The 70,675-nt window shown below is 37.1% G+C and overlaps 5 protein-coding genes and 3 pseudogenes across 16 annotated transcripts; 5 read left to right on the top strand and 3 right to left on the bottom strand.

Moving 5' to 3' along the window:
* The first annotated feature begins 9,918 nt into the window (after positions 1–9,918).
* LOC132190661 (mraW methylase family protein) lies at positions 9,919–14,315 on the top strand. Its single transcript, XM_059605700.2, has 5 exons — positions 9,919–10,274; positions 11,218–11,469; positions 11,841–11,909; positions 13,345–13,537; positions 13,744–14,315. The coding sequence occupies exons 1-5, from the start codon at positions 9,924–9,926 to the stop codon at positions 14,157–14,159; spliced, it is 1,281 nt and encodes a 426-aa protein (XP_059461683.1). The 5' UTR covers positions 9,919–9,923; the 3' UTR covers positions 14,160–14,315.
* A 1,353-nt stretch (positions 14,316–15,668) lies between these two features.
* On the top strand, positions 15,669–16,807 carry LOC132190497 (uncharacterized). The gene is made up of 2 exons (XM_059605506.2): positions 15,669–16,150; positions 16,595–16,807. The coding sequence occupies exons 1-2, from the start codon at positions 15,715–15,717 to the stop codon at positions 16,654–16,656; spliced, it is 498 nt and encodes a 165-aa protein (XP_059461489.2). The 5' UTR covers positions 15,669–15,714; the 3' UTR covers positions 16,657–16,807.
* Positions 16,808–20,045: 3,238 nt separating this feature from the next.
* On the top strand, positions 20,046–29,829 carry LOC132189098 (DUF1997 family protein, putative (DUF1997)). Of its 9 annotated transcripts, none has more exons than XM_088510383.1 (9): positions 20,046–20,128; positions 20,294–20,386; positions 20,610–20,843; positions 23,171–23,279; positions 24,593–24,638; positions 25,200–25,285; positions 25,495–25,553; positions 27,490–27,619; positions 29,474–29,829. In XM_088510383.1, exons 2-8 carry the CDS (start codon positions 20,304–20,306, stop codon positions 27,602–27,604), a joined length of 732 nt encoding a protein of 243 aa, XP_088366509.1. In that variant the 5' UTR covers positions 20,046–20,128; positions 20,294–20,303; the 3' UTR covers positions 27,605–27,619; positions 29,474–29,829. The 9 variants fall into 9 exon arrangements, with proteins under 9 accessions (XP_088366509.1, XP_088366507.1, XP_088366503.1 ...); XM_088510381.1 differs by having other exon boundaries at positions 20,601–20,843; XM_088510377.1 differs by having other exon boundaries at positions 20,544–20,843.
* A 51-nt stretch (positions 29,830–29,880) lies between these two features.
* Positions 29,881–34,425, bottom strand: LOC132189096 (pre-mRNA-splicing factor). Of its 2 annotated transcripts, none has more exons than XM_059603615.2 (4): positions 34,358–34,425; positions 33,754–34,139; positions 30,866–32,904; positions 29,881–30,182 (listed from the first exon to the last, which is right to left on the bottom strand). In XM_059603615.2, exons 2-3 carry the CDS (start codon positions 34,098–34,100, stop codon positions 30,906–30,908), a joined length of 2,346 nt encoding a protein of 781 aa, XP_059459598.2. In that variant the 5' UTR covers positions 34,101–34,139; positions 34,358–34,425; the 3' UTR covers positions 29,881–30,182; positions 30,866–30,905. The 2 variants fall into 2 exon arrangements, with proteins under 2 accessions (XP_059459598.2, XP_059459599.2); XM_059603616.2 differs by having other exon boundaries at positions 33,754–34,116.
* Positions 34,426–39,123: 4,698 nt separating this feature from the next.
* LOC132190758 (uncharacterized) lies at positions 39,124–41,617 on the bottom strand (annotated as a pseudogene).
* A 766-nt stretch (positions 41,618–42,383) lies between these two features.
* LOC148583621 (NAC domain-containing protein 72-like) lies at positions 42,384–42,853 on the top strand (annotated as a pseudogene).
* Positions 42,854–44,616: 1,763 nt separating this feature from the next.
* On the top strand, positions 44,617–45,159 carry LOC148583620 (NAC domain-containing protein 55-like; annotated as a pseudogene).
* Positions 45,160–46,520: 1,361 nt separating this feature from the next.
* On the bottom strand, positions 46,521–64,883 carry SKB1 (SHK1 binding protein 1). Of its 3 annotated transcripts, XM_059604632.2 has the most exons (24): positions 64,653–64,883; positions 58,428–58,545; positions 58,004–58,113; positions 57,313–57,402; positions 57,151–57,216; positions 55,967–56,046; positions 55,775–55,850; positions 55,590–55,676; positions 55,009–55,093; positions 54,616–54,756; positions 51,810–51,901; positions 51,658–51,693; positions 51,506–51,574; positions 51,204–51,272; positions 51,024–51,077; positions 50,844–50,918; positions 50,380–50,472; positions 50,189–50,292; positions 49,207–49,255; positions 49,033–49,119; positions 48,683–48,788; positions 48,164–48,251; positions 47,382–47,475; positions 46,521–46,756 (listed from the first exon to the last, which is right to left on the bottom strand). In XM_059604632.2, the coding sequence occupies exons 1-24, from the start codon at positions 64,785–64,787 to the stop codon at positions 46,673–46,675; spliced, it is 2,088 nt and encodes a 695-aa protein (XP_059460615.2). In that variant the 5' UTR covers positions 64,788–64,883; the 3' UTR covers positions 46,521–46,672. The 3 variants fall into 3 exon arrangements, with proteins under 3 accessions (XP_059460615.2, XP_059460616.2, XP_059460617.2); XM_059604633.2 differs by lacking the exon at positions 54,616–54,756 and having other exon boundaries at positions 64,653–64,882; XM_059604634.2 differs by lacking the exon at positions 58,428–58,545 and having other exon boundaries at positions 64,653–64,741.
* Between the last annotated feature and the right edge of the window lie 5,792 nt (positions 64,884–70,675).

The raw sequence follows: 70,675 nt of genomic DNA, 5'->3' as shown, positions 1-70,675 counted from the left end.
AAACTCGATGTTCATAGCATCACGCCAGGCGGGGTGCTTCGCTGCTTGGGAGTAGCAGGTGGGTTCGACTCGTCGAGGTTGGCAGTGGCAAGGAGCGCTTTCGGAAGCGGGTAGCGAATTAGACCATCTGGAAGAGACTTGGGCTTGAAAATGTTGTTCTTGGACCGAGTTTGCATTGCATGTCCTGGTTGAGGCATGGGAGGTGCAGAGGCTGGAGAGGTGACAGGAACCTGCAAAGAGTCAGAAGAAGAACTAATATTAGTAAGGGCAGGTGTGTGAGATGTAGGAGGGGATGGCGGGTCAGGGGATGGAATGGCAGTTGTTCTTGGTGCATCGCAGGGTGAAGTAGATGATAGGGTTGGGGTAGGAGGGTTTGGGAAGGGGGGAAAAATAGTGGTCTGGGAAATGGGGGATGGAATTTGGGGGAGTTTAGGAGGGGAGGTGAATGGAAAAAGTGATTCATCGAAGTTGACGTGTCGGGAGATGTAGATGCGACCGGTTGATGGATGAAGGCATTTGTAGCCATGGTGAGAGGGACTATACCCAATGAAGATGCATGTGTCGGAGCAGAAATCGAGCTTGTGTTTGTTGTAAGGGCGAAGATAGGGCCAACAGGCACATCCGAAGATGCGTAAAAAACTGTAATTTGGTCGGAGAGAGAAAAGTTTTTGAAAGGGTGATGTATTATTGAGGATGGGTGTGGGTAAGCGGTTGATGAGATAGCAAGCGGTTTGAAAAGCCTCAGCCCAATATTTGAGAGGGGCGGAGCAATGGGCCAAAAGGGTGAGGCCCATTTCGACAATATGTCGGTGTTTGCGTTCCACAGACCCATTTTGTTGATGGGTATGTGGGCACGTGAGTCGATGTGGATGCCATGGGATGCAAAGTGGTGATGCAATTTTTGATATTCACCACCTCCATCTGTTTGGATGGATTTGACTTTACGATCAAATTGGCGTTCAACATAAGCCTGAAACTTAGGAAAAATAGAGAAAACATCAGATTTGCATGCAATGGGGTAAAACCACGTGAATTTACTAAAATGGTCGACAAAAATAACATCAAAGCGTGCACCATTATTTGATAAAATAGGGGAAGGTCCCCAAACATCAGAAAAAACAAGTTCAAGTGGGACACTTGATTTATTTTCAGAAATATTAAAAGGAAGCTGATGACTTTTGCCTCGTTGACAGGCCGGGCAAATAGGAGGCTTCTTATTTTTTGTAACTGGAAGTTGCAATCTAGTGACGACATGACGAACAATGCAATCAGCAGGGTGGCCGAGGCGAGCGTGCCAATCCACGAAGTTAGCACGTTCACTAGATAAAATACTAGGGGGTGCAGCTGTAGGTGAAAACCAATGGGGTAGAGGCCGTGTCTACTCGAGCCGTGGTGCAGAATTTTCCCGGACGTACGATCCTTGACAAAAAAACAAGAAGGGTGAAATTCCATATAAACATTATTATCAGAAGTGAATTTTTGGACTGAAAGTAAATTTTTGGTTATTTTAGGAACATGTAAGACATGACGTAAAAGAAAATTAGGAGAAAGTTTAGAGTTGCCCGTATGTTGGATGGCAAGGTGGGTACCATTGCCCACTTGGATTTCATCGGGTCCATCATACGCTTCCGAGTGGAGATTCAAATTGTTGAGGTCGGAAGTGACATGGTGAGTGGGGCCGGTGTCCGGATACCAGTTGAGATCCCGGGTTTGGGCCTGAGCAGCAGTGTAGGCAGTGAGATTGGGCCCTGTAGTTTGAAATGCTTGGTCAAATCTGTGATAACAAGTCATAGCAGTGTGGCCCAATTTGCCACATACTTGGCAGGTGGGCCGAGGGCCTGGGCCTAAAAGAGAGGGGGACCCATGTGAAGATGAGGAATTGTGAGAGGGAGGCGGAATATTTCCACGCCCTCTTGTTCTGTATTGCCCAAAAGAGTTTAGGGCAGAACGGTGCTGCCCATGTGAGGAATGGGTTCTCATGGAACTGAGATGCTGTCCTCTTCCACGATGTGGATTCCAGCCCCGTGAAGCAAGGTTGGCGGCGACAAGGAAAGTGTCGTTCCGGTGGTGTTGTTCGAGTCTGGTTTCGTGAGCTAGCAGATGGCCGAGCAGATCGTCCATGGTGAGAGGTTCAATCCGGGTAGTCAAGGACGTGACGAGGGGGTCGTATTCGGGACCCAGTCCGGTAAGGAGCGACGTGGTGAATTCGTAATCGCTGAGTTTGTGACCGGCGGCAGCAAGGGTGGCGGCGGTTTGCTTGAGCCGTTGAAAATATGCTGTGATGGAGGAATTGCCCTTCTTTGCAGTAACAATTTCGTAGTGAAGCGTCATGGTACGAGCTCGTGAAGCTGAAGAGAAGGTGCGTGCTAGAGCAGTCCAGAGTTCTCGGGCAGTGCGGCACCCAAGGACTTGGGGCAGCAATTCTTCAGAGATGGTGGACATAAGCATGCTCAAAATAAGCTGGTCCTGACGAAACCACCGAAGTGTCTCTGGATCGTTGGAGATGTGGAAAGAGCCATCAATGGCGTTGGAGGTGTGAGGATGGGGAGGCTTGTTGGTTCCATCCACAAAAACATAGAGATCGTGACCTTGAAGAAAAGTTTTAAGTTGATGGTGCCAGACCAGGTAATTGTTTTGGGTGAGTTTAGAAATGGATTGGGCAAAATTTGAGAGAGATGCGGGTGATGGGTTTGAGTTGTTTGGGTTGTTTTCATTTTGGGTAGGGGGAATGGGATTGGTGACGTTCTGGGTAGAGGGGTTTGGGTTGTTTTCATTGTGGGTAGGTGAAATGGGGTGGGTGACATTCTCGGCAGAGGGTTGTGGGCTGGTTTCAGATGAGGTGGATGAGGCCATTGGGTATGCAGTTTAAGTGTTTGATAAAACACTTCAGAGAGAGGAAGAAGAAGGAGAAAAAAAAAAGAAAAATGAGACAACGTGGGTTGCTCGTTAGTGCTCTGATACCATATAGAAGGAGATGATTGAAATAATTTTGCCTTGCATATTTTCATTGATACGATGGGTTTATATACATGAGATTACATTTACATAATAGGAAGAAAATACAAATCAAATAAATGATTTCCATTTTAGAAGTAGCCGTTGCTGCATTTATTTTTGATTGATTTGGGTTTCCTTGTTGATGGTAGCCGTTGCTTGATTTGTGGTTGCCTTGATTTGGGTTTTAGCCGTTGTTGTAGTTTCCTTAGAGAGAGTGGTTTCTTGTTGACCACATGTAGGTTCAATACACTTGACCTTAAAAGAAGACTCAAATGTTGAACAAGATGGGTAGAAAATTCCATAACCTAAAACTCTTCTAAATAGTGACTAACATTTCTTTCATAAAATCTTGATTGATGTAATATACAACATATTAAGCAAAATGTACACTTAATCAGCATCAACACCTAACTCTTTATGAATGAGACATCATAAACAAATAAATGGAGTACGTAGCACGAGTTCCAGATCACATAATTCCATCCACCAAATTGATAGACAACATTAAAGTGTATGCCATCTAGACATTTTAAAAATATTTTAGACTTTTGATAGCTCTATCTCATTAAAGACTCTCACAATTTCACCCAAAATAAAAAAGAATAGGTTAACAAGAAAAATATATATCATTTTGCTTCATATGAACTAGGAAGATGTTGGATCTAAGGCATCATTCTGACAAAAGGTTTTGGTAATATATATATGAGGTCTCATCCATTTAACATACAATAGTGCAATTTTTTAGAGATCCAAACCATCCAACTTAAACTACAAAAACAAAGCTGGATATTCTATATTTAGACTGAATTAGTACTATAGCAAAATGACTAATATCTTTCTCATATTTAAATGAAAAATGGCATTCCAATAATGAACCAAAGAAGTGTGGTCGGCATTTTATGAAAATAATGCTCAAATTTTGTAACACCCTACTCCAATTGGTATGATATTGTCCGCTTTGGGCCTTAACCCGCACAGTTTTGTTAATGGGTTTACCTCCCAAAAGGCCTCATACAATTTAGAGAGAGCATGTTATATATAAGCACATCCCATTTCTCATACTTGGACAATGTATGACATCACAATCACCTTTCTTTGGGCCTGAGCCCACACAATTTTGTTATTTGGTTTACCCTCCAAAAGGATTCATACAATTTAGAGAGAGTATGCTCTATATAAGCACATCTCTTTTCTCACACCCAGGCAATGTAGGATATCACATATTTATACCTTTTTACTTTGATATTTCTGACACGTGTTCATAGCCCTATATTGTAAATGGACTATGTAAACATGGTTGACATCCTATCAATCTACCGCGAAAATTCACCATCACATATGTATATACATGTACCTATACATATAATCACATATTTTTTACATGTATAAAACATTTGAACTTATGGCAAACACACAAAAAATATGTACAACTCAAATAAATCCAAAGAACCTACCTGCAACTTTTCAGCCTGAATTCTCGAACAATGCCAAAAAGTTTCTTATAGCCAGACTACATGTATTTCTGTAGAGACCAGCCTTCAATAATACCCCACCAACAATCTAATACAACGCCATCTACGTTTAGGGACTTCAAATGCCTAACCTCTTGTCTAACACCTTCAAGATCAATAGTTGGCAAAAAAATTTTATATAACACCAGTCCGCCACAAAAGTCTCAAGTAATTTACAATTCATTAAAATAAGGGAAAATTACAATTTACCCCCCCCCCCCAAAGTTGACAGCGTTTTTCAATTCGAACACCAAAGTTTTAATTTTTGCAATCCACCCCCCCTCCCCAAAGTTCCAAATTTTTGCAATTTGACTAATTGTATTCAAAACTTCCCATATTGCCCCTAATTTTTTATTTTTTATTTTTTTTATAAAAAAAATAAAAAAAAAAAAAAAAATCGGTGACCATCTGCCCATTTTTGTACCCCTAAATTTGTTTTTATAAAAAAAATAAAAAAAAATAAAAAAAATTATGGACAATATGGGGATTTTGGGATAATATTGGTCAAATTGAAAAAAATTGAAACTTTATGATGGTGGATTGCAAAAATTGAAACTTTGGTGTTCGAATTGAAAAACGCTGTCAATTTTGGAGGGTAAACTATAATTTTCCCTAAAAATAATTATGAAGTGTTAAGAAGCCTCTGAGGGAGCTAGGGCTTATGCCGACTTGAGGGGGATTAGGTTTCGAGCCTACAATGTCTTAAGATGCATCTGAGGTAGAGGATTTACAAAGCTAGAATGGTAAGGTCTTAGGGACCGTAAGAGCTAATTACAAAGAATTCAAATTAAAAATGATGTTATAAGATGCCTACAAGCAGGGGCAGACCTACAGCAAAGCTTTGGGGGGGGGGGGGGGGGGGGGGGGCGGGGGGCGGTCCATAGCAACCCCAAGGATTTCTAAAAGCCTTGTAAATTGTTTTGTGTGTATATATATATATATATTGTCCGTGAGGGCCCCGGCAAGATGAAATGTTTTCACCCCAGTGAAAAGTTTTCACCCCTACCACGTTTTCGTGTTGAGCTTGCTGGCCTTTGCTTGTGCACTGGCCTATGCATTAAGTCCAGTCTCTTGTAGGATTTCTGCATTGCAGACCCTACTAGCCCAGGTTTTCGACATAGCTATCACCTTCTCATCTGTAATTTGCTTTATAGATTTTTATACCATGCATCTTCTATTAATACCATGTTGAAACTTGCTTGCCTGTACTCAAAACTTGCACAGGCCAACCATTTCTCCATTTGTGGTCTACAGATAGATGGCAACAGATTGAATCCTCTTGGTTTATGGTTAATTTAATTTTATATAAACGACATACACACATAAAGCCATGGGGGATATATATATAAAAGTTCGGACCCCCCAAAGAAAAAATCTTAGTTCTGCCCTTGCCTCCAAGAGAGGGAGGGCTTATACCATCTCGGGTGGTAGTTTGTACCTAAACGACAAGGTCTTAAGATACCTTTGAGGGAAGGAGGGCTTCTACTACCTTGAGGGGTTGTACATGCCTAACCGATGAGATCATTAGATGCCTCTAAGGGCAAGGACTTACACCGCCTAGGGGGAAAATGTCTTGGAGACCATCAAAGCGAACTACAGATAATCTGGACTATCAATGAGGTCTTAACATGCTTCCCTAGCGCCTCGAGGGATAGTAGGTGCTTAACCAATGAGGTCTTAAGATGCCTCCGATGGAAAGCACTCACACAAACTTGGTAGGAAGGTGTTGGAGACCATCGGGGCGAATATCCGTGGATTTGGACTGTCGACGAGGTATTAAGGTGTGTCCAAGTGAAGGAGTGCTTATAAAGCCTTGAGAGGCAGCAAGTGCCAAACTGAAGAGGTCTTAAACTACCTTATTGGCATAGGAGTTACCTCACGTAGCCGGCAAAGTTTTAGGACCGTGGGGCCAAACTACCGAGTATTCGGACTACCGATGCAGTCTTAAGACGCTTCTAAAGGAGGGCAGGCTTATACAGCATCAAAGGGCAGTTGATTCATAAATGACAAGGTCTTAGGATGCCTCCGATAGAGAGAACCTACACTGTCTCGGTGTCAAGGTCTTGGGGACCGTCAGAGTTGATTACCAAGGATCAGGATTGTATATGAGGTCTCAAGATGCCTCCGAGGGATGGATAGCTTGTACCGACTCGACGGGTAGTACATGTTTAACCAACAAGGTCTTAATTTACCTGTGAGGGACATCACTTACACCGTCTCGGCAACAAGGTCTTAAGATACCTACGAGGCACAAGGTCTTGGGATCATTGAAGCGAACTACCGAGGATCCAGACTATCGATGTGGTGTGAAGATGCTTCTGAAGAAGGGACGACTTATACAACCTCAATGGGCCATACATGTCTAACAAAGAGGGTCTTAAGATACCTCCGAGTTACAGGACTTACAACATCTCTGCGAGAAGGTCTTGCTAATCGTCGCAACGAACAACTGAGGATCTGGATTGCCGATGAGTTCTTAAGATGCCTCTGAAGGAGAGATGGCTTATTCGTCCTTGAGTGGACCGTCCGTGTCTAATCAATAGGGTATTAAGTTATATCCTAGGGAGAGGACTTACAATGTCTCTGCGGCATGGTCTTGGTGACCATTGAAGCGAACTACCGGGGATTCGGACTCTTGTTGAGGTCATAAGATGGCTTCGATGAAGGGAAGGCTTATACGACCTTAAAGGCGGTACGTGTCTAACCGACAAGGACCTAACATACCTCCAAGGGACAGTACTTACATCATCTCTACAGCAAGATCTTAGGGACCGTCGGAGTGAACTACTGTGAATTCGGACTGCCTATGACTATATGACCTCGAGATGAAATCCATGTCTAACTGATAAGGTCTTAGGATACTTCTCTAGGACAGGACATACCCCATTTCGGCGGCAAGGTCTTGAGGACTGTCGGAGTGAACTACTGAGGATTCAGACTGCCGATGAGGTCTTAGGATACCTTCGAGGGAGGGAAGGCTTAAACATCCTCAAGGGGCAGTACATATCTAACCGACATGGTCTTAAGATACCTTCGTTGGACAAGATTTACCTCATCTTTGCGGTAAGGTCATGGGGACTGTTGGAGCGAACTACCATGGATTCGGACTACCAAGGGAGGGAAGGCTTATACGTCCTCGAGGGGTAGTAGGTGTGTAACCGACCTGGTCTTAAGATACCTTCGAGGGACAGAACTCACATTGTCTCTGTGTCAAGGTCTTGGAGACTGTCGAAGCGATTTGGAATACGATGAGGTCTTAAGATGCTTCTGAGGGAGGGTGGCTTATACGGCCTCTAGAGGCAGTAGGTGCGTAAACAACAGGGTCTTAGGATGCCTTTGATAGAGAGAATCTAGACCGCCTTGGCGGCAAGGACTTGGGGACCGTCAAAGTGAATTACAGAGGATCCAGACTGCCGATGAGGTCGTAAGATGCCTCTGAGTGAGGGAGGGCTTGTCTCGGCTCAATGACTTGTATATGTCTAACCGACAAGGTTTAAGATACTCCAAGGGACATGACTTATACCTTCTCTGTGGCAAGGTCTTAGGGCCTGTCAGAGCAAATTATCAAGTAGTCGAATTGCCGATGAGGTGTTAAGATGCCTACGAGGGAGCTAGGGCTTATATCGACTTGAGGGAGAGTAGGTTCTGAGCCAATGAGGTCTTAAGATGCCTCCGGGGTAGAGGACTTACATCGCTACGATGGTAAAGTCTTAGGGACCGTCAAAGCATATTATCGAGAATTCAAACAAACAATGAGGTTATGAGATGGCTCCAAGGGAGGGAGGCCTTATTCCACCTCAGGTTGTAGTAGGCACCCCTGGCCAGTATGGGTATGGCGGAACCACCCCCTAAACATTGGGGATTGGTTCGGCCACCCCAAAAGGCCAAATAAAAAAAAAAAAAAAAATGTCAAGTTTTGGGGCCATGGTGGTGGCCGGCCATCCCTTAGGGTGAAATGGCCACCCCCATTTTGTGAGGGTGAAAAGGCGGGCGATTATTAATCGTCCGCTAATCGCTAACCACACTAACTGCAAATCGCTTTTGAAAGTAGTTAAGAAAAACCATTAACTGCTAACCGCTTAGGCGGAGCGATTAGTGGTTTTAGGTTTTTAAAAAATTGTTAACCGCTAACCACTTACATATAAAAATACATGAAACGACATCATTTTGTTTTTGTTTTTTGTTTTTTTGTTTTTTTTTTTCAAAAAAAATATTCTTTTAAAAAGCAGTTAGCAGTTACTATTTTTTTTTTTTTTTAAAAAAAAAAGCGGTTGGCAGCTATTAAGCCCTAATAATTGTTAACCACTTTTGAAAGAAAAAAGAAAAAAGTTAAAAATTAGCGGAGGTGGTTAGCGTATTTTATTAATCGCGGTTATAGTTAGTAGTTTTAGCTAATAACCGTTAACCGCGACAGCCTTTTCACCCTTACCATTTTGTCCAAAAGGATGGCTCAACGGACCGGGATCCCCTCGAATTCCTTAGGAATTCAAGGGCCTCAAATTATGGATCTGGACCGTGGAATTCAACGGTCCAGAACAATCTACTAAAAAAATAATAATAAAATATTATTTTTATTTTAAAAAATTAAAATAAAATTAATAAAAAAAACTTAAAAAAATTTGTAAATTTTTTTGTGGTGGCCGGCCACGACTGTTAGAGGCTAGGGATGGCTTCAACCACCCCAGGCCGCCGGTCTGGGGTGGCCGAAGCCACCCTTTGACCCTTCGAGGTGGTTTGGCCACCCCTAAGGGCTAAAAATAAAATAAAATTAGGTGGTCCTTGCCTCCTTGGCCCTTGAGGGTGGCCGAACCACCCCCAATGGACCGTTGGAAGTGGTTCGGCCACCCCCAAGGGCCAAAGGCCAATTAATTTTTTTTTTTTTTTTTTTTTTTGGCCTTTTGGGGTGTCTCCAAGGCGGCCGAGTCACCCCCAAGGGAAGCCACCCCAAACTACTGGGGTGGCTCTAGCGTTTAAACAATGGTGGCTGGTCACCACAAAATAATTTACAAATTTTTTTTAAGTTTTTTATTAATTTTATTTTAATTTTTTTAAAATAAAAATAATATTTTATTATTATTATTTTTTGGTAGATTGTTCGGGATCCCGATCCTGGCTCAACACCCCTTCTCCATTTTTTATTTATTTTTTAAAATTTTCTTTATTGTTTTTAATAGTTTAGGATCTCGACAAAAATTGAATATGGCTCCATTAAAACCCTAGCTCGACCCAACTAAGGACGTGTTTGGAAATTGGATCAACCAATCCTTGACATTAGCCTATTAGGGTTTTGGTTAAAAACCTTGAAGGAAAACCAGACACAGAGAGAGATGAAATAGCATTTGACAATGGAAAAGAATCAAATCTCCCAACACAGTAGTTGGAACGGACGATAATGGTGTGTGTTAGTAGAAAGAAATGGCTAAATCAACGGCAAAGCTCTTCTTGCTTTCCTCATTCTTCACCACCACCACTACAAGAACTCTCTCTTGCACTTGTAGCATAACCACCGGTGCTTCAAAGAGTAGTAACAAAAAGAGGAAGCAAAAGGAGGCGAAACTGGTGGTGGTGAAGGAGAAGAGAAGGACGCGCTCGGACAAAGCTTTGGGCGACGACGCAGCCCACCTCTACGCCGACACCGGCGCCGCGCACATCCCTGTGATGCTCGGTGAAGTGCTCGACGTCTTCTCTTCGTTTTCTTCTTCTTCTTCGAAGCCCCTCCACTCTTTCGTCGATTGCACCGTCGGAGCCGCCGGACACTCCTCCGCTGTGAGTACCTCTCAATACTCTTCAATTTAAAAAATTACTGTGATAATGTTTAGTATTCGATTTTCCGATGAAAGAATACGTGATTATCGTTGATACTTCAACTCTCAATTTGTGCTTCATTTGAGTTCCATTCGGTTAGAGCCTATTATGATTGAGTTTTCTCAAACCCAATAACAGGATTTTGAAATAACACTATGATTTAGCTTAAAATTTTAGAAAGCAGCAATTTTTGCCTAAATTCATTGAATTCTTGTGCCGGTCAGAGTTTCCTTACCGAAAGTTCTGATGCATTGTCATGAATGTTCCTAGGACATGGAGATTCTTGCTTTTAATGTACCTTATGCACGTAGCTTTACTTATTGACTAGCATACTGGAAGAAAAAAAATGCACAAAAGGGCTCTAAGTGAGTTGAGAACTTTCTCCTCCTTCGTGGAGCTCCATATTTTGCTTTTGCTTGTTGGGTTTGGGCTCACCGTCCACCGAGGTCCTTAAGTTATGCTGGGGTATCATCTGATCCAAGTTAGAACATTCTGGTTGAATTGCCTCTTTTTTTATTTTAATATTTGTCGGAGGGGGAATGGTAAATTCGAACTAGTGACCCTTCCCTTTCATGAGGATTGGTCCCCAACAGATTGAGTTAAATTGCCTTTTGGCATGCAAAGATTAGGTTCTCATTTTCTATTCCAACGTTGGTAGGACTAACATAAAGTTGATGCGTGCATTGAACAGAAGTATATTGACCACTTATCAAAAAGAAAAATAAAAGGTTGTTTCATATTAACTGGAATATGTTTTTACTGGTTGGGTCTTATACTTGGTCTTTTCAGCGGCGATTCTTTGTCGGTTTTTTCTTATCTAACAATTTGTATTGTCCAATTTTTAATTGAGTTTCTCCTGCCAAATGCCTTTAATTCTTATTCCATTACTCTTTGTAAACATCAGATAATTCAAGCCCATCCAGAATTGAAATATTATATTGGCATGGATGTTGATCCTGTGGCACATGAGAAAGCTAGAGCTCGAATTGATGGCATCTTGCATGGTGATTCTTCTCACCCAACTTCAGACCTGAAAGCACATACCATTCTGAAGAATTTTAGGTATATAAAATCTGTGCTTAGTGGGGTTGATGAGAAAATCTTAGACACTGGAGTTGATGGCATCTTAATGGATTTGGGAATGTCATCCATGCAGGTTTGTTTTCTTTTGCAATTTTTAGTTTCTTAGCCATACATGACTTTCTTTTTGTGTATATGCCAATCTTCATTACATGTATCACATCGGATTTTTTTTTCCTCTCGTCTTTTTCTTTTATGAAATTTTCTCATATCTTTGGGGCTGGGGCAGTGCTTGATTAATTATGTGGGTTAAAGTTTTATTTTTTCCCCTTCCAGAGCTGTATCTGCTTGCTTTTCTTGTTATTGTATCACTGTTGACTAGTGCTATGATCTTTTACCATTAAATTTAGCAGTTTTGTACTTTGATGTTTGTGTTTCTTGGAAGGCCTGTTCTGTATAAATTGCATAATATTATCCTCGTTTTGAAACGCCTTCTCTTTTGGACAGGTGAACAATCCTGAAAGAGGGTTCAGTGTGACCGGTGATGGACCACTCGATATGCGAATGGATCCCCAGGTAACAGTAAAGCTTTCCAGAGACATTGTTTTTCAGCTAATAGGCCAATTATTGTCAGCAATAGTTCAACTTTGTTTGTTTCGAGCAATTAATTGTGGATGGCTTTTCTTGCTTTGAAGTAAGTTGACATTTCTACAGCACTTTGTTAAAAGAAAAATGAAAACATACCATGTTTTAAGTAGTGTTAGAGGTTGAAAAAGAGTAAAAAGACAACAGAAAGATTTTATGAAAAGATGGATAAGTAATTGAAATCTAGAGGAAATATAAATGGCCCTGTTTCAGCCTTTTTGTTCACAATCCAAAACACAAGCCAGTCAAAAACGATTCCAAAACTCATACAACTTCAAATGTATATTTATAAGTCATTCCAATTCTTGCAACTGCTTTACTAAAGTAGTCCGCTTCGAACTGTCCAATTACTATAAATAATTGTAGCACTATCACTGCCCTTTTCTTATTTGCAAGAGTGGGATTTGATAATGACTACTGTGGTCTATTAATGGGAATTAAAATCTAAGATTATGTGTAGTTTGTTGGTTACCATGTGTAGTAGTAGGAGTATAACAAAATGTGACTATAGTAGTGTTAAGATGGTTGGTTATTTCGCTTTTCAAACAGCCTCACGTGTGATGGAGGGAACAGAGGATTATCCACTTAGGGAGATTTGAAACAAGTTTAAGGAATAATAGTAAAATAAAAGAGAGAAGAAAACATTCTGTGGATCTTGGGATAAAAGTGCAATTATTCTGCTTAACAACATCCTGAAATACAGAGGAGAAAGTAAGAAGCTGACGCAGAAGAAGATAGGACAGGAGATGGGAAAAGGTAGGGGGCTTTGAGGTTTTATGATATTTTAGTGACCCATATGACTACTGATGCTATTTTTGACACAGAGAAACAAATATGGAAAACTACTAGAATTGTCAGAGGCATTCTTGGTCTTTTCTTTCCTTTTTTATTGAAAGGAAATTAGGCTAGAAACTGTCCATACCAAGTGACATGCTCCAATAACCCAAAAATTAGACTACATGGTGCCAGAAAGCATCATGCTAAGACTCCAATTACTTACCACATGCATGCACCTTAATTGTAGATTGAACGCAAAGTTTTAATTTTTATTTTTTTTGGTCTTGAAAATGCTTAGACACGACAATTTGTTGTGACCTCTCTTCCCTCATCAATATATCACGTAGGTTGTAGCTGGATTTGTGGACTTCTGAACCACATTTTGCAATGCTAGAAATCTCATTGACAGTTTTCTGTTTCCCTTTTCAATATACATGTCTTTACCACCCTGCATATTATCTCCTTGTAATTCGATATAACTGTTTGCTGGGGAATGAGTGAATGGCCTTGGCGGTTCCTATGTTTACTTGCTAAAATAGTCATTTTGAATTTGTGTTTGATTTAACTGATTGTAACAGGCTTCTGGCAGGCAAGTTTGAATGCTGAAGACATTCTAAATTCTTGGCCAGATACTGAACTGGGGCGAATCTTGCGGGAATATGGGGAAGAAAGCAATTGGCGCTCTCTTCAGGATAAAATTGTTAAAGCTCGATTACAAGGTGGGTTGCATTCAACTGGCCAACTAGTAGATCTTATTCAGAATGCAACTCCTTGGAGAAGAGGTAGTGCTCTTACCATTCTTCCATTGAGATTTTCTTGTGGCCTTGCCTTATATACCCCTTCTTAATTTATGATACCTTTGCTTGACACGCATATGTGTCTACTGTATACCATTTCCCATATCTCTATCCATAACAAGGGGATTCAACAACTATCTCCATTAACAATAAGAAAAGCATAAAGTTAGTATTTAATTCAATTGCTACAGGAGGGAGGCAAGGTTGGATAAAGACGGCAACCAGAGTGTTTCAAGCTCTGAGGATTGCCGTTAACGATGAACTGAAGACATTGGAGGATTCCCTCTATTCTTGTTTTGATTGCCTTGCACCCGGGGGTAGGCTTGCTGTCATCTCTTTCCACAGCTTGGAGGACAGAATTGTAAAACAAACATTCCTTGATATCATCAACAGCAGTGAGGGTGATGGGGATGAAGAAGAGAGGCATAGGAGTGAATTGAGAAAGATCAGAAATGACAATGATGAAAAAGAAGCTTGGATTAGACAAATGATACAGGGCTGTGGTGGAACAATCCTCACAAAGAGACCAATAACACCATCCGAGGAGGAAGAGAGATTGAACCGCCGGTGTAGGAGTGCTAAGCTCAGGGTGATTCAGAAAGGTTGAAAGATAAATGAGTCTTGATTAGAACCTCCCAGTTCCCCAAGCAGAAATCTTTTTGTAAATCATGATAAATCTGTATCACTTATGTTCTACTCATTGTTGATTCATCATTATCAAGTTGAAATTTTAGATGTAATAACAAGTGTTGGTTTTGTGGATTGTTATGCCCCAATATTGATTTGAGGATGGAGATCAACCAAGATGATATATTAATTCAATTTGACTGTTAATGCTTTTAGTGGAGCCTCTCTTTGGATACATACACATTGAGAACCCAAAATTGATGAGCATAATAAGTATACAAGAAAACCTTGTATATTTTGAGCACTGCCATTGAACTTGAAAAATGTTTTTGGTTTTTAAAAAGAAAACCTTTTTACGGAAATTAAAAAAGTTTTTTCGGTTAAACTAAAAATATTTTTTGTTGATTATTATTTTTTGTCGTATCAAAAATAAAAATTATTTTTTAAAAATTATTTTACGTCGAAATAAACGGAATATGCTAGGGAGTCAACTTATAAAACTTGAAGGATCTTAGGCACAAGAAACATCTCACTTTTCAAACATTATAGTAAGCTCTAAACTCCGTTGCTCTTAGTTATTCTCATATCCAGCTTTTTGAGTAGTCTGCATTTATTTTCATTGTAATATCATTTTCTTATTTTTACAGAAATATTTATGCCATATTGTATGCTTCTGATTCTCTGTCATATTGTAGACTAAGAATTCTTCGGATCTGTGTAGCCTCATCCCAACTCCACCAAACTAGCGCTACGTGCCTCCACAAGTCGTTTTTTTTTTTTTGAGATGTTAGGTTTATAAATAATTTTTATAACATGACGTGGCACAATATGATTAAGCTTTTCAAAAGCTGAATTTATCTTATTTCTAATCACGTTATGCTTTATCATGTTGTAATTTTTTTTTTTTTTTTTTTGTGAAATTTAGTTGTAAACCTAGCATTCCTAATTATTAGAAAAATGCTACACTTATCATTTTTTTTTTCTCTCTAAAAGTTAGTTTTAAGTGGTGTGTCACCATCCCACAAAATTTATTATTTTGAAAAATGTATCGTTATCTAATGTCAAAGTAACACATCACTTCAGAATTAACTTAAAAAACAAAAAATGATAAATGTAACATTAATTCTTGTATTATTATTATTATGTAATTTAAAGATTCCAATCCCTAAAGAAATGCAAATTGTGTACCAAAAATCATTCTCTTTTTATTTTTGTGTAGCAAATCATTCGAAACTAATGATTCCTAAGGCTAAGGCACACGCATTTCCCACCGACTTTGCTTGATATATTCAACAAGGTGCAACGCGTCGTCTTGTAATAGGCCGAAAGCCTTTCATGAGACTGCAGCTACACAATACGTGTTAGGAGATCGCACCTTCCCTATGCATCGTCTCCTGCCTCGCAGACGTTTGTCCTGCCTCTTGCTTTTGGCCAAAACAGATTTTATATATCAAGCCAAGAGAGATAACCCAAAAGAGAGAGAGAGAGAGAAAAAAAAAAAAAAAAAAAAAAAGGAAAAACTGAAAGGGAGAGAGATGGAAGATGTTGTGATAGATCCGATGAATCTCAGTCCAAGAGGAGATGATGATGAAGAAGAAGAAAATGGTAAGAAAGATGATGATCAGGAAAGGCCAAGTACTGGATTCATAAACCATCTTCTCTGCAACTTGGTGTCTGGAGGAGGGAGGGGAGGAGGGAGGGAAGAAGAAGAAGAAAAAGAAGATGATGAAAAGAAGAGAAGCATTAATGTGAGTGAGGTTGAAGATGAAGATAAGGCCAAGGGAGGTGGAGGTGGGCTTATAAGCCATCTCATCTCCAACTTGGTCTCTCCCATAAGTCCAAAAGTAGGGAAAGTGGAAGCTTTTGATGGAAATGGTGGATTGCTCAAACAAGGGAAGACAGAAGATGAGGGTGGTGGTGCAGGAGGTGTCGTTGAAAACCTTGTTTCCCGCTTACCTTCACCACTTCAAGGTAAATCCTTTTAGGCATTTTTTTTTTTTTACTCCATTTACAACCTTTTAAAATCTTTATCATATATGATTTGATATTTCAACATTGTTATGGGATTCTGTCAAATATGAAACTTGATAAGGGAAATAACAGCAGTTTGTAGGCTTTGGAAGTGGCTTTAATTTATCTTGGGTCGATTCTTTTGCCTTAATTGATAAATTATTAGTTCATAAGAAATTATGAATTTAATTATTTAATTAATATTTTGATACTTTGTTAATGTGTGGACTCAAAATCTTATATGTAACCATTAAGATCCAAATAGGGTTATAGAGTTCATGTTCAAATATGATGAATTGAATTATTTAATTAATACTTTAGTAAGAATAATTATAAGTATATATTAGAGAAATTCAATGAATTTTGCACAAAAGATTGACATTGTGATATTATCTTCATGAGCAGATGATGTGGCTCCCACGACCGACGAGGCCTCCATACTAATTCACTCCATCATTCATGACTAAGAAGCATAGTGTCATTGACAATAAGGATTGTTCTTTTAGAGAGACTTGAGAGATTTGCAATTCCATCTATTTTCGTTGTGATTTATTTTGTATGTTAAGAAAACCTTTTGCAGTTTTGAAATATTTTATTTCCTTGTGGTGATTATTTCAAGGATCTATCTAAATGCTTGTCTTAAAATTAATTAGATTCAATGAACCAACAATCTCATCTGGAAGCAGGGGCGGAGCCAGAATTTTTGTTCACATGAACAAATTTTAAAAGACGGAGTTGAAAAATAATTTATTAAAAATACTAAACAATATAATTAACTAACTAAATAAATAATTTTAAAAAATTAATTATTGTTTAAAATATATAAATGTAACATGTAATTTATTTTTTCACGCCTGCCGTCAATTTATTCAGTTTTGTTCAATGGGTTTTTATATTCTAAAATTGTCGCTTGAAATTTAATTATTGTAGTGGCATTTGCCTTTGCTACTTAAATGAAAAAAACGCTAAAGCTTTTAAAAAAATAGATATATAAATATGAAATTATTAGCTCTAGAAATATTTTGTTGTCAATCGTTTATCTTCTTATCCTTTGTTTCTTTCTTAGCCATATCTATTTATTTAATTTTTTTATTTTTTTTTTTGAGTTATCCATTAAGTTGGTAATTTATTTTATTTTATTTTATTTTTTATGCAAGGAAGGTGATATATAATCCAATGAAAACATTTGAAATTTTCCAATTCTCTTGAGACGAGAAGTCTCTTTTGGCAATAGTAAGACTACTGCAAAGGCAAATACAAATATCTAAACATAAAAGTAACATTTGTATGATTTAAACACAATCAAATACAAAGATTAAGTAGCAATTGTATCATCAATGTAAATATTGAAGTTCATTTAAATACCGAAATGAAATGAGATAGTACTTAAACACAATCAAATACATTTCATGTATAGAAACATTCCAAGGACCCTTTTGCAAGATAACAACAAACTTTGGGACAACTTCCTAATTCTCTTTCACTTCACACTTCTCTCTTCTCTTCTTCTTCTTCTTCTTCTTCTTCTTCATTTTTTTTTTAAATTATTATTTTATAAAGGAATGGTTGGCTAGCATCTCCTATCCCATGCATTTAACTTGAATTTGAATTTGCATTTAGATTTGAATTTGGACTAAACTTGCTAGGTAAGGTAAGTTTTTTCTTTTTATTTTTTTATTCAATATAAGGAAAATGGGTTACAAGGGAGGTTTTTCCCGCTCCTAAAACGTAAAGAACATAAAATGGGAGAATGATTGGGAATGCTTTCAAATACTTGGTTCGAAGTGGCCCCGTTAAGACCTGCGACCCGATTACCTGAGACACGAACATGACCCGTTTAGCTAAACGGGTTAGCGGGTCTTACAGGATTATAACACGGAAAATATCCGGGTAACCCGACACGACCCGCTTAACCCATTTAGCATAACCGGGTCATATCGAGTAGACACGACCCGGCACAACCTGACCCGACCCGACCTTTTTTAAAAAAAAAAAAAAAAAAAAAAGCCTTAATTAAAATTGGAAAAAAAATAATTTAATAAATGGATCTCTTGGGCCAAAGGACTAGTCAAATTTCTCCTAACCGTCCAAGAAGAATAAAAAGTTTTAAAAGAGCCTTATATATATAACTATCCTACCGAACCTTCAGCCAGAGAGTTAGGGTTGGGTTTTTAGGGCTATTTCTTTAGCGAGTGTTTGATCAAGGGAAATGTCACTTCTTTAAAGGTTAAGAAGGCGTTTTATAAGTTCAAATGGATAGTTGTTTTTGATAAATCCTTTTTGGTATTTTGGGGCATCGTACCTTTAGTCTTCTCCAAACCCACGACCAAGACACAGGTCTTCTAGAGACCCCAACCAAGCTGCGAGTCTCTATGACTAGGATAGTTATATATATATATGATCCCCCAAATTTATAGAAAATCCAAAAACATTTACCTATAAAGATATGGTTGTACTCAAATCCTTTATAGCTTTTTTAATCACTTGAGCAAAAAACATAAGAGTTTCTACTATTGATTACATTATTCATTGGTCTAATTGCTTCAATCTTAATGTATAAAACTTAATATATCTTTCCCTTGCATCAATCATCATTGTAATCAAAATACTAATTTCCCTGTCTTTTCCTCCACTGTTTCTTTCCCCTCTCTCAAGCTCTCACTCTCTCGAACTTTGAGTGTGTTTTGCAAATGACCCTCTTTTTATTTTTACTTATAAAAAACAAAAGTTCAAACTATTACCAAATAATTTTCTTCCTTTATTTTTTTGCTCTATTTTTTTTTTTTTTTTAATTTTAATAAGGCAACTAAGAATACTTCAGTTTGATAGAGAGTAGTGTTATATCAATTGATTTTATTCTAGCATGAAAAAATTAGAAAATCTAGAATGTATTTTCTAAATAAAAGTAAATATACCAATAAATATGGAAGAAACGGTAGTAAATTTGATAAATAATGTTGAAGTAACTTTACCCTTCTTTGGGAAAGCAAATTAAAAAAAGTATTAGATGTTACTATAAAAGAAAATAATTTTAAAATAATTATATAGTATTGATAAATAATTAAATATTAGAATCAATTAATAGGGTGTGCAATACTTTTTTTTTTTTTTTTTGAGAAAAATAGATATTCATTGATAAAATCATATGGAAACCTATTGTTCCATCAAAACAATGTCACGGGTAGCTCCTGGAATATTAAATTTTTAAGTCTTTTCTATGATCCGTTTACAAGTCAATTTGGCCAAGTCATGCGCCGCCCCATTAGATAGGCAGCTTATATAACGACATTCCCACTTAGAGAGGAACATAATAACATCTTTGTATCTTCCACGAGGTGCCCATACCGGCATGATTGTGTCTCTCCCGAATTTACAACATTAACCACAATCTTCGCAGGGTGTGCAATTCTTGTTTTGAAGTGTTTGAAATAAAGAAAGCATTTATGTTGATTTTTGGATAAATTATATTAAAATATAACATTATTTTATATTAATTAATTATTAGTCCCACATTCCGCCTTCTACAAAAGCAAAATCCTAACTCTGCCATTAATTGGTTATCGTTAAACTGGCTCTAGTGTAGCACTCACTCTCATAAAATAAACCTGTTTTTTATTTTTATACTTGCGTAAAGAAGAAGAAAAAAAAAAAAGGTAAATTGTCTGTGTAAGACACGTGGTAATCTGGTGGCCTCACAACATGGGTACGTGTCAGAGAGCTGATGTTTATAATGCGGAAGCGGAGTCAGCAAACACTGACACAGTAGGAAGGGGTATTTCCGTAATCACAAACAACAAAATGCTAACGGTACCGACCAATCTCTCTCAATCTCCTTCATCCTTGGGATTTTGGCTCTCTCACTCACTCTCTCTCAGCAACTCTGCCAACTCCCCTTTCTTTTTTTTGCCAATTTCCGAAGCAAAATATAAACCAAAACTGGTGAATGAATATGCTACCTTTCTCTCTCTTGCTTTTCTTGGCAACCAAAAGATGACATCCTTATTCAAATTGCTTGCCTTCCCCTGTTCTATGCTTCCTTTTATTTCTCTCTATTTCCTTTTCAAGTTTTTCATGATTAGACAGAGTATTGTTTTTTGTCTGCAGCAATATAATCATGCTCTTAACTATCAAATGGCACGGACGAGGAAAAGGCTATGACCCACTTCTGTTTTCTGCTATCCCAAATTCCAAACCCAGGTTTTTTTTTTTTTTTTTACTACTTACTATAATGGGGAGCTTGCTTTTTTGGTAATTATTTAGTATTTTAAGGATACAGTCTTCTCTCAATTGGGTTCGAGGAATTCTTCAAATTCAGGCTATTAAATCTGTGTTAATGAAGTTTTCCTCCATTTAGGTTGGAGGAAATTGAAGTGACGAGGGTAAAAGTAAACCACTTTTTCCTGTTTGAAAGCTTGTACAGGAAGAAAACTGGAGCGATCAAGGTAAACATATCAACCCCATCAGAGTCGAATGCAAAGAAAGCAAATTTATCAGCTGCAAGGAAAGAGAGAATTAAGCTACCAAGCTATGATGATGGCTGTGGGGATAAGACGCTTCATATTAGTGAATTTCTAAGCCACCCTTCTGGAATTCAAGCAATGCTAAACACAAGCGCCTTGCAAGATTTTCAAGCGCTCAACAATGACACTTACAGGTCCTTTCCTTTTTATCTCTGCTCGTCTGTTTTGAAGCAACAAAATAATGAATTTATTGTCGTGATCTATGGAGCTAAGAGTGCTATTATTGTTTGTTGAGTAGAGAAACTGAACCTACCAAAAAACAGAAAAGAGGGTGAAACTGTAAGGAAATGAATGCTATTCTTTTTGTAAGACTTAATGGGAACTGATTGTGCTGCATTGTGAAGCAAATATATAGGTATGTGAATATTAGAAAGAATGCATCCTTTGGAATGGTAATAAGTCTAGTGTTGGACATCTTTGTGCCATCTAAGCTTTAAAATTTTGTGATGAAGGTAACCTAAAGAGATTAAATTTTGCAAGTGTTTGCTGTTCTTGACCATAATATAGGAGTGGCATGGGGATAATTTATTTGTTAAGAATATGAACCTGAGAGGGGATTTTAAGGTGTGAATCTTGAATGATTCTATTAAATGATCTTATTTCTGATCTTTTACAGTCCTCTTGTCACTGGACTTGGCACTAGCAGTTCAAACAAACATGAGGCATCCCAACAATGGTATAATAAAAGATCTAGGGACTAATGGTGACTCATGATCAGATTTTGTGATATGCCCTTTCTTTGTTAGTGGTCCTCAGAATTTTGCGAAAATTTTTTGTGGTTTGCCTTTATTGAGGTCATCGATCAATGAAGTAGAAACTTATGACATTTATAGATCCACAAGCATTGACCATTAAAACCAAAAATTGCTTGATTAAGGTAATATTGTTTAAGAATCCAATCTTTACTACTTATTAAGTTAACACATCTTTTACTACAAATCACAAAGTTATTAACTTTTAAAGCCAAATACCATAGATAGCAAGCATAAAAGAAATTAACACAGATTTTGAAGTGGAAACCTTTTGAAGAACTCTTCAAAAGTAAAACCACTCTTGGAGGCCAGCCAACCCCAAAACTGTTGTTATTTACAAAACCTATGTAACTCCCAAAACTCAATTTGTAACCCTGGCAAACGTTCACCTCTCACCGCAGTGATTCTAGGACATCAAGCCTTCTTCTACACGGATCGCTTTTACGAATGAACCTTGCCCACTACAACCTAGAACTCTAGTGGCTGTAGGCTTTTCTATGGTTTGAGTGATAAGAATGAAACAAGGAGAATTTTTAAAACTGTTTAGGCTCAAGAACAATGGTAAACCTCTCCAATATCAATGAAACATTGCCTCTATAGGTCTTTGAAAGTCATGGCTAATGAGGATTATATAGAGGGGAAGAAAATTGAGGTTTTAGGTCAAAGTCGGTTGAAATTAAAACACTCAGCTGCTCGTTCGGTCAACCAAACAATTAGGATTTCACGGATTCATCACCTTGGTCGAATGAGATTCGACCGATCTTCTCAAGTTTAAGTATTGAACGACTTTGCATCACTTCAGTCGAACGACCTTCGACTAACCCTTCAACCGAATGTCTCGGTTTTTAGTAGTGGACTTGATCTACTGGTTCGGTCAAACGAGCTTAAACCAACCTATCAACCGATGTCTTCCAAACTTCAATTCGTAGTTTATCTTGAATTGCAGTTTGATGCTGACTCAACCCTAAACCTAAAACTTACAACATAGCATGTTTTGATGCTTAATTTGCCAACACTAAAAAGCTAATGCATACAAAAGCTGCCTTGTTGGTTTTTAACCAGCATTCTACCCTTAAAAGATAAAATATAGCTTGGAAACATTAAAAATTTCTCGACACTACAGAGAGGGAAGCAAAGAATATAGAAAAATCTATTCTTTTGGGGATGGAAAAATCTATTGATCTTTGGAGCTTCTTTCAATTGTTTGGTACCATTTACAAGCATTGCCTTTTGGTGCTTTACAATTTTTGTTCCAAGAACTGGGTAACTCCCTCCCATCTTCATGGTGCTGCTTTGGTGGCATGGATTGACAGTGATTGGTTAATCAATCTATGCAAAATTTATTAGAAGATGCTCCTGGTCTGTATGATCAATGTGCAAGGATGAGTAGATTGCCTAAATGATATTTCAAGAAAGTCTTGGTTCTTTATTTAAGCTAAATAAGAGTTTTCAAATTCAGTATAAATGAATCAAAGACTCGTGTTATTTCAGTTGTAATCTCCTCCAAAATCATGCAAGTAGGATTTTTTTTTTCGCTATGGATAAATTACATGCTAGCTCATCTCAAATACTGAGCTCAGGACCAAGGTGTTCATGGACAACAAACTTTCCCCTGTGGCTCTACTTTTATACGCTTCAGAGAGATTCCTTGTTTGCACATTGTTAAAAATTGAGTTTCAAACAAAGATTATCCCTCATGTCTTTTGCAGGTGCTCTCTTCCAAAAGTTAAACTTTTAAATTTTGAAGCAGCCCCTGTGCTGGACTTACGAGTGACCCAGACAAATGAAGATTGCACGGTTGAGATGCTTTCCTGCAAGGTGAGCGTTTCTCCTCTAGATTACATAGTATAAGTAAAAAATACCAAGGGGGTGGGGAAGGAGCTCCTATGGTTGCATAATTGTTTTCCTGTTTTCTGTTTTCATTCAGAAAAAAAAAAAAAAAAACAGTTTTAAATTGAAAAAAACACATGGTTTGGTCCTGTTTCCAAATGAAAGGAATGGGATACGTAATTATCAGAAAAAGAGAAACTAAAATTTTGTACTTCCAACAAAGAAACTACTTTCTCTACCATTTAGCAACACCAAATCCATGCTTTCACCTCCCCACCAACAGCATCACAGCCATGCCACCACCGTTGCGACATCTGCCACCATTATCACCAGTATATTTTAACCCTGGACACCTCCAACTTCACCATACCACCACCACCACCACCATGACATTAACACCTTTAGTCCTTTACAACTACCAACAGCTCACTGCCATTACCTTTGCCATGAATGTGTCTCAACTGCTAAGCATGGTTTCAATTTCCAAATACTTGAAAACATGTTAACTCACTACTTATCCCAAAAGCTTAAGTTGATAGAAAATAAGAAATTTAACTATTTAATCAATATTTCATATGTGGGTTCAAACCCTCTCTCAACAAGTGAAGTTCAATATGTAGAATACTAAACTGAAATGAGAGTAAACTGTAGAGTCTAGGTTCGAACTCATGACCTCTGTGATAATATAATGTTAAATCATCTCTTATCTCAAAAGCTTAAACTAATAGGAAAGAGTAAATTTAATCATTTAATTAACGCTTTAACAAAATAGAACAAATGTTAAATGCTTGTTTCCTGTGTTTGGGAAATGTAAATTGGCAACACAACCAAATGCAACCTAAGACGCATTGCATTATTACTTTGGGCATTTGATAGAGAATTATAACATGTGGGCACACTGATAAATGACTTACAAGTCATTTATGTACTTTAGGCACAGGGTGGTGGACATAAATGCCTTGTAGCTTACTTAAACAGGACACAATAACCTTACATGTGAGGGAGAAAATACCAGGATGGCTTTGGGACAAACCATAACTATATACTGTAAAATATATATATATAAGACAACAGAAGCATCATTCTCGAAAAATCTGAACTTTTACTTACTACTTTGAGCCACGCAATCAATTATATGGCATGTTGTGCCTAGGCCTTTTAAACATTAGATGGTTAGTTATTTTTTGTGTTTTGGGATATCTCTTCTAAGTTGACTCAATAATTGGTTTGTTCTCTTTTTTCTAATGAAATTTGTATTCATTAAACAAAAAAAATTGAATTTTTTCCAATACGTTTTGCAGTTTGAGGGTTCAGAGATTATGGAACGCCAAAACAACCATTTTTCAGGTAAATGTTGATCTACTAGCATAGATTTTAGAAGAATAAATAGTTGCCCATGGGAATAAAATTTAAAATTTACTGCAGAGGACTAACCTTTTTTTTTTTTTTCTTTTTTTTTTTTTTCTTCTCTCTTTCATCAAATTAAACCTGAAAATATTAAGACTTTTATTAGATGGTCCTAAACTATGGAGAGGGTTCATCTAAAACACCTACAAGAACCTTTCCTACAACTTTTACATAATATATGGAGCGTTATATACATTTGACATGATGCGAACAACATGATCAGTTTTGCAATGAAAAAATAGGCCTTGTTTGAATATCTCAATCGCTTGATTGTAAAGGTTACAACATTTTTTAGGATCTGAGAAGTTCAATGTGTATGATAAATTTTGTTTTTTTCTTCAAGAAAATACCAGGATGCTCTCATTGCATGACTGGCTAAGTTCCTACCTACTTTTTGTCTAAGATCTGTGAGGTTCACTGTTTTGAGCTGTAATGCATTTATATCATTTTCAAAGAATAATTATGATTTCCTTTTTTTTTAATCTTTGCTCTGGCTTACAGCATTTATGATGAATCACATGAAATGGGAGACAAATGATTTTGAGTCTTTTTTGGAGGTTGACGTGAAGTTGAATCTCACTCTTGAGGTTGTTATTATTCCCTTAAAGTCATTATAATTTTATTTGATTGTGCCATATGCAGGATAATTTGGTCATTTCATTCGTTTCATCTTTGTTTTCCAGTCCAGTGGAAGTTATTTGTTGCTTATGCATCTTTTCACATCTTTGCTCCAGCTGGTTATTGAGTTAGGACACGGTATCCCTAGTATATGAAGAACACTACCTGTTGCTTGCAGATTTACACACGCCCGTTTACCATGATGCCTATATCAGCTGTTGAGCGTCCTGGAAATTTGTAAGTAATTCAGTAATCATTTTTTTATTGCAGTTTCTCCTCTTGGAACCTATCTTTCCAGATTAAATATCTTTAGATAAACAATAAACACATCCTCCATATTGACAGATTAAACCTTGGAACAGCTGCTTCTTGAACATGCCATGGTTTAACTGTCATTAAATAAGATCGAGAAATCCTAGAGGCCAACCCAATATTAATGTCCATTCCTGTTGTGAATGAGTGACGGCTCAAGAGATGTAACTAGGGGTAGCAATTTGCGTTCGCACGTCGAGTTTATGTCGTATCACAACATAGGTATAAGAATATATAGGTCAACCATAACATAATTAACTTAATTAAACGGGTCAAAGTCCTCAATCCGAACCTACTAATTTCGTGTTGGATTTGTATCGGCTTCGCAGATTGTGTCAAAAATTGTCAACCCTAGATGTAACACACCATTTACACCAAACCCACCTCTTTGCCCGCAAAAGCAAGCAATTTCTGCCAAACACTGATATTGTACTTGGACATCAGTTTCGAGACCAGCCATCCACAAAAATTTATGTGCATATAGTAAAATACATGAGCTGCCCTTTTAAGTTTCATCGTTTCACTAATAATTGACCGGGAAAAGATATTAATAAACCCTAGACGTGATGTAATTAAAATGTTTACCCTGGTAGGACCGCAACAACGTCAAAAATGTACTTTTAGAGAAGAACCAGGATGCAAAAATACTGGTGTCTTCAGTGGAAAATGTACTTCAGAAAAGACCCCTCACATTTCACCTGAGTTTCATCAAATTGCACCTCAGGTTTATCTTCAGCATGTATAGTGTCTATGCTATACAAACTACAAAAAATATTTTATTTTTATGTTAAGTGAAACTATGGACATTAGTTCACCTAAACTGGCTACTGAGTGAGCCCCCTTACTCATTGAAAAGCCCAGAAAGAAAAAGCCAGGCTTTACCTGAGAGCAGAAGAGGGGGGATCTGATTACATGTTATTGATTGGAAACAAACAAGAAGAGATCCTAGAACATACATATTTGAGCTTAAATCAACTTTCATGATATGTGGTTGCCTATTTTTTGTAGTTGACCAACAGAATAGCCTAGCATACAGATTTTGGGCAACACAATCACATCAATAATTAGCGAATATACTGTGTATGTTGTTTACAATCAAAACAATAGAAGTGTCATGATCGATGTTTGTATTTGTAATCCTTAATAAACTTATGAAAGGAGGTACCTTTCAGAAAAGAAGTGTGTTGCACTTATTTTGGATGCTAGTTAGAATTCATTATCAAGTAGAATTTGAAAACAGCCTAGTATTGGTCTTCAGGGCTGCAAATTGCTCTGAGATACCTTGAACCACTATGTATTCAGTGTACTTATCTGATAATATTTGAGTGCTGTGGAAGCCTAATTTCTGCTACTAGAAAGTTCAGAAGATATTAATTTCTCCACAGTTGTTGCATCTGCTGCTCCCCTGATCCTAACAAGAAGTTACTTCTGATAATTTCCAGAGAGACATAAAACCCATGTAAACACTTCATCATTTCATACCTTAATTTGGTTGCTATGAAATCTATATTGAGATCTGAAATTGAATTCAACTTTATCCAACATTCCCATAAAATGCATAACACGTTAAGACTATCAGTTTGTTTCTAGATATTGGTATCTGGTTTACTTTTTCTTTTTTTTTTTAACAAAAAAAAAAAAAAAACAGAGATAAGTGGATTATACCAAAGCACAACCTAGTCCAAGAGTTAGATTATACCAAAGCTAAGTGGCTAATCTTTTCAAGCCATATTACCAAGGATAAGAACAATTCCTGTTTTACAAGCTGCATTTTTGTCTCTCTAGAACCTCTATTATTCTCTTTGGCTGGGGCTATATTACATGCACCCCATTCAGTTAGTGGAAGTGTGGTGACATACAGAATGATGCAAGCTCTAGTGGATAGGCTCGTACCATTGCTTCTGCAGCAACTACTACAAGATTATGACAGATGGGTTCATCAGCAATTGGAGCATTTCCATGAACTTCGTCCTTGACCTCTATGTGTACAAGTAAATTCTTTATCCTTTAAATTTTATGATTCTTTTTAAAAAAAAATAATTAAATTACAAAACGTAGTCTGACATTGAATTCTAAATAATTGCTTTGCTTTTGGTTGACCTTTTCTTTTTTCTGCTTCCCATTCATTTTGAGATTCAAATGAATGGCCTAGAAAAATTCACATGCAAAGACCATGGTTGGTTCAGCAATTGAAAACGTACTTTTGAAAATGGGATTGTTTTTTTATATCTAGACAAGTTTTAAGATATGTTGAATTTTAGCTGGTTGCAGCTTATTATTTTGGGCATTAAATGCTTGAATTTGCATAACTTACTGAGAATATTGTCTTAGGGACAAAAACTTACAAACCAGTTTAATAAATTGTCAAGTGTCCTTCTAACATGTGAGAGGCACTTTTTTTTTTAATTAGCTTTACAGATATTTTCAACCATTAACTCACTCTTCTTCTAATGTCTGACATGTCCTTCTCTCTCAAACCAATCGTGAATTTTCGCCTTTTTGTTGAATAGCTAACACAGATTTCACACAGGTTTGTGTTTGTGTGTTTGTTTGTTTCCCAATTCCAATTCTTTACGACAACCACCTCAAACCTTAACTCCAAATTTCACAAATCTAGAAAACCCATATGAAATCCTTGAGAATCTCAAACCCAAGAACAAATTTCTTCGAATCAAGACACCTCAAGTGGAGATTTGTCCAATTGTCCATGCAAGGGCCTCAGATTGCAGACGCCGAAATGAATTATTCAAATGTTTTTCAGGAATAGTATAGGTATGTGGTTTTGAATTCGCAAAATGAAGGAACCCTAGAATTTTCCGGTGCTGAAACGATGGAGGTGGATGATGGGGTTGGTTTCAATGGGGAAGAAGTTTTCGGAGTGTTGTTTTCTGATATCTGAAGAGTTTAGGTGGTCAATACTCCAAGAAAGGAGCCCAAGCTGCAGCTGCACTCTCATTACAATGCCTTCGCACAGATCCCAATAATAGGCCTCCCATGGTTGATGTTCTTGTCACCTTAGAAAGACCCCACACATCAAATGTTGTTCCCAGGACCACCATACTGTATTCATAGTATGCAGATGCCCACTTGATTCTTTGGTACTGTAGATCAAAACTGTAGAAGATTCATCTTCATAGTGGTATCCTATGCGCTACTTTTGAGTGTGGCCAACTGATTTAACATCATCCTATAGGCAGATTAGCCTCTTTCTTTCTCAACGCATTATTCAAACAGGTGTTGATGATGACAATGGGCATGCTTTTGGTTACCGGGTGAAATCTTCTGCTGAGTGAGGAGTTGGGCGACTCTGGTGGTGATGTTAGAAGAAGAGAGTTAACGGCTAAAATATCTGTTGAGCTAATTAAATAAAACATGTGCTTCTCACATATTATGACACTTAGCAAATTATTATACTGGTTTGTAAGAAATCTCTTATAGACTTTGTCCTGGTTGTGGAAGGTTTGGTTGTCCTATTTATTACAGTATTGGTTGAGCTAAAATGCTTATTTCAATATTTGCATTTTGTAATAGGAGCTGCTTATTTTTATTGCTAAATTTTTCTGGGTAAAAAATGAGGTTTTTTTCTTTGAAGTCAAAACAATCAATACATGAAGAATTCTCACTAACCCTTATAACCTCATTTCATTGATTTTTATTCTTACAAAATTAAAATTAGCTTCTCCACCGTTATGCTCAAGTTGTAGTATAAGTTCCCAACTTTTACGTGACTAAAATTCTTGCTGATATGTCTTTCAAATTATCAATTTTATGCCTTTTTATTGCCACAGTAAAAGTTGCAAACAAAAAACATATCTCTTTACATCTTAAATCAATATGCTTTGCAGGTTCTCATGACCTATGGCCTCCGGCTTGGATAAAAGAGAGGTTAGATTAATGGAACAGACCATGTAGCATACTTTTGTATTCTTCAAAACATTTGTATTCTTCAAAACATTCCATCACCACTGGGAAATTTATAACCCTCTGCTACCCCAGTTGTGGGAAAGGTGCTGGAGATACGAAGTCACAAAGTGCATCAGACAAATTCTTTGATCAAAATGACTTGGAAGTAGAAAAACCAACAGTTTTGGCAAATGGCATATACGTTCTAGTATATTGTACAAGAACAGCCTTTCTGATAAACTACATACACCCTCATGCTATAACAAATAACAGGAAGAAGCATAATATTCTAATGTGATTATTTGCTTCATCTGATCTCTAATTTGAAAATCAAAAGAACATATCAACAGAAGATCAAGAACTAACAATCAAATAAAGCCGGGTTTCTGAAGTAAAATAAACAAAATCCCATTTCAGTTGCTACATTACACGGGGAAGAACACTCCCTTGCAAACTGATTCAAAATGTATGAGAGAGAGAGAGAGAGAGAGAGAGAGAGGAAAAGAAAGAAATGCTCTAAATGCCAAGCCAAAAATAAAACGTGCATCTTCCAGTACATTGAGCAGAGTATCTTCCTTCTTCGCAAGTCCTGGTACACAGCAGTTTTTCTCTGGCTACACTTGATTTATCCAACTTGCGATGTGACAAGTGCTGTAACACATTTAAAATCAGAAAACGGCTACACCCAAAGATGACAATTGTAAAGGAGTCTAACCAGATATTAATTCCAAAACGTTCATAAATTGTGCGGCATAGAACTAAAAAATAATAATAAAATTGATTGGAGAAGAAACCCTAACCAAGCAAGGTAAGAAAAAGAGATGAGTAAAAGACTTTTTTGCCAAAAAATAAAAAAATGATCCAGCTAAAGCCGGAGCCGAGTTGAAGCCATACTGAATAAATGGAATACAATAACTGGTAGGTTCAAACTCGAATGTTTGAACAAGTATATGCTTCTCTATTTTGTAGAGCAGCTAGCATAGCAGAAAATGTCAATAAGAAAAATGGCCACAACCGCCTTGCATCAAATAGAAGCCAAATGAGACATAGGGGAAAAAAAATAAAATAACGTCTGCTTTTGGAAAACAAGATGGACGGCCTTCAGCTCTTGTTCCTTAACCAAATAAAATGCTCACACCCATTTCTGTACAAAGATAAGCATTTGATTTCAACTCTAGCAGGCATAACCTACCTCTGTGCATGCATGTTCAAACTAAAGTGTGCTAATATGCAAACATTTGTACAAGGTCTCCAAAATCCTATACAGGAAAATTTCCTAAACCATTTAACAACCAATGCATATAAGTAAGTTTCAAGAGAGTAAATCAACTTACCATCTGCACTGAAATTTCAAGACAAATGGCAGTATTAGCCTCAACGCCTAGCTCTGCCATCATCACGTTTGTCATCATACCTTCTGGCTCTATCATCATCACGTTTGTCATCATGCCTTTTGGCTCTATCATCATATCTGTCATCATACCTTCTTCTCTCACTTGATCGAGAATCATCATATCTCGCTTTCTTGGAGTAGTCCATATGTCTATCCCTCTCATGACGCCCGTTGTCATGCTCTTCTTCCTCCCCTCTTACCTGCCTTCTGCTTCCATGCTGTTGCTCTTCATTAACCCTCTCATGCTTTCTATATTCATAATCTTCATCTCTTCTGTGCTTTCTCCCTCTAGGCTCCTCTCCGTATCTGTTGTGTCTTCTCCCTCCCCCAAGCTCCTCATAATCCTGGTCATCCTTTCTACTAAGGCGCTCTGGTCCATCATCTTTATCCAAAATTCTGCCACCCCGTTCAACAGTCTCATTATCATGCCGTCCCCCAGATCTAAACCTTCTGTAATCCTCCCTCTTCTGGTCATCCTTGCTTATGTATGTTCTAGAATATGATTCAGACTCAATTTTAGAGTCCTTCTGCTGATCCCCACTGTGCTCTTCCTCCTTCACATAATTGTGGCCTCTTGACTTCGACTCTGGCTGCGCATCTTCATTTCCATCATTAAGATTTCTCTTCCTTATTACATCTTGACTTTGGTAGCTGTATCCATCCACAGTATCTCTCTTGGACTTGTACCGACTATTATCGATGTCATCAATTGGAAAAACCTCTTTCTCCACTGGTTTCTGTCTCCCTGCGGTCATCTTAGCATTGCTTTCATAGCGGACATCAGAGTCCATTTTATCAGTATTATTCCTCTTAATTCTATGCTTCTCTGCTTTGTCATTAGTGTCATTACCAAAATCATCATCCTCTTCAGAGTCATGCCTGCCACTTCTACGAATTTTATCTGTTATTTCCCGTTTATATTTTCTTCCTCTGTCAGAGTCATATTCACCATCCACATCATAAATTATGGTGCTTTTCAGATGCCTACCATTATTACTTTTTCTGTGATCTTCCACGTCTGCGTCACCTCTCTCTTTCTGACGACTTCCAGAATGCGGGTTCCTCTGTTTCTCCAGTTGACCTCTTTTCTTTTCCACTTCACTATCAGTATCATCAGATTCATCCTCTGAATCATGTCTTCTGCTAGTTCTCGCAGGCTGATTACCATTCTGAATTTGTTGCTTAGATGGGCCCTCATCAAACCTAGAATCACCAGCAGAGTCATGCCTCCTGCTAGATTTTTTATACTGGGCCCCCTTTTTGGAACTCTCATTTCCAATATCATCATCAGTAGCAGAATCAGAAGCATCACTATCATTCTTCCTGTTCTTCTTGAACTTCTTTGAAGCCTTACGCTTCTTTTCAACATCAATATCAGAATCAGTAGCAGAATCAGAATCATCACTGTCATTCGCTCTGCTTTTCTTGTGCTTCTTTGAAATCTTGCGCGCATTCACATTGCCATCAGAATCAGTGGCAGAATCAGAATCATCACTGTCATGCATTCTGCTTTTCTTATAATTCTTAGAAGGCTTGCGCTTCTTATAAACATCAATATCAGAATCACTTTCGCCATCACTCCCTCTATTACCTCTGCGGTGTTTCTTATGAAGAGCCTTTCCATGGTCCCTACCGCTATCTGTATCAGAAGAATCAGTCTCATGCCTTCTCTTTTTACTTTCCTTCTTGTGGCGCCTTGATTCTTTAACTACGCCCTTTTTCTTATCATCTTTTTCAGCTTTCTGATCTTCCTCCATATTTTTCTTCGATCTGAACTCCCTATCCAGAAAAGAATGCTCACGCTTCTCATACTGCTTGATATCATCACTTGGACCATTTTTCCGGCCATCTCTTGCATCATCAGTCCCTTCAATATTTTGTTCATTGGGTTCAGATGAAGCTATCCCAAAAGCAGCTCTTAACGTTTCCATCTGCTTCTCTTTTCTAGCAGCAATTTGGTGGGTCTGCGTCTCCGAAAGCCTGATGAAGATGAAAGCAAATAACTTTTTAAGAAAACGTCTATCTTTGAAGCTATTTAAATAGAACTTTTAAAAGTCAAGGTGGGAAGTAAAGCTAGATACAAATGCAAAACCAACTACTTTTATGCAGAATGTTATTTGCGCTATTTAAGGGGTATACCCCCTCTTCCTTGTAGCTAACTATATTTCCTTCCTCTACAAAAATCTGTTGAAGAAATATTTTTAATTGATACACACAACTGAGAAGTGAACACAATAAAGTTTCATTGTAAACCATGGGCCAAAAGGCAATCTCCGGGTATATATACCATTTTGTATCTAAAGGTATGAATAGTAAGCACACAAAAAAGGGGTCTCATGCATATACTAATGCTCAATCTAGTGCACTCTTCTAGTTAAAACTACGAGACAACAGTCTCCTCCAGTACAAGATCTCATAAGAAATGATTATAGATAGACCCTTCAAATATAACGCCAATAAATGAAATTTTGTCAAAGCACAATAGGGTAAGAACTAAGAAACACAATTCCCCAAGTAAATCAGGGCTCCAAACCAAACATATGTCTCCAGAACACCACCCTACAGTCCCAATCGAGAGGCTAAACTGTTTACCCCCATTAGCACATGTTATTACAACATTTTTTGTGACCGTCACATTCTACCAAGCATATCTTATTCCCACCAACATGAAATGAAAAATGTGAAGAAAAAAAGACAGTATCAACAGCAACCCAGCAATTACTAAAAGCAACTGCAACTGAAACTATATATTAAGCAATGTAAGAATACAATACGCAATCACGCTTCCTAAACTTTACATACATTCAAAAAACTGAGAAGTGAAATTACTTGTTGTCCCCAGCCACAATGGCACCAGGTCCATCATCGGAAGCGGCGGCTTCCAGAGTCTTCCGAGCCTCATCGACCTTCTCAGCAATCTCGGCATCAGTGTAACCCTGATCCATAAGCGTGTCCTGGAGCACGACTAGCTTGAGCTCGATCTGACGCTTGCGATCGTGCTCGAGGATGTCTTTGTTGGGCTTCCGAGTGACACCGGCAGTGCCCTGGTTCGGCTCGAACCCCTTGGTGTTCTCGGCGATCCTCCCAGTCTTGTGCCTGATGAAGAACTTGTTGCCCTGTATGTACCCATTAGTCCCTGACCCCCTCGGGGTTTGTAACCCTATTCCGTTGTACATCGTCGCCTTTCAAACCCTAAGCGATCACAAATCAAGAACCTTCAAATTTGTAATTTAGAGAGTGATTTAATTTTTCAAACAAAAAATAAATGAAAAAACGAAAGAGAATTGGATTTCTTCAGTTAGATCGGGCTTCGAAACCCCCAAATTCAAAACCATCGAATCTAAATCTATCAACGACGAATTCAAACGAAGGAGAAAGAGACAATCGGGATTCGTTTATTTTCTATTGAAACAAACAAGAGCGAGAAAATTACCTGTCGCTTTGAATGCTTGTAGCTCTCTCTCTCTCTCTGGATTAAAATGAATGGAGTGAGAAAAAATAGGAGCCCTAGTCTTTTTAAAAAGATATTTCTCTTTGTAAAGGAGGCACACGGTGCACACTGCCGTAGTCAATTTAAACCCGCTATCACTATTTATTATTATTATTTTTTTTTTTTTGGTAAATATTTCTATTTATTTTGTACAGATATACATTTTTTTTTTTTTTTTTTTTTTAACATATCCACACAAGAGGGGAGGAAAATTCGAACTCGTTACCTCTGCTTCATGAAACGTGATCTCCAACTAATTAAGCAACTCCTTAAAAACAGTTTTATATATATATATATATATATATATATGTCTCCTACTTCTTCTTTTTCTCTTTATGTTTTTTCGGCAAAGTCTTTTCTGTAGGGTGATAATTGTTATTTTTTATGTCACGGAATATCATTTTATTTTTAATTTTATAAATTTAAGATTTAAGTTTCAGAAAATTTTAAATACACAACATTTTCTCTCAAATAAATAACAAAAATAATATAAAAATACAATTATGCTTTTTTTATTAAATAAATATGACATGATTGCAGTTATTTTTATTATTAATTTGAGAAAAAATGGACAAAATTCTTAAATTTAAATTTTTCATAAACTCAAATCTTAAATTTATAAAATTGAAAAACAAGATCTAAAAAATCAAAATCATGTATAGCTCACATGTTCTAAGTATAAAACTACACATATCCTCTTTGTAAAACTCACAATTTTCAATGTCTCCTCTTTCAAACTGTCCAAACTCACCCTTTCAATTTGAAAATGACAAAAAAAAAAAAAAAAAAACTTATATCGATACTTATACTATTTACTAAGAGCATTTCTAACAAAAGATCTAAATGACTCTTTATAATTAAATATAGCAATTATATACTATTTTTTTACCTCCAGCAAATATTACAAATATTTAAAAGTTCACTGTAGCATCTTGCAAAATTTTTTTTTTATTTTTTAGAGAAACTTCACTTTAATTTTTTTTTTTTTTTTTTTTTTTTTTTTTTTTGAAAAATCAATCTGATCTCATTCATAGAAAAATCAAGAGTACAAAAGCTCTTACAATCAAGATCCAAGCCGAAGATAAAAGATTACATATCATATAGGGCAATAACAAGTAGATCGTATATTGAAGTCCAGACTATGACGCCAAATATCCGCTAACTCATGACTAATCTTCAGTTGTAATAGCAGATCTGCTCTAGGCAAACAATCCAATGCATATGTAGCTCTTATTCCTAGACCTTCGGACTAGAAAAAACTTCATGCCAACACTCATCCTCCTCGACCTAAATGCCAAAATACCGTTCACATCACAACCCCAAGGGTCTAGACCAAATCATAAGGCGAGCAGATCAAGAGAGGACAGAGCCTTATTACAGACAACATGAAATACAAGCAAAATAGACGAACATGAAAAAAATAACAAGAAAGTAGCAAGACAACACAACACAATATAACCAAAATATAGGGAAAAACAAAACAATCGAAAAAACAAAAAAAAGGAGCACACTAGGCGGAAGTCGGCAGTTGGATGAAAAGTCGATCGCGTGCTTGCCGGACACCAAAGTGAAGGAGGTGTTGGAAGCTCGATGCGGTGGGGGATGCGTTAAAAGACCTTGCAGAGGATTGTGGACGGCAAAGCGGCGTAGAGGAGATCGGTGGCGCACTAAAAAAATGGGGGAAAGTTTGAGTGAATCCCCCAAGAGTGTCACCCACAAAGTGTGCCAAAACAAACACCTAGCAAGAAAAAGGAAAAAAAAAAACAAGCAAATAGAAAAACAAACAAAAAAGAAAGATAGATCGGGGAAGAGAGGAGGAAGAGAGGAGGAAGGGAGGGGAGAAGGATCATGGAAGAGAGGGGGAAACGAATCAGGGAAGAGAGGGGGGGGGGGGCCTGCTGTGCGGCGCGCCTCTTGTGCTCTGAAACTTCACTTTAGACCCATGAACTACCGCGCGTTTGAAAAAGTCCCTAAAATTAAAAAAAAAACTTTCAATTTACACCCTTGAACTTTCAATGTCAATCAATTTACCTCCTTCGTCAGATTTTAAACGTTAAAAGTGATAAAATAACGTTTATACTCTTGACTTTTTATAAAATTGCAAATTTATCCTTAATTTCCTTTTTTTTTCTTCTTTTTAGTTAAAAAAAAAAAAAAAAAAAAAAAAAAAAAGCGAAAATCGAAAGGTAATTTGGTCTTTTTAGGCATTTATATTAGAAGTTAACGGTTAAAACTAACAGATGGGGTAAATTGATTGAAATTGAAAGTTCAGGGGTGTAAATTGAGAGTTTTTGAATTTTTTAGGATCTTCTCAAAACACGCGGTAGTTCAAAGGTCTAAAGTGAAGTTTCTCCTAAAATTTAAATCCAATTTTAATAGCGACTATATTTCAATGATTGGCTTGCACCGCCTGCCAGCCTTAGTCGCATATCGGAGAGAGCTAGCCCTCTACGTCGGTGCAGCCTTAGTAGTTAGTTTTAGTCCCACATCGGAGAGCCAACCTTGTACGTTGGTGCAGGGCTTCGTATAAAAGTGTTTGTCTTTGGATGTTATTTCCAATTTACGCACAGGAGAACTCCTTATTGTTCAACGAGAAAAGAAAGGTGAGAGTGAAGGAATGAATCAATTCGATCAACGCAAACAATGTTGCCAGTGGGATTTCGCTTTAAGCCATAAGATGATGAGCTCATAACCGACTAATTGTTGAAGAAGGTTAAGGGTGAAGAGCTTTCCTGGGATGGCATCGGTGAGCTTGATTTGTACGGTGAAAAGTCTCCCTGGGAAATCTGTGGTGATATTTCTGATCCGAATGAGAAGGTTTACTCTTTCACAAGGCTGAAGAAACTATCCAAAAATCGAGTGGGGGCGAACAGCCGATTGTTGGGTTTGGCACAAGAGTTGTGCTAACAAGATATATGATTATAAGGGCGATGTTATTGGGGCTAGAAAATTGTTTTGTTCCAAGGTAAAACAGGGCTCATGCACCACGAAATTCGACTAAATTATGAACAAGTTCTCACTCATTGGGGGGGCAAGAATAGACTTCCTGGGTCTTGTACGCCCTTCAAAAGAGAAGGAATCAGAATCAAGAGCTGGGATCAAAATACGCCTTCGAGATCATCACTCTTGTATTAGTATAGACGTGCTACTACTTGAGGACGAAACCCATCAGAGAAAGAGGACGCATTGCGATGTTGAATGTGATGTGCCTCAAGGGGGAAACTTTACTTTCGATCCCCCAAAATTCAAAAACTCTCAATTTATACTCCTGAACTTTCAATTTCAATCAATTTACTCATCTGTTAGTTTTAAACGTAACAAGTGATAAAATGACATCTATACTCCTTACTTTTGATAAAATTCCAAATTTACACTTAATTTCCTTTCTTTCTTCTTTTTATTTATTTATTTTTTTTAAAAAAAAATGCGAGTTAGTTCAAGGATCTAAAGTGAAGTTTCTCCTAAAATTTAAATACAACTTTAATAGCAACCATATTTCAACGGTTGGCTTGCACCGCCTTCCTTCCATATGAGGGAGCCAGCCTTAGAGCCTGTTTGGGATTGCGATACAAAATAGAGCTTTTGCCTGTGAGCTTTTGGCAAAAGTGCTATTACTGAAAAGCTGTTTACATGTTTGGTAACTACATGTCTTAAGTGCTTTTTTAATGTTACTGATGTTTGGTAATAAAACTAAAAAAGTGTTTTTAGTTGCAAAAATGACAATAAAGGACATGCAATGATTTTTTTTAGTATAGGCCGAAAAAAAAAATATTACATGTCCCGCCAAATATTTGTCATTTTACGTGAAATCATTACATGTTTTTCAATAAAGGCCTAAGGTTGGTAATGAATTTTTTTTTTTTCCATTTTATGCCAACCTTTTTATATAAAAATGTTTAATGTTAGCTTTCACAAGTAAAAATTATGCTGTAATGGTTTATGTAACAAAACGTCAACATTTTATTTCTTTTGTACTTATATGTAATAAAAAGTGATGTCAATCATTTTCTTTATTTCTTTCTTAAATTATTTAAAGTATTTAACACTTCAAAGTATTTAACACATAAAAAAGAACAACATTCAAGGAGATCTTTACAACATTTTAAATAGTTTATAACAAAACAACATTAAAAAAAAAATAAAAACATTAGCGGGTCATAAGTAGATTAGTAATATGATCACGCTCAATGTTCATAGAATTTTCATTGGACGTCTCTGATTGTTGTATGCTTGACTCATCTTATGCTTCGTGATCGCCTATTCTGTCGGTAGGTAGTAAATCCTCATCATCATCATATGGTTGGAACTTAGCATCCTTTATTGCATGCTTCCTAATGAAGTTATGAAGAGCCATAGACGCCACCACGATTTTCACTTGTTTATCATAAGGAAAATTCGGCATGCAATGTAATAACTTCCACTTATTTTTCCAAACTCCAAATGTTCTTTCAATAATGTATATAAGTGATGAATGTGCATGATTAAAAATTTCATGCATACCCTTCGGATGGCTTCCGCGACGAAAGTCTAGTAGATGATACCACTCCCCTTTGTATGACCCCATGTATCCCTCCATGTGAGGATATCTTGCGTCTACCAAGTAATATTTTCCTGCAAAAAATATACCAATAACAGTCCTACAAAAATATTGAAAAGTATATTTTTTTCATGTATAATTCATAATTGTTATTTTTATTAAATACAAACCTCTAGGTGGGTATGGAAATCATAATTCTTCCTTTTGAATAACTTCTAAAAAAATACGTGTATCATGTGCAGTACCTTCCCATCCAGCCCAAACAAAGGTGAAACACATATGAAAATCACAAACAGCTATAACATTTTGAGTATGAGTCTCCCTTCGACCAATATATGATATTTGTTTTGATGGAGAAATTTTAACTGGCACATGGGTTCCATCAATAGCTCCAATACAATCTTTGAAGTATGGCCAATAATGCTCATTATCACGAATTTTGCTTGGAACATCTATAAACTCCCTATCAATAGGATTAATAATGTCAATCGCCATTCTCGAAATGGCCATTAAAACACTAGTAAAATGTCTACTAATTATTTCTCCTGAATGTTGAAACCTTTCTTGCACTATTCTATTCCCAAACCCATGGCCTAAAGTATTCAAAAACATAGCCATCAACTCTTCAACAGTTAATTTTCTAGTACCTCTTAAATGATATCTTTCCTTCAACTCTTTACACAAGTAAATGAATATGTGTATTTCCATTCTGAAATTTTGTTTGCACCTATCAGGATTACCTTGTAAAATCTCCATAATCCACTCATAACATGTTTGAGAATAGGTCCTACAAAGTTCCTCTACAATATATGGCTCAACAAATTCTACTGCTGCAGCTGCTAGAATAAAAACATCATTTTCGTTTTCCTCTTTACCATAATCACTATCACTTGTATCATCTTGAGTGCTATAATCACTATTGTCCATGTCTGTAAGGAAAAAAAAATAAAGAAATAAACACAAAATAAATATATAAGCACCCATAAAAATAAGAAAAGGAGATAAAAATAAATAAATAACATTCAAATAAATCCTTATAGCTTTTCAAATAGTCCCTAACAAAATAACATTAAAAAATAACATTATTCCATGCTACGACGATTAATTTCTCTATTTCCCATTCGCTTGATAAAGTCAATCTGCAACCACGGCTCTTTAATAATTACAAACACCTCTTTATGTGATCTCTTAAGAAATACCTTTGTTGCAAACTTAAGGATATTATTGTCATTTTCTCTTTCAGCAATCCCCCGAACAACATCCATAACCTCTTCAGTATTACATCCAGGTTTATCGTCGCTCTTAGATGTCATTGTATTCTTACTTTCTATTACATCACAAATACTACTCAAATGTTGACTAACGATTTGAACTCCTTTCCTTCTTTTCTTACATTGAACCGCAAGACCAAACTTTTTATTTATTTTATCCCATGTATCTAAACCAGCAGGAATATTATCAATGCCATGTATATTGAGATTTGGTTCATCATCCAAAACATCTAAATCTTCTACAACATTGTCATCTTCATCAAGCATTATAGGTGCAGCATCTATGCCACCAATATCATTAAGAACCAACCCTATGGATGGTGCCCAAGATCCCTCTCCGGTGGCAATTATATCTCTAAACAATATTTCCACCTTCATAGCATAAGCCAAACTTATCGTACGAAACTTGGTTGCTTCTGGAACTTCCTGTATTTAGGTATTTGTAAAAATCAATAATAAAACATTTTTTTAAATCATTTAAACAGAAACAAATAAGTACAAATATTGTACTTGCAAATTTTTTTCCCACCAATCATCGGGCACATCAATTGTCTTTTTCACCGGATCCCATCCAACACCAGTTTCCTTGCCTACCAATCTCTTCCAAATGTTCCACTCTTTTTTCAAACTATCACACTTATTCTTTAGTTCTTTATAGCAATATTGTTCTCCAGTTTTTTCATTAAATTTATTTATTACATTTTTTCATCATGTCCTATTGAAATGTGTTCTTGGGCGGTTACCAGCCTGAATCTCAGTAATACATATGCCTAGATAATCTTCTAGCATTTTTTTCAATCCAAACTACTTTCTTTATTTGAGTATCTGCAGTAGCAACAATGTTGCTTTGACCTTTTTTTCTCATGTTTGTCACACAATAAATAAGCTGATAAAATTATAAATAAAAAAGCATGTTAAACACTATTAACAATTAAAAATTTGTTTCAAGTGATCAACGGATAGAATGTAAAAATTCATATTTACATGAATAATATACATGTCCATCAAACAAAAGGGCAAAAACAAAAAATAATGAAATCAAGTTTCTGCAACAGGAGTAGCATTAAATAGTTCACGTGAACTAATTGTTTCTCCCCCCCCCCCCCCCCATCATATATATATATATATATATATATATATATATATATATATATATATATATATATATATATATAATGAGCATGTTGTACACAAAAACCCATGTGGCATAATTATGTAGCCAAGTGGGGTAGTTTTTTTTTTTAAAAAAAAAAAAGAAATTGTACGTAACGTGCTGCAGTGGGGGATAATTCATATTGTTTTTTTTGGGCAGAAGAACCCACGTGGGGGCTTTCCCACTGCACGCTCAAACCCATCTTCTATCATTGTCTCACTCTCAAACCCATCTTCTATCATGACGCCCAAAACCTTCAATCACTCTCAAATCCAGCTATCTCTCCTTTAACTTCTTCCCTTCGATCTATTCTCTATATTATTCGATGTTTATCTATATTTTTCCTATATATGTTCTGTAATAAATGTCAAGATATGTGTTTTATTGGAAAAAAAGGAGATGAGCAAAAGCAAAATCAAATGGAGCTATAGCTCACTTGCCTGGATTTCCCTCTCTCTGGAGCAGTTCCTGCCGCGGCAACGAGAAGGATTTATCGAAGGGTGGGAAGAGATGCTTATATATGGGTTTGGTTGTCATTTTGTGAAATTTGTAAGGGTATATTTGTTTGTGCATATATTTCATTAATCACAAAATTGCGGCGCGCCTTTCTTCTAATCGTTCGTTTGAGCAGAAGCTTCATTATCCAGCTTATGCTCAAACGTGGGTTTGAACGTTTGAAACCTCAAAAGCCTTTCACAACCATTTTACCAAATGATTGTATTTTGGCTGAAACGAGCTTTTGATGCTTCAGACGCGCGTTTTGGGTCTGCAAACATGCTCTTAGTCCCATATCGGAGAAAGCCAGTATTTTACGTCGATGTAGCCTTCGTAGTTAGTCTTAGTCCCACATCGGAGAGTCAACCTTGTACGTCGATGCAGGGCTTTCTATATAAGTGTTTGTCCTTGGACGTTACTTCCAATTTACGCACGGGAGAACTCCTTATTGTTCAACGAGAAAAGAAAGGTGAGAGTGAAGGAGTGATGAAATCAATTCCATCAACGCAAACAATGTTGCTGGTAGGATTTCGCTTTAAGCCCTTCGATGATGAGCTCATAACCGACTATTTGTTGAAGAAGGTTAAGGGTGAAGAGATGTCCTAGGATGGCATCAATTAGCTTGATTTGTACAGTGAATAGTCTCCCTAGGAAATCTGCAGAAATATTTCTGATCCGAAGGAGAAGGTTTACTTTTTCACAGGGCTGAAGAAACTATCCAAACATCGAGTGGGGCGAATAACCGGTTTTGGGGTTTGACACGAGAGCTGTGTTGACAAGATATATATGATTATAAAGGCGATGTTATTGGGGCTAGAAAATTGTTATGTTTCAATGTAAAACAGGGCTCGTGCACTACGAAATCCGACTAGATTATGTACAAGTTCTCACTTGTTGGGGAGCAAGAATAGACTTCCTGGGTCTTGTGCACCCTTCAAAAGAAGGGATTAGAATCATGAGTGGGGATAAAAAGACGCCTTTAAGATCATCACTCTTGTATTGGTACAGACGTGCTGCTACTTAAGGACGAAACCCAGTAGAGAAAGAGGATGTGTTGCGATGTTGATTGCAATGTGCTTCAAGGTGGAAACTTCACTTTAGACACCCCAAAATTCAAAAACTCTCGATTAACACACTGTAGGCGCCCCAAAATTTAAAAATTTTCAATTTACACCCCTAAACTTTCAATTTCAATCAATTTACCCCATCATGACTTTTTTATAAAATTCCAAATTTACCCTTTATTTCCTTTTTTTTTTATTAAAAAAAAAAAAAAACGCGCAGTAGTTCAAACGTCTAAAGTGAAGTTTTACCTCAAATTTAAATACAATTTTAATAGCGACCATATTTCAACGGTTGGCTTGCACCGCCTTCCTCCAATATGGGGGAGCCAACCTTAGTCCCATTTCGAAGAGAGATAGCCTTCTACGTCGGTGCAGCCTTAGTAGTTAGTCTTATTCCCACATTGGAGAGCCAACCTTGTGCGTCGGTGCAGGGCTTTGTATATAACTGTTTGTCCTTTGATGTTATTTTCAATTTATGTATGGGAGAACTTATTGTTCAATGAGAAAAGAAAGGTGAGAGTGAAGGAGTGTTGGAATGACTTCCATCAACGCAAACATTGTTGCTAGTGGAATTTTGCTTTAGGCCCTACGATGATGTGCTCATAATCGACTATTTGTTGAAGAAGGTTAAGGGTGGAGAGCTTTCCTAGGATAGCATCGGTGAGCTTGATTTGTACGATGAAAAGCTCCTTGGGAAATCTGCAGTGATACTTCTGATACGAATGAAAAGGTTTACTCATTCACAAGGCTGAAGAAACTATCCAAAAATCGAGTGGGGCAAATAGCCGACTGTGTGGTTTGGCACGAGAGTTATGCTGACAAGATATATGATTATAAGGGCAATGTTATTGGGGCTAGAAAATTGTTCTATTTCAAGGTAAAACAGGGATCGTACACCACAAAATCCGACTAGATTATGCACTAGTTCTCACTCATTGGGAAGCAAGAATAGACTTCCTGGATCCTATGCACCCTTCAAAAGAATGTATTACAACAAGAGCTAAGATCAAAAGATGCATTCGAGATCATCACTATTGTATCGGTACAGATGTGCTGCTACTTGAAGACGAAACCCAGCATAGAAAGAGGATGCACTGTGATGTTGAATGCAATTTGCCTTAAAGGAGAAACTTCACTTAAACCCCCAAAATTCAAAAACTCTCAATTTTCACCCTTGAACTTTCAATTTCAATCTCAATCAATTTACCCCCTCCGTTAGTTTTAAACGTTATAAGTGATAAAATGACGTTTATACTCCTAAATTTTTTATAAAATTCCAAATTTACCTTTCTTTATTTTTTTTATTTAATTTAATTTTTTTTTTTTAAAAAAAAAAATGTGCGGTAGTTCAAGGGTTTAAAGTGAAGTTTCACCTAAAATTTAAATACAATTTTAATTGCGATCATATTTCAACGGTTGGCTTACACTGCCTGCCTCCCATATAGGGGAGCCAACCTTAGTCCCATATCAGAGAGAGCTAGCCTTCTATGTCGGTGTAGCCTTAGTAGTTAGTTAGTCCCACATCGAGGAGCTAACCTTGTACGTCGGTGCAGGGCTTTGTATATAAGTGTTTGTCATTAGACGTTATTTCCAATTTACACACAGGAGAACTCCTTATTGTTCAACGAGAAAAGAAAGGTGAGAGTGAAGGAGTGATGAAATCAATTCCATCAACGTAAACAATGTTGTTGGTGGGATTTTGCTTTAGGCCCTACGATGATGAGCTCATAACCGACTATTTGTTTAAAAAGGTTAAGGGTGAAAAGCTTTCTTGAGGGTGAAGAGCTTTCCTGGGATGGCATCAGTGAGCTTGATTTGTATAGTGAAATGTCTCCATCGGAAATTTGCGGTTATATTTCTGATCCAAAGGAGAGGTTTACTTTCTCACAAAGCTAAAGAAACAATCCAAAAATTGAGTGGGGCAAACAGTTGGTTGTGGGGTTTGGCACGAGAATTGTGCTGACAAGATATATGATTATAAAGGTGATGTTATTGGGGCCAGAAAATTGTAGTGTTTCAATGTAAAACAGGGCTCGTTCACCACAAAATCTGACTGGATTATGCACGAATCCTCACTTGTTGGGGAGCAAGAATAGACTTCTTGAGTCTTGTGCACCCTTCAAAAGAAGGGTCTAGCATCAAGAGCTAGGATCAAAAGACGCCTTCGAGATCATCACTCTTGTATTGGTACAGACATGCTGCTATCTGAGGACGAAGCCCAATAGAGAAAAGGGATGCGCTGCGATGTTGAATGTGATGTGCCTCAAGAGATAAACTTCACTTTAGATCCATAAACTACTACGCATTTTGACAAAACCCTCCCAAAATTCAAGAACTCTTAATTTACACCCCTAAACTTTCAATTTCAATCAATTTACACTATCCGTTAGATTTTAAACGTTAAAAGTGATAAAATGACGTTTATTCTCAAGACTTTCTTTTTTTTTTTTTTTTTTTTTAAATTTCAAATTTGCCCTTAGTTTCCTTTTTCATTACTTTTTTTTTTATTTATTTATTTTAAAAACGAAAATCGAATTGTAATTTGGTCTTTTTAGGCATTTCCGTCAGAAGTTAACAGCAAAAACTAACGGAAGTGGTAAATTGATTGAAATTAAAAGTTTAAGGATATAAATTAAAAGTTTTTAAGTTTTAGGATGTCTTTTCGAAATACGTGATAGTTCAAGGGTCTAAAATAAAGTTTTTCCTTATTTTTTTTCTCTCTTTTCTCTCTCTCTCCCTCGTACTAAGAATAAAAAATAATAGAACAATATTTAAATGAAGTAAAGAGTTGAATACCAAAAAAAAAAACTAAAAAACTAATAGCTAAAATACAAAAAAAAAAAAAAAAAAATTATATTTTTAGTAGCTAAAATGACTAGATGCTCTAAGCCCTCATTTGGTACACAATAGTTATTAAAAAAATAATAATAATAATAGAAATGGGTATTACTAAATATAAAAATAAATAAATAAATAAAATGTTAGAATTGAATAATCATCGATATTCTTTTGTTTGATAACAACAAATGCACTCACTTAAATTGAATCAGAATATCTAAAATATCCAAAATTTATGTATATAAGAAAATATTTAACGAGTGGCTAACCCAACGGGTGTCTGACCATCCATAGAATCAATATTATGAATTTTTTTTTTAAAAAAAAAAAAAATCGAAAAAACAAAAGAACAGGCTTTAAAAACCTCATCCTCTTCATCTAATTTATCCTCTTTGATTTTTGATTTTTATTTTTTGTCTTCACAAATGGAGGAAAAGGAAAGAAAGGAATTCAATCGAGATACCTCTACTTCATCAGCTATCTTACGGAATTATTCCATTCCAAGAGTTTATATTCTACATCCAGGGTTACGTACCCCAAAGGTACCAATTCTTCAGAAAGCCAATTGAATGGCTCTCATATATTTCATCTTTAAATTAAGACCTATGCTCAAATATATTTTTAAGCAAAATTTAACCTTCAAATTAGGTTGAGAGGTAAATTGATAAGCGTCTTTAAAGCAAGTAATTCTCAAGTGCATTTTAAAAACACTTGGGCTCAAAAAAGTCAATTTTTCTGACACAACAAGAGAAGAATCTCAACATTATATTGTACATTACAATTGAGTGACATTATGAATACAAGATTCAGAGCACCCAACGGGTTTGACCTCTAGCGGTATGTTAATGTTACATCAAAACTGTCTGGATCATGAAAACAAATATACAGAATCAAGTAATACTAGAGGCCTACCCAGTATGAACGTCCATTGCTGTTTTGAATGGATGACGGGGAAGGAGATGTAATGCACCATTCATACCAAACCTGCCGCATTCCACAACTAAACATCATTAGGAATTATCCAAAATTTCCTGCTCATTGCTATTGTACTTGGACAACACAGTTTGACAACGGTGCTCAAAGAAAAAAAATCAAATTTAGTCCTTAGGTTCTCATGCGATTTTAATTTAATCCTTTGAATTTTCAATTTTGATAATTACGTTCTTAAATTTCCCTCTCATTCAAATTAGATCTCTGTCAACTTATTGTCTAATTAATTGACGGTATGTCATATCAAACCAATCAATTAATGTTATGACTCATTTGACAAGTCATGTCAATTGTACGTGCCAAGTGACAAAGTTGGCTGGCCACCTCTTTTTCTAAAAAAAAAAAAATTGCTTTTAAATTTTTGAAGTCGCTATTTAGAGTACATTTTTAATTGGCACATGTCGTGCCAAACAAGATTCATGTGGCATTAATTGATTGGTCTGACATGGCATACCATCAATTAATTGGATAACTCGACAGAGATTTATTTGAAATCATATGAAAACCAAAGGACTTAATTAAAATCACATGAAAACATAAGGACTAAATTTGGTTTTTCCCAAATAATAAATCTACAAAAGATATTAATAAATCCTAGACGTGTAGTAAAAGAATTTACCTTGGCAGGACCACAACAACGCCAAAAATGTACTTCTAGAGAAGAACCAGGATGCACAACTACTGGCGTCCTCAGTGGGAAAAATATTGAAAACCTGAATAACACAAGGAGAAAATCAACAGCCAAGCATTCAGAAAAGAACCATCACATAATTCACCTCAGGTTCATCTTCAGCATATAATGCCAATGTTATATACGGAGAACAAAATATATTTTCTTTTACTTTTTTTTTTTTTTTGTTTACTAAAACTTTTTTACGATAGGTAAAAACACATAGGGATATAATAGTAAAATTAATATTTTTTTAAAAAAAAAGGAAATGTAGGGCAATCCCTCGCTCTGGCTGCAGAAAGCTAGAGCAGCAGAGCGGTTGTGGCAGCCCCCATGTTGCTAATGTGCGCCTATCACACTATCGTGCGCCACGATTAAACCTCTCCCGTGGAATACCACGCCACCCCTACCTCAAGAAGGAAGCGCTCGGCCTCAGGCGTTTCACCCTTTGTACTAAAAGTCTAAAAGTGTGGACAATATTTCACCAAAATTGGTTAATAACTGAGCTCCCTCACACACATCGTATAGCCCACAAATAAAAAGCCATACTGTGTACTTGAGAGCAGATGAGAGAGATCTGAATTACATGATATGGTTGGAAACAAAGAAGCGGGAGATCCCAAAACATATTTGAGCTATTAATAGCAATTGCTGGGTGCTACATTAAGGATCACAGGATTGAAGTGAAAAAGTATCTCGCACGTAAAATAGAAGGGAATCAGATGCCTTACCAGCTGAACATGTTTGGTGTTGCTGTTGTTGGTTCAATACCAAGATGTATATCTTTGTATAATTTTGCATCAAAATAGCCAGCAAATCCTGTGAATAAGGTGCGCAAAAGAGGTCAATCTGAAATATCCCACCGGAAAAAGAAGATAAAAAACTCTTCGGCATTTGGGGAAAAATTAACATGACTTTATCCAAAACTATTAAAGAAAAAGAACTAATGAAGTGTGGATTAAAGGCATGGTGCCCTACACCCTGGTTTGGGTGGTTAAAACTAAGCTGAGCTAGGTAAAAATGTATAAACCTTCTAAATTTATCACCTGGACTTCAACAGCATGTTTCTTATCCTATGCTACTATTTTGAAAATTTCCTACACTGGTTCAAGATAATTGTAGGAGTACCAGCCTGATATTCATAGGAGTAAAAGGACAACATCCCCAAAAACAAGTTCATGGGCAAAATGATAGATCTGGACAATTCATCTTCAACTACAGAACATAAATAAAACTCAGCCATCCCATACCATGCACCATGGAAGATCCAGTCTCACTGGGTATGTCAAACTGAAGCTTCATGTAGCGCTGATTGCTTTTGTTAGTCGACCGATTTGGATGAGTAAATGTAAAGACCTGTCAAAGTGGAAAACAAAAGGAATTACACAAACAAATTAATATCAAGTGTCCTAGGGAGAAGAAAATATTGCCACGTGAGACGACATAAAACATGTTAAGAATATATCAATTAAATACTATAACAAACAAGTACCAATATATTAGAAGACAAGCATAGACCAAATAATGTTTTCACATTAGGGTTAGTATGCCTTTTTCTTTTCATAAGTAGGATAGAAAGCCATCCGAAAGAAAAACTCACAGGTTGAGAAGGAGCAAGCCTTGCTACATTGTGCAGTTTGACAACGTAAGCAGTTTCGAAGTGCACAACATCTTTATGTGACTTAACCTGCAAGGTAACCCGAAATAGTTCAAACAAAATGCTTTAATTAGAAAATAAAGACACAATTTTAGAGCATAAAGACAAGGGACATACATCATTATACAGCTTTGAAGCTGTTATTGGTTGAATGAAACTTGTGTATCTGAAAGAGGCATATCATAATTTCATGAAAGAAGCATATTATATGAAAATACTAATGAGGCATCAATAAATGAGTCAACTTCTATTCTGCTCAACAAGACTCTTTAATAGTTGGTATATAACTGCACTTTCAAACCGCTTCCTTGGAGAAAAGTCAACCCCTTGAGCAACCATTGGCCTAAGAATGACTTAAGAGAACAATCTCTCTTGCCACTGAATCGCATAACTTCTGCAAACACTTGACAACTGACAAGGGGCAACTGCTCAATGGGGGTTTTACCATGTAAACCCTTATTGGCAGTACAATGCAATATCATTTTCACCATTTCCCATTCACTAATAAAGATTTGGAAAGCAGAGCTCAGTGCCGTTGGTTGACCCGTTTGACACATTTATGAAATTATATATATTTTTATCTAATAAATACAGGTTCAAACGGGTTGTGTTTTGGTCGAAACGGGTACTGGTCTTGTGGGTTGGGCCAAAGGAGTTAAACAAGTGGGCCGTATCATGGTTAAAGGGTTTGACCCGTTTAACTAAACAGGTCATGTCCGGGGTGAACCTTAACGGATTGGTGAGCCAAGCAGGCCAACCCGGTTTGCCAGCCCTAAACTAGATCTTATTGAAAGGCTAATGAACTAAATGAAACTAATCCCAATTGACCACAAAGCCTAACCATAGGATTGAAAGACAGCCAATAAGAAAAGGAGAGTGAAAAGAGACAGAAACAGAGATGGAGTGTGGTATATGAATACCAAGTATTACTAACCATTAAGTAATGAAGCATATTGCCCATTGATCTTTCCTTATATGCATGCCAACCATTAAGTAAACAAGCATATCGCCCATCCAAATTCCTCAGCAAGTATAACAATCCTAGATACTTTTTATATAAGTATAAAAATCAATGACTTGAAAAGAATACTATACTTACGAGGACGGTATTGAAATCCCATCATCTTTCAAAAACCTCTGGGCTCCATCAAGGCATTCAGGAGACAGTTCATTGTCACCAAAAGAACCTAGCAGTTCACTAACCTAAGAAACAAAAGGGCAAAGAAATAAGCAGGCATCAAAGGGGTATAATGATATAAAAATTGATTTGCCACGGTAATATGCACATACCAAAATATCAGCTTTCTCAGGAGCATCCCAGTACCGCATATCGCTAGAAACTATGGTAACAATGTTTTCCCAGCCCTCTAGCTTGACTAGACTCTGCTCCAAAAAATAAAATGTTACAGTGCTAGTAAAAGGTGAGCAATGGCAATGCTCAAAAGATAACTTCTTTTTTGATAAGTAGCTGAAATATCATAAAAAGTATAAGGCGCCCTCAGGTACACATGAAGTATACAAGAAAAACCACATAGCTAGAAGGGTCAAAAAAAAAAAAGGAAAACCAAGCATTTGAATTATCTGCTTACCTAGGTTAAATGATAAAATTCTAAATCAGAAATTAAAAAAGAATCAGTCTAATTGACTTCAGTAGTTTATGAACCAATATGACAATTATTTGCATATTTTCCAGCATGTTAACTAAGTTCTGGCAAGGTACCACAGTTTGCAAAACAAAAAGATCTGCGACTCACATGTAGTGTAACAACTGCATTAGGATTTTTCTCCACAGCATAAATTTTAAGCTTGCGCCCGGTTTCTTCAGCAGCCTATGTATGAAAAGGAGGAAAATAGAACATAAATAATAAAGAAATTAAGTTTCACCATGCAGAATGCAGTCTAAAGACAAATAAGCAGCAAGTAGAGGAATGTACTTGCAATGACGCCCTAACAAGAGGTCCACGTCCTGCTCCCACAACCATCAATACCTTGCCACACAATTAAGGAAAATCAAATCAAGTCATAGTTTTAGACTACAAAAACAAAATCATGTACATATATGGACGTACTGATAAAAAAAATAAAAAAAATTGCAAAAGCCATGGATCTCTTACAGTGGTTATCATCGATGCCTTTCCATCAGGGACTCTATCTTGCAAAGCCTTACAAATTGCCCTTTGGTACTAGCAAATAATAAAGAGCATGAATATTAATTCAAACAAATAAATCCATCACTAGTTGCAATTATGTAGCAATCACGCCATATAAATAGTACATCGCACAACCACAAAACTGCCAATCATAGTCTGTATACCTACTAAAGATATAGACTATCGCCTATCAACAGGACTGCCAACCATCAGAACTTAAAAAAAAAAAATTACATGAAAAAAAGAATCACAGAACGCAGTCATACCTGAATGTATTTCACTGCATCTTTCTCAAATGTCTCATAGGTTTGAGCCTCAAGGTTATCCATCAGAGGCTGCATTCAAATAATAGAAAGGCCCAGCTTGTAATTACTATAAGAGTGTGAAAAAAATATAGCACCAGGCAGAAAAAACTTACTTGCAAGGGCGACTGTAAAAAATCCCTGTAACCAAGCTGTGCAATACATACAAAAGATAGATGCTCAAAAGAAAAACAATAACAGGTAAAGACTTACTACCATTTCTGTGCATATGAGAGAGAGAGAGAGAGAGAGAGGGACAACAAGCTACCTCAAATCTTTCTTGTTCAGGAAGTGGATCCATTCTTTGATAAAGATAACCAACATAGTCCAAATATGACCTCAGGGGATGTCTATGTACACCTGAATGGCAAGAATAAATTATTTTTGATAAGTAATCAAAATGCATTAAAAAGTACAAGGGCGTAACCCAAGTATACAAGCGAAACAAAAAACCAGAAAAAGAAAAAATGTCAAGAAAATCATGAAAGCTAGAAAAATGAAAGCAATCAAAGGCAGTAGTCAGTAGTCAGTGGTAGGGAGAAAGATCCTCAAAATCAGTCCCTTATTCTAGAGGGGGAATATTGTCCAAAAAAGTAAAATGACAATATTACCCCTCTTAAAGTAAGGAACTGGCTCCTCTCCATTTCATTTGAAATAGAGAGGATCCGTTTACCAATGGTAGAGTATTGAGGAAAAAAGCCATTAATTCCACCACCATCCTCTTACGGTATTCAAAACTTCAATTATTTATTTCCCTCCAAATACACTACATTAGGCAAGATAGAACTATCTTCCACATTGCCGCACAAGTCCTACACTATGAAGACTACCAGATTGCCCTCTCCAACTGGTGAAGAGGTCTACCACTCATCTAGGCATGACCCAATCTAACCCAAAAAGATTGAAAATAGTATATTTCATAAGGCACTAGCAATCGCACAGGGAATAAAAGGTGATCAACAGATTCTCATTCTCTTGCACATGCAACACCAATTTATCACAATGATATGTCGCTTCCTTAGGTTATCTACAGTGAGAATCTTTTCTAACACAGCCAACCAAACAAAGAACGCCACTCAAAAATGCAAGCACAACATCTACCTCCCAATCCTATTCATCTCGTAAAAAAGATGCATTCCACTAATATGTAATCAAAATTTTATTAGAAAGCGCAAAAAGGTGCAATCCAACTACACAAGTATAAAAGAGAAACACCTAGCTAGAAAGGAAAAAAAATCAAGAAAAGCATGAAAATCAAGTACATTAGGAAAGTCTAAAACTGTTGTCGAGAGGTAAAAGACTCTAGTTTCAATACCATCCGCTTACAGCCTTCGAAACCTATTATTTATTTCCCTCCAAAGACATCACAAAAGGAAAGGCAACATCATGTAACATATTGTTGCACTCTAAGAAATGTCATATAACCCTCTCCAACAAGCGAAAAGGTCTACCACGCTTCTAGGCATAACCCAAGACGGCCCAATACGACTAAAATTAACACCCCACAAGGCACTAGCAACCTCAAAGTGGAGAAGTTGATCCACAAACTCCCCACTCCTCTTACACATACAATACCAATCGACCACAAAGACATGTTGCTTCCTTAGATTATTCAAAGTGAGGATCTTTCCAAAGGCGGCTGACCAAGTAAACAACACTCCTCTCAAGAGAGCCTTACTCCGCCAATTATGCTTCCACGGTAAGGGAGAACCATCATGGGAGCAAGGGCATTGTAGAATGATTTAACGTCAAACAAACCTCTCTTAGAGATGGCCCAACAAAGCTTCTCTTTACCTCCCCGCCCTCAATATAAAGGAGTACAATATATTAAAAATCAAAGCAAAGACATCCATCTCTCAATTGATGAAGTTATTTCTTATATTCGAGTTGACTAGTCGATAAAAGAACTTCATGCACTTGCCACCCTCTCTTAACCACAACACCCTTGGTTCCTACCTCCAACTCACCTCTTCTAAAAGAGATATCCTCTCCAAATCACTAACAGCTTTACCCTTCCTCATTTTCTCCTCATCAAATAAAGCTCTCTTCTTCCAAACCGTCAAGAACTCGTAAATCATCAAAAAAATATTTTTTCTATCTCCATGTTGCCAAACATCTGAATCCAAACTCATAAATTAGCTTGCAATGCCTTAAGTTTGCAAGCCAAAATGAAACTCAGAGAACCTTGAAAGTCGTAAGAAGTTCACCATTGTTTCACCCTATCCAAAGAACCCTATGATTTTAACCACATATTTTGGAACTTGAAATACCTTCTACCTCCATGAACGCCTGCACAATCAAGAAGAATAGGGAAATGTTCCAGCGAAAGTCATGGCAGTCTCATCTGGGACGATTTAGGAAACCGGGCTTCCCAATCAAGAGAAATGAAAAATCTATCAATTTTATGCCAAGAGGGCGGATTCAAATTGTTCAACCATGTAAATGTTTAGCCTACAAGATGAATAACCATGAGCCCCTTATCCAAAATGAAATAAGAGAACTTCACCACAACTGGACAAAAACAGACGAATTCGCCTGATCTCTCACTCGGAAATCGAGTGAAATTGAAATCTCCTCCAATGCACCACGGAAAGTTTCACCAACGAAGCAAATCAGCCAATTCATCCCATAAAAACTTTCCATCTTAATTGAAATTCGGACTACATTTTAGAATTTTTAAAAGAACGGGCAACAATAAACTCCCTCACAAACTCTTTGACTTTTTCCCACCACCCTCCTATCCCACTTATGAGCAAAATCCCACCAGAAGCCCCATTTGAATCTAAACAACAGAAATCCACATGTTGGCAACCCCCAAAAAATATGCACAACACTACAAGACATGCGCCAATTTAGTTTCCTAAAAAAATTAACATTTGCCTTCCACTCTCTTAGCAAATTTCTAACTCTTAGGTGTTTATTCCCCTCATTCAACCCTCTTACATTTCAGGGTAGCAATCTAGGCTTCATAATGAACTGAAAAATCCTTCCCCTGAACTCTCTGCCTTGGCTAGAACTTCCATCTTCAAAGTCATAATTAAAAGAACATGCCAATCTTTTTAATTCTCCTTTACCTTTGTTAGCTGGGTTGGAAAAGGAGGCCAATTTATCCTCGTAATGACTTGCTTCAATGGCTGTAAACAAAGCCTTGTTTTCCTCTTCAAACCCCTCACACGATATTCCCACACAATCCTTCACCTTCTGCAGGACCCAATCTGATGTACAACAGATTATAATGGATAGAAACAAAAAAGATACTACGACATGATAACCACAATATCATGTGCAGTCATAAACTACAACTCATGTTACTAGTGCTCAATCCTTAGCATTCTAAAGAAAAACAGAAGAAAATATCAATTGTCCCATTCAACCATTTATATTTCTTTCTCCAAAAAAATAATTACTAAACCAATTTCCAACAAGACTCAGCATCATACACTTACTAGCCAGAGGTAGGAACTCACCATCGAAATTACTATCATTATTATTGGCAGCCAAATCTGCACTCCCCTTTGGAAGACCATGTACTGGTTTTCCAGATATGACAATCTGAGAATAGACATTTCCAAGGACACAGATTACTAAAATTTGAAATAAAGTGAAGTAATTGCGAGATATAAGACAGACCACTGACTTGGACTATCACTCTCAATTCAATACAAAGACTGCATCAAATTTGAAGTACTTTGATGCAATATCAAAATTTCACAAGCCATCTAAATAATGATTCTTCGCGTGCAACAATTACCATGCATGTTACACCAACACCTTTTGGATCTAAAACCATGATGGAAAAAGCCAATTAATACCAGTCAATTCCAGAATGGAACCAAGTACCACGTTGATATGCAATGGATCATCACCCAAAGAGAATCTATCACTCTCATACTTCATTTCAGGCCATTTTTTGAGATACAAAAGTTCCTCACAGCATTTTACCAGGGTTTTTTGACCCTCAAGGTGGGGGATGAGCAGCCAAAAAAAAAAAAAAAAATTCTCCACAGGAGCGTAAGAGTTGATGAAGTTTGAATTCCATTCTAGATACCTGAACAGAATGGTTGAAAAACTCCGTAATTAGCTTCTGGTGGCGCTTTGACAAGCATGGATAACCCCTAGCATTAGTTAGAAAAGACTGCCAAAGCAACAACAACCTCATCACATAGGTGAAGTAAAAAAGCAGTATGCTTAATCTTCTAAAGAGATGATAATAAACCTTAAAGACATACTGACATCAGTATCTATAATCGCTGCTCTTACAGACTCTCCAAACCAACGTCCAAGTGAGTTTGCTGAAGGTAGTGAACTCCTATGAACAGGTGAATACAATTAGTACTGAGAATAATAGGTGGTCATTCTTGCACAATATCTTCTAAATAGTAGCTTTATAGAAATACAATGGATCATAGGCCTTATTTAACTCACAAAACATCAAGGGCAATTGACAATTGACTGTGATGTTCACAAAGCATACGAAATGAATTCCACAGCTCCCAGGAATCAACCTGTGTGGCAGAAACAAAGAGGTAAACAAAAATATAGTAGGCACCTTAAACAGCCATTTCTTGACAATTTCTAAACCTTCAGTTCTCATTTTTTATGTGTCCAAATCAAAAAGGTCATTGTTAGGTAAGTCGATCATCATTTCTGATAGTTCTTTTTTACTTTTTCACCTGATGCAAAATAGCCGTTAAATTCACAAAAAAAGGTGCTAAAAACAGTCTCATACGACTCATAAGAGTCCAACAAGATCAAGAAGTAGAATCCGTCATCCAGGCACAAAAGGAAAAAAAAAAAAAAATTCACAAAACCCCCACCTAGACTTCCACACGTTTTTAAAGTACCCCCCAAATTTCAAAAACTCTCAATTTAGGATATCAAAATTTCAATTATTTGCAATGTTCCCTTTCTATTAGGATTTTCTGTCAAATCTTATCAAATTTTCCAAAATACCCTTGTGTAAAAAATAAAAAATAAAAAAATTGCAAAGAGTCAAGTGTAGATATTTTTAAAAATTCCGTTAAATCCTGACCAATGCCTGAACTTTGCAATTTTGATTTTACTTTTTATAATAAAAAACATGAGTATTTTGAAAATTTTGACATACTTAACGGAAGGGGAACATTGCAAAAAATTAAAAATTCGATACCCTAAATTGAGAGTTTTTGAACTTTGGAGAGGTAATTGCAAAAGTGATGAAAATTTAGGGTAGTTAAGTGAAGTTTCTCCCAAAAAAAAACAAACCTCAAGTTCATTCAGAGGACATTGCACGGGCCAAAACATTTGGCTTCTTAACTCAGTCCAAACACACCAACATAAGCACAAAGCAAGCTCCCCGCAAGAGGCAAAGACAACACAAGACCACAAATTTATAGTCATGCTTTGTGGGTCATATGGCCGTAACCTCACCAACCTGCAGGGTCAGTGTGGGACAAAGGCCACAGTTTCAATAATTACTTTGGCCACCATGTAGCAGTCAAAGAGTCATTTTATTGGTGTGTTGGGTTAAGCTCATAGACTGTCTGCTAAAGAGTTCGATTTGATATTTAAGATCGAGTACAAAAGATCTTTCAAGGTAAGATTAAGTGCAATTGAAGGTGACTACTCACCAAACTATTGGAGTTTATATCCATATAGTCATCATCTGTCTTCAACAAGGGAATCCTAAGCCACAACTTTAAAACGGAAGTAATAAGAACAAAGAAATAATGAGACAGAAAGAAAATTTAAAAAAAAAAAAAAAAAAGTACAAATTTGGTATAGAGTGGCACCTGCATATTGTTTACGCCCAGTAATATCTGATTAACACACCTAGCATAATTAGCACATGATGTTCCCTTAGGAGCAGGAAGAAGGCATGCCTGCAGCAGATAAGTAAACGGTAAACAGTGAAAAACATTAGCCTTTAATCACATATATAAATGGGGTTTTTCAGGAAACGACGACATGTCAAAGAATGACACATACTGCAACCACCATAAATGCACACTCCTCAAACAAATAGGATATATTACAGTACTTGCATACGGAAGCTTCAATCACATATTCAGTATTAGAATTAGTAAAGATAAAATGGACCTCATCAACTAGTCACTATACTTGATTCTTGTTGCATGTTAATCAGATGACAAATACAGGTACTTCTTATAGCCCCAAAAAGACATTCTTTGGGAAAGCTAATATATTTAGGACTCAAGTAAAGAATTCACATATCATATCCATGCATTTAGTTTTCCCAAAATTGTCCACCCATAGCTTGAGGATGGAATGCAGGGAACAATTCTTAAACATGTTATTCAATCAGAGTAAGGGATAATTTGGTGCCCTTTTCACGATGGGAAAAATATTATGGACAGATAATTAGGTGAGCAAGACAGTTTTGTAGGAAGGAGAAATAGTTCACAAGTTCATTTCTCTCATTGAAGTGCATCCGGCATGCAAAATTATCAACATGTCACAAACCTGAAGGGAAAGATGAGAAGCCCAAGCTACTTCTTGCTTCAGAGTGGTTTCAGAATCCATCCGAAGAATCTCATCCTCCGAGTCCAAGTCAATCCATGAGCTAATTTTTCCTGAATAAATTTAAGAGCCCACTTTCTAAGGGAGTTCCAAGATTTACAGTGCCAAATGGATACAACAAAAAATAACAAATTAGCCTATCATTTAATCAAGCAGCATCCCCTAAGATTTCGTGGTGAAGGCACATCATAATGAAAGAGCAATAAATATAATAGGTAGAAATGACCTTAGCAGCTGCAATAATCTCTCTATAACCAGTAACAATGCGTTAAATGACCTTAGCCAGCTGGATCACCAATTCAACTACACTCTTAACAAGATCTCACCTTGTTGCTAACAATAAATAATGGTAGAGAATAATTCATACCCACAACATGACTACTCCATTGGGATGGGCTCAAAACCAAGTCTGACCCAGCAAAGGGCAGAACACCCGATCCACCAGTGCCTTTCTCCATTAAGCTTGGCCGATAAGCGGGATCCATCTACACCATGATGTCATATAAATATGTAACTGCTATTGTGTGTTCAAACATACAAGAAATATGTCTTTTATTCCCAAGTCAAAAAACAAATTTCGCGTACACTAATCTTGACTTTGATCAAATAGAGAGTGTGTACATGTGCGATCAAAATGCAACATTTGTAAATTGATTGTTCTTACACCCATAAATCACGTTCATGCTTTTGCAAAATCCACATTTTAGCAACCCCACAGTAGGAATAGATGTCCAATCCGTGCTTGTCCCACTCACCAAATAGCAAACTAATCAGAAATTATAGTGCTTGGAATCCTGATAGTTCTTTAAAAACTGAAATGTGGGTTTGATGGGCATCAAAGTTAAATTAAAATATTTATTCATGGATGGTAAAAGTAACAAGTTTACATCTAATGCAATTTGAACCCCCCCCCCCCCCCCCCCCCCACAACCTACTTTGTTCAAGAAACTTATCAAAAAATTATGTACCAACTTTGCTCAGGACAAGATGCATTCATCAAAATATCATACAAGAGCAAGAATGTATTGAAAAGAAAAGTTTAAAAAAATGAAGAGAAAAAAAAAAAAAAAAAACTGATTCAGACATCTAATACATTCAAAAGAAACTATTACCCAAAAAAAAGTATTTGCCATGTTTTATCCTAGATAAGTGAGATTAAATTTGAGTGGCATGGAACCGAGTTATGGATAGAAAGAAAACTACTGAAATGAAAATGATATATGAAACAAGAGATGCAAAAGTTTGAGATATACGGATGGAAGGGCACAGTCAAACAACCACACAGAATTACAAAAGAACAAATATAACAACTATCAGCATTGAAAGAAAATTTGAGTAATGCACAAACTAACGAGGTTATGTCATACATTTGGTACACAAATTAAATATGAAAACTCTAAACATTTTTTTGACGATTAATAATTTATTAAAAATAACTATTATTGTTAGACCACATAAAAGACCCCCTGCAAGGGGAAGATCCATGAGATCATGCTCAAAAATAAAGTTAGAAAACTCCATCATAGCGGGGCAATAACAAGCTTCCTCTAATCTTTCACTAGGAAAACGGGTGACATTGAAACCACCTCCAATGCACCACGGCATATGCCACCAACTAATTAGGCCAACCAACTCCTCCCAAAGAGACCTTCTAACACTATTATAATTAGAAAACAACAAACTTTCCCACACACTCAATCTTCTCCCCCTCTTGAAGCTGAGTAACACCAATCCACATGTTGCCATCCCCACAAGCTTCACAACACTACTAGAAATAACCTCCAGTTTAGTTTCCTATAAACAGATAATGTCCACCTTCAACTACCTAAGGAGATTTCTGACTCTCAACCACTTGTCACCCTCATTCAACCCTCTCGCATTCCAAGAAAGCAACTTAGGCTTCAAAAAACCCACTTTCAACCCTCCCATTGTTCCTACCACGGAAAGAACTGCCACTGTACGCATCATAATTAATGGAACAGGATAACCTTCTTGGTTCTCTAATACCTTTTTTTCCTAGGTTCAAACAAGAACCCGCTCCCTGCTCAAAATTGCTCGCTTCAATAGCCACAAACATGACCAGGAGCTCCTCTTCAAAACCCATCACATGAAAGCCCCCACAAAATGGTGGATTTCCTTTACAATCTGCAAACCCCAGTCTAAAGGCAGCGTCCCAGCTTTTTTCTTATTCTTTACCGCTGGACAACAATTCAACGAAGTGGGCTCCACCACCGAGAACATATCCAGCTCCAGACAATGTCAGGTAACAACGGTGTCAAAAAACTCTAACACGTTTATCCTTACCTTTCCTAGAACCGTCCCCCTGCACCACCTTTTTTGATAAAGAGAAACCCCTTGGGTTATTCAGCAAAGCACACGACTTGGAAGAGAGCCTCTTCATAAGGAAATTCTACGAAAAAATTGGTGACCTCCTTCACTTCGAATTCTCATGAAGCAAAACCATCTACCCCTCCGTCTTGCCAAGCCCAATTAGGCTCAAAGCCACAATGGTTCACCAGTGAAAGCCCAAAAGAAAAGGGAACCAAATCCACCACCTCCCCAACAAAATCTGTAGAGAAGGAGGAGTGATCACGTTCTTCAACTGGAGTAACCAACCAGTACTGAAGGGCTCCAGCCACTAGCGAGACCGCCAAAGGAACCCGTGATCGCATGTTGGGTCCACAACATTTTGTCCAACTCCCTTGAATGGGTATTTTTAGGAGTATAATAGGTCAAGGAACAGATGAAGGGCTCCAGGTCCTAATCTTGAACTACCCTAATGAAAGTCGGATTCCAATAGATATAATTGTTGGAGAAGTCCAAGTAATAAGACACTAAGGTATCTTTCTGACAAGCTATAGAATAGGTTCAAGGAAAGACAACTTGAGAACCATTTCTAGCATCATTCCAAAAATGAATGTGGGATCCATTTATATGCCTACATTTAGAGAACTAACATAAGAAATTTTTCTATCTTACTTCGCTATTACTTTTTCTTATGAATTACTTCTCTATTACTATTTAAACCAAGCTTTCTGGATTTTGTTTCTTCCTTCATGTTACATAAGTTAAAGGCATTGATAATCATTCACCATAGAGTAACTAGTTGTAAACACCTTGGTCCACCCACAAGGATTTCGAATTCTGTCAACCAATGCTATAACAACTGTGGAATTTTGCCCATATTGCAAACTTACTAGCATTCATGCAAAATTTATTGAATTAAAAAAGCCATACAATTAACTAAAAAAGACCTATATGTGAAACAACACTCTCTCTTCTCTCTAACCCCAACCTTCAAACCCATGAAACACAACCAAGATACTCCTCCCTCCTCCTCCCCTTTCCCCTCTACTCCCCACGTCCTCCTCCCCCCTCCTTTTCCCGCCTCTTTTGAGGCTCCAACTGCCTCTTTGGAGGCCCTACTTACCTCTTTGGAGGAGGCCCTATTCATCGCCTTGGCGATTTATCCTGTTTCAACAGCTCCGTCGTCTCCTCCTTTACTGCAGATTGTCCATTCTACGCCTCCTCCAACTGTTCCCAATTTCAAATCTACCTCCTTTTCGAAGTTTTTGGATTTGGTTTTTTCAAAACCAAATTTGTTCACTTCAGGAAGTTCCACCCCCAGACGCGCCATTCCACCTTACTCCCGAGCCTCTCAGCTTCTAGCTGCCACCAACAACTCCATCCGACCACCACACGCCAGCATGACGCCTCCTTTCCTCCCACCCGCCATCTTCCACCTCTGCTACCAACTTCTAAGGTTGCTTTATGCCTCCCGACATCCACTACCAACGCATGGTCTTCACGCGCCGACGAGTGGCTTACACGCGTTGGCTTTCAACCGTATCCACCTTGCCTTCCTCCGCCCCACCCTCCACCAATGTTGTTGTTTGTATTTTTTGTTACTTTTTTGTTGCTTTCTTGTTGTCTATCCCTAATTCCCTTCCTATGTTTCTTCGTTCCTACTGTAGTTGTTACCCAACAGGTGTTCAAGTAGCGTTAAAGGGTATCTTGTGGGTCATGTCCCTATTTACGCCCGCTTCTCTAAGGGGTTTGGATAGAGTTGAAGGATCTCGTAACAGTCATGCCGCTGCCTATGCCTTGTTTCACTGCCTTTACTGGCAACCAAAATTTTTGGTGTTCGTGCCAAGTATGCATAGGTCTGTGTCATTCATTTGATGCATTCTCTCATTTCTTATGTTTCCTCTATCTATTTATGGGCTTATTGTTGGGTTGCCTAGCTATTTTTTGTTGTTTTTAATTGTAATCCTTATTTGATGTACTTACCCCCCCCCCCCCCCCCCCCCTAAAAAAAAAAAAAAATTATATGTGAAACGAATGTCTCACTTCACAATTAAATGCTAGCAACAAATTACTATGCTTTGTTTGGATAGAGTTGAAGGATCTCGTAACGGTCATGCCCCTGCCTATGCCTTGTTTCACCGCCTTTACTGGCAACAAATTAGGTGAGCCTACTACCAGTCACACAAAATGAAAGAATGAAAGTCATTCAGCCAACATCTAAATGGCTAGGTAGCCACTAGAAGCTAAGTAAAACAGAAAAACTGTCTCAAAACTCAACTACTACCACGAACCATTTTAATCTAGAATACACCACCAATTATTTTCATTCATGACCAAAACATCTCTAATGATATGTGACTAAATAAACCAGTTCCAAATACTGGTGCATTACAATAAACCATCGAAAGTATCAAATACTGTGGCAAAAGCGCTAATGAAAATAATACAGAGTGTCCAAGAAGGTGTTGCTAACGTAAAGATGCTTGGTCCAAAGGAAGCCATAGCATGATTATTGCACATAACAATGTAGTTGACAGCCAAAAGGTGAAACCAATTTTTTGCTTCACGTCTAAGGCCATAAAAAAAGTGCTGCTGTTGGTAAGCTTACTGACCATTCGCATAAAACAGCAGCTGTGAGGCAATATGTGATTGGCTAATTGGCCACCAAAAGCATATAATACCTCCAAGCTCTTGGTAAATAACCAAACATGCACAGCACGATCATTACAAAGCTAAAATTTACTTGAAGTAACATAGAGTGACATAATGAGTTATTATCAATACCAAGTCTGACAGAGTATATTTGCTCAACATTGAAAACAATCAATCAATTCAGTGTAAGTCTGTGCCTCTGGCGTAAACCTATCTTCCTACCCATCACTTAAAATCAAGCAAACATGACTTACAATCACACACATCGCTAATTAGTCTTAACGAAAAACATAGAAGAAGTACAAATTATGTGAATGTACTTAACAGCCCCACAGTGAAACTCCATAGCCCAACAGCTTCACTATCAAAGGCCACTAACAAAACATTCATTTAGGTGAGCTTACTGACCATTCACACAATATTACAGCCATTACGCTGCCATGTGACTGGCTAATTGGCCACCATACCACAAATACAAGCACAATGCCCTCATCTATATATACTCTAATTCGCCACAATATACATCATAAGCCTATCTTCTTCCACATCAATTTAAATCAAGCAATCATGACTTACAATCACACACATGACTAATTGCTCTGAACAAAAAACATAGAAGAAGTACAAATTGATATAAATGTACTTAACAGCCCCACAGTGAAACTCCATGGCCCAACAGCTTCTCTATCAAAGGCCACTAACAAAACGTTCCTTTAGGTGAGCTTACTGACCATTCACACAAAATTTACAGCTATTAAGCTGCCATGTGACTGGCTAATTGGCCACCATACCACAAATACAAACACAATGCACTCATCTACATATACACTAATTCACCACTATATACAGCGTAAACCTTTCTTCCCCATCACTTGAAATCAAGCAAGCATGACTTAAAATCACACACATGACTAATTGCTCTGAACAAAAAACATAGAAGAAGTACAAATTGATATAAATGTACTTAACAGCCCCACAGTGAAACTCCATGGCCCAACAGCTTCACTATCAAAGGCCACTAACAAAACGTTCCTTTAGGTGAGCTTACTGACCATTCACACAAAATTTACAGCTATTAAGCTGCCATGTGACTGGCTAATTGGCCACCATACCACAAATACAAACACAATGCACTCATCTACATATACACTAATTCGCCACTACATACAGCGTAAACCTATCTTCCCCATCACTTGAAATCAAGCAAGCATGACTTAAAATCACACACATAGCTAATTACTCTGAACAAAAAACATAGAAGTACAAATTGATATGAATGTACTTAACAGCTCCACAGTGAAACTCCATAGCCAACAGCTTCACTATCAAAGGCCGCAAACAAAACGTTCATTTAGGTGAGCTTACTGACCATTCACACAATAATACAGCCATTAAGCTGCCATGTGACTGGCTAATTGGCCACCATACCACAAATACAAACGCAATGCGCTCATCTACACTAATTCACCACCATATACATTACAGATAACTTTCATTTGCGTGTAGAGTGCGATTTGCACAAGAATAAGGCAAAGTGAACAACGATTTCACATTAATGATAAAGAACATTTCTAACAAAATGAAAATGTACAAAAGAATAGCAATGATAGCAAGCAAAAATAGTAGCACGAACCAGAGGAGCCACGGCGAAATCGAAGCCACCGGAAGAGATATTGTAAGCCAAAAGCTGAGGAATGTCATCGTTGAACTCAGTCTCCACCCCGCAGTACCGAGACTCCTTATGCCCTGACCTTTCCCCTAGCGGCATTTTCTTTCAACTGTAATCAGAGAGAGAGAGAGAGTGAAGCTGAAAGGGTTTTGGTAGGGTTTTTTTATTGAAGCCAAGTGAAATGTAAATGATATGGTCGGTGTAAATAGGAGTTGGGAATTAGGGTTTTGGGCGGGCCTAGTGGGCGCACTGGGCGGGATTCTTCACCAAAACGGTGTGACAACCGGGGTTGGTGGGGATGGATCGGATTGAAGCCCAACTAATACCGGGTATTTTATGATAGGGGTGAAAAGGTAGTTATAGTTAGTATTTGGGGTAAAACTGCTAACTATAACCGCTAAGGCACTTAACTGGCCGTTAGCAGCTATTTAATAATTGGCCATTAACTGCAAACTATTTTTTAAAAGAAACAAATTTAAAAAATTAAAAAATTAATAATAATAATTTAAATAAAGAACCAAAACAACCTCGCTTCTAGGGTAATACTTTACTATATACGACATTATTTCTATATTTTTATCCATTTAAACACAAAAAAACGTCGTTTCATGTATTTATATATATATATATATAGACGGTTAGCGGTGTTTCCCAATCCTAAAACCGCTAACCACACCGCCTAGGCAGTTAGTGGTTAGACGGTTAACTGTTAGGGTGGTTAGCAGCCCGTTATTTCAAACTTATTTGATGCTGATATATTTATATTGTAAAGTGATTTTTTATTTTGATTTTATTTAAAGATGACAAGAGTTTTTTTTTTTTTAATATATATATAGAAATCATATAAAAGTATTTTGTATTTTAAATTAGGGTTAAATATCTTATTCACCGCTTTCGTTTAACTTATTTATTTTTTGACTCTTATGATTTACTTTTTGTCATAGGAGGTCCTTCTGGTTTGCCTAAAGATGGAGATGGTCCCTCCATCCAAAATTTGACGGAATGTCATATCAACACCAATCGTAGTTTGACATGTGTCCATATACTTAATTAAAAAAATAATGTTTTTTAAAATTAAAAAATTATATTTAATAAAATTTTTTTTTAAAAAAAAAAGGGTGGGGGGGGTAGCCACCCCTTTGGCCATTTGGGCCACTCCCTTTGGCCATGGGGGTGGTACGGCCACCCCCAGACCGATTGGTCAAACCTCAAATTAACATTTTTTAATGTTTTTAATTTTAAAAAACATTATTTTTTTTAAATTTCGAGGGATGTCCTTGGAAGCCCCAACCGTGGCCGAACTTCAACAGCCTATAAAGGCTCAAGAACTCCCTTGCGGACGGCTGTTGACTAGGCCCAAAAATCATCGACCATAACACGCAGAAGGATACTAGCAGTACCCATCCGTTGGGTTTTATTTGGCTAGGAGCCAAATTCAATTCCACGAGAAGCTCGCGAATCACCGGAGGAAGCGGAAGGCACAACCCCGCCTTGAACATCGCCTCATACACGGCGACCTCGTGTTTGTAGGCGGAAGGAGTAGCCCCCTTGCTACTGATAGGGATCCAAATGACCACGTTATTAGGAATGGCACATGCATCGCGCAAGCACTTAATGTCCTTGGCAGTGAGGGTTGACCGCCAGCCAAGATATACATCAGAGACGTCTTCACTGGAGGGATTAGCAACGCGCTTGCCTTTGTCCTTACTCGGGGCCGAGAGCAACTCTGGTTTCTTCTTACCTATGAGGTAGGTAAATTCTGGTGCTAACTGCACAGGTAGACAAGCGGTGCTGGCATGAAGCAGGCAGTGGGCAACGCTCAAGCGCAAGCGGGGGCTACTGGCCGGAGAAAGGGAAGAAGTAGATCCAAGAGAGGGACCAAGGGGTTGGAAAATCCAAGGAATTGGCGATATTCTAGGACAGCAGCAACAAGGTAGACTGCTCTGTTGAAAAAGAAAGGTAAAAAATCTAGCAGATGAAAGCGCGAAGAAGACAAAGTCCGGTGATTCTCCAAGTTAGCCAAAGTGAAAGGTATACACTCAAAGCCCGCACTTATATAGGCACATCAGAGAAAGCGCAAAAACCTAAGGGACATTGAATGCATCCACCACGTGGAGCATGGACAAAGGGCAACGGGAACCGTGAAGGACGCGTCCGTCAGAGTTGCCCATAAAGAATGACGGCTGATTGATGTTCCCAAAAGAAGGCACGGTTTGAAAAACGTCAAAACTGCCAAGTTTTTGAAATTCAAAATTCAAGCGTTTTCCCTCTCGAGGCCCGAGAGGATCCAACACGCAAATTTTGGGGGTAACTGTTGGGATGAAAATTAGCTTGACGAGAGTGAGGCACGGAGTCGCCTGTAGCAAATCGCTCATCAAGTCCTCCTTGTCTAGTAGACATGTCTCGAGGGCCCCACTAAGCACGTCCCATTTATGGCGTGATCCCGCCTTTCATGGTAATCACCGCGCACGGACCTGACTCAAGCACGCCTCTCCTGCATAGGAGATACAGGCCACACTTCTCCACTGATGGAGGTGGGCCCATGGCCCACACTTCTTTCGAAGAACTAAACCCTCCCCCTCTCAATCATGATCTTAAATCAGAGTTTAAGAATGTTCTATATGTCAGTAATCAGAGAAGGAAGATGTAAACAAAATAGAGCTTAGATAGCAAAAGTTGCGATTACCTTAGTATTGATAAATGACTTGTATTTATAGGCATGAGAGGAGTTTGATCTCCCATACGTTTAGGGATCTTATCCCTCAATATCCGCTGTACAAACATTTGAAAAGCGAGATAATGTTTGTTAGCTGTTCCGTGATCTTAGTAGCCTAAGATCAGGGGATAAGTATCATAGCTTTTGCGCGATGTTAAGCCAGAATGCCCGAGTTGGACTCGGTCACCTACACTAGCTTTGAAGCCAACTGACGTATCTTGATCGACATGGATAACATGAATAGCGGAGGACCAGTCATATCTCTATGATAGAATGACCAATGCACCCTTCGGTCTTTGACTATCTTGGCCCATGAGTAATGCCTCAAGCTAGGAGCCTGAGACCTCCTTAGGCTAAGTCGACCGTTAGCTCAGCAACCCAGTATCATACGGAGCTTTGGGCAAAAAGGCCCGTTGGGCCTTTTCTTGACTGATCCATGACCCAACAGTTCAAACTCAATATTTTATAGTGCATTAGATTTTAATTTTACGGCAAGGAAAAACGAAAAATAGAAGGTCCAATTAATTTAGAATCTAAAGACAACCATAATCTAATTAAATACAATTCACACGTACATACAATGAATCACTTTCTTTTATTGAAGGAAAGAAAATCATTTTCTTTTGTAAAGTAATTAATTCTTTATAGAGAAAGAAAATTGAGAAAATTAAAATGGGGTTTCGTTTCTGTCCATTGGTAGAGAAGGGACATTATTTCATTGTAAAGTATTTTCGTATGAAAGAATTCCCTTTTTTGAGTTGCAATTATTTCTTTACAAAGACAGAAAATCCATCTCATTCAAACAAGTCCCCTCTCTCTTTCTCTATGTAAAGAAAGAAAATCCAAAAGATCAAAATGAGCCTTTTTTTTAACACAAATTTTCTCCAAATCAGTTCGAAGGAAATTTCCTCCAACCTATTTCAATAAGTGACAAGTGTCTTTCAACATCTTTGGGTTTCTAAAAAATTAATGTTTAGATTTATGAGTTAGTAGAATGACAATAAATAATTTTTAAAAATATTTTTTAAAAAATATGTAAAAGATGACATTTGACACTTGTTCCTTCTCTCTAGTTTCTAACTAAAGAAATTTATATGGTCAAAATTAGGCTCACTGCCCTCCTCTTTTAGGAGTAGTTAGGGTTCATTTGTTAAATTTTTTCTTATCTCTTTAGTTTTTTATTCTCAAAATAAAAACTTTAATAAACAACACAAAATACAAAAGGTTCAGTAAACACTCAAAACTATTTGTGGAAACTTCACAAAACCCTCACGAACTTCCACGCATTTTGAAAGTACATTTTAAGTTCAAAAACTCTCAATTAAGTGCATAGAACTTTCAATTTTCTGTTAAATTTAGTTAAAATTTTCATAATAACCCTGAATGTTTATTATAAAAAAAAAAATTGTAAAGATTTCAATTACCTCCTCTTTTAGGAGTAGTTAGGCTTCCTTTGTAAATTTTTTTCTTCTCTTTTGTTTTTTATTCTCAAAACAAAAATTTTAACAAACTGCACAAAACACAAAAGATTCATAAACACTCAAAACTATTTTCACTTTTTAGGTCATATCACAAGGTGCATAACAGTAATACTCTTTCAAATAAAAAAAAAAAAAAAAAAAAAAAAGGAAAAGTACACTTTACTCCCCAAAGTTTTGGGCGATTTTCAATTAAACCTCCAATGTTCCAATTTTTGCAATGCACACCCCCAACTTTCAAATTTTTGCAATTCGACCAATCCGACAGTCAAAGTCGTTTTGACTGACGGAACAGTGATCACGTGACTCGCACGTGATCACTATTGGCATTTTGTTCCCCAAAATGCCCCTCATCCCAAGTTACACGCACGTACGCCATCCTACGCCTGTTTGCCAAGCCCTCTGTCCACGAACAGATCCGCCAAGCTTTTGCTGTGAACTTTAAGAACCATCTCGTGAGCAAGCTCGTATAAGCTCGTGTGTGTGTGCGTGTCTATATATATATAGACACGCACACACACACGAGCTTATACGAGCTTGCTCACGAGATGGTTCTTATATATATATATATATATACTAAATAACACATAATTAATTATAAATCTCATAATTATTAAAATCTTAAAATTGCATTTATATTTAAGCGTTAGAAAATGAAAAATTCTAAACCCTTCGTGATCAAAGAGAGAGAGAGAGAGAGAGAGAGAGAGCAATCATTAAAAAGGCCGCGAGCCACCCCATGGGTGGAGGGATGGCCGCGAGCCACCCCAAGCCACCCCATAGGGGTTGGGGGGGGGGGGGGGGGGGTGGCCAGGGGTGGCGGTGCCACCCCTGGCCATCCTTCAAATTTTTATTTTTTTTTAAAGATTTAATTTTTTAAATTAAATTAATAAAAAAATTAATATTTTAATCAAATAAAACATGGAGTTTTGAGTGGACTAACGGTAGTTAACAAAAATTGAGGTAGGGAGTTTCGAGTTACCCAGGGACTAAATTTTCAAAAAAAATACCTAGGGAGTTTTTAATAAAAGCGTGTTGACCTAGGGATTTTATATATGATTTCCTAAAAAAATATAACCTAGATTTATTGTGTTTAGCGTCCCCTAGCTACCAATTGTGCATTTAAATTTGGACTAGTCTTAATTTAGGTTAAGTTTTATAAATTTAGCTTATGTAAGTGTTAGAAAAATTAAATGTAACTTATAAAAAAATAATAATAATAACAAGTAACATAGCTAAATTTTAAAAATTTAGGGTCTTCTATTAATCAAGTGCATTTAATTTGGACTAGCTAGTCTTGATTTAGTTTATTAGATAGGTTTTGTAAATTTAGCTTATGTAATTGTTAGAAAAATTATTATATAAAAAAAAAAAAAAAAAGTGACATAGCTATATGTCACTTAAATTTAGGGTCCCCTAGCAACCTAGTGCATTTAATTTGGACTAGCTAGTCTTAATTTAGTTTATTAGCTAGATTTTGCAAATTTAGCTTATGTAATTGTTAGAAAATTAAAAAAAAAAAAACAAGTGACATAGCTATACGTCACTTAAATTTAGGGTCCCCTAGCAACCTGGTGCATTTAATTTGGACTAGCTAGTCTTAATTTAGTTTATTAGTTAGGTTTTTCAAATTTATCTTATGTAATTGTTAGAAAATTTTTAACACTTGTAAGAAAAAAAAAATCACGTAACCTAGATATTTTTTTTAATTTATAGTCTCCTATCTAACAAGTGCATTTAAGATTATGATAATTAACTTAGGGTCCCTATGAGCCCTACCATTAATGCATGAC

This window comes from Corylus avellana, chromosome 9 (assembly GCF_965113065.1).
Source record: "Corylus avellana chromosome 9, dhCorAvel1.hap1.2, whole genome shotgun sequence".
NCBI classification, from domain to species: domain Eukaryota; kingdom Viridiplantae; phylum Streptophyta; class Magnoliopsida; order Fagales; family Betulaceae; genus Corylus; species Corylus avellana.
This window is presented reverse-complemented; position numbering and strand designations above follow the sequence as displayed.

Excerpts from the sequence above, each read along its gene's own strand:
- LOC132190661 (XM_059605700.2), top strand. The coding sequence starts at position 9,924 with ATGGCTAAATCAACGGCAAAGCTCTTCTTGCTTTCCTCATTCTTCACC. Across the intron at positions 11,910-13,344 it reads ATATGCGAATGGATCCCCAG|GCAAGTTTGAATGCTGAAGA; the intron begins GTAACAGTAAAG and ends GGCTTCTGGCAG. Across the intron at positions 13,538-13,743 it reads TGCAACTCCTTGGAGAAGAG|GAGGGAGGCAAGGTTGGATA; the intron begins GTAGTGCTCTTA and ends CAATTGCTACAG.
- LOC132189096 (XM_059603615.2), bottom strand. The coding sequence starts at position 34,100 with ATGTACAACGGAATAGGGTTACAAACCCCGAGGGGGTCAGGGACTAAT. Across the intron at positions 32,905-33,753 it reads ATTGTGGCTGGGGACAACAA|GCTTTCGGAGACGCAGACCC; the intron begins GTAATTTCACTT and ends CATCTTCATCAG.
- SKB1 (XM_059604632.2), bottom strand. The coding sequence starts at position 64,787 with ATGCCGCTAGGGGAAAGGTCAGGGCATAAGGAGTCTCGGTACTGCGGG. Across the intron at positions 58,114-58,427 it reads ATGGAGTAGTCATGTTGTGG|GAAAAATTAGCTCATGGATT; the intron begins GTATGAATTATT and ends AAATTTATTCAG. Across the intron at positions 56,047-57,150 it reads ATATAAACTCCAATAGTTTG|GTTGATTCCTGGGAGCTGTG; the intron begins GTGAGTAGTCAC and ends TCTGCCACACAG.
- LOC132190497 (XM_059605506.2), top strand. The coding sequence starts at position 15,715 with ATGGAAGATGTTGTGATAGATCCGATGAATCTCAGTCCAAGAGGAGAT. Across the intron at positions 16,151-16,594 it reads CTTACCTTCACCACTTCAAG|ATGATGTGGCTCCCACGACC; the intron begins GTAAATCCTTTT and ends CTTCATGAGCAG.
- LOC132189098 (XM_088510377.1), top strand. The coding sequence starts at position 20,304 with ATGCTCTTAACTATCAAATGGCACGGACGAGGAAAAGGCTATGACCCA. Across the intron at positions 24,639-25,199 it reads CCAAAACAACCATTTTTCAG|CATTTATGATGAATCACATG; the intron begins GTAAATGTTGAT and ends TCTGGCTTACAG. Across the intron at positions 25,286-25,494 it reads AGTTGAATCTCACTCTTGAG|ATTTACACACGCCCGTTTAC; the intron begins GTTGTTATTATT and ends TGTTGCTTGCAG.